The sequence below is a fragment of the Silene latifolia genome, chromosome 2 (genome assembly GCF_048544455.1).
Source record: "Silene latifolia isolate original U9 population chromosome 2, ASM4854445v1, whole genome shotgun sequence".
In the NCBI taxonomy this organism is placed as follows: Eukaryota; Viridiplantae; Streptophyta; class Magnoliopsida; order Caryophyllales; family Caryophyllaceae; genus Silene; species Silene latifolia.
In genome coordinates, this window is record NC_133527.1 from 26,076,140 (window position 1) to 26,129,583 (window position 53,444).

The 53,444-nt window shown below is 37.2% G+C and overlaps 5 protein-coding genes and 1 pseudogene across 5 annotated transcripts; 4 read left to right on the forward strand and 2 right to left on the reverse strand.

The window, feature by feature from the left end:
- Positions 1–9,233: 9,233 nt before the first annotated feature.
- LOC141642499 (E3 ubiquitin-protein ligase UPL5-like) lies at positions 9,234–13,553 on the forward strand. Its single transcript, XM_074451335.1, has 3 exons — positions 9,234–11,869; positions 12,283–12,875; positions 13,053–13,553. The coding sequence occupies exons 1-3, from the start codon at positions 10,324–10,326 to the stop codon at positions 13,314–13,316; spliced, it is 2,403 nt and encodes an 800-aa protein (XP_074307436.1). The 5' UTR covers positions 9,234–10,323; the 3' UTR covers positions 13,317–13,553.
- Positions 13,554–14,221: 668 nt separating this feature from the next.
- On the forward strand, positions 14,222–17,969 carry LOC141628939 (E3 ubiquitin-protein ligase UPL5-like; annotated as a pseudogene).
- An 831-nt stretch (positions 17,970–18,800) lies between these two features.
- LOC141642500 (E3 ubiquitin-protein ligase UPL5-like) lies at positions 18,801–23,137 on the forward strand. Its single transcript, XM_074451336.1, has 4 exons — positions 18,801–19,421; positions 19,902–21,564; positions 21,878–22,470; positions 22,638–23,137. Exons 1-4 carry the CDS (start codon positions 19,359–19,361, stop codon positions 22,899–22,901), a joined length of 2,583 nt encoding a protein of 860 aa, XP_074307437.1. The 5' UTR covers positions 18,801–19,358; the 3' UTR covers positions 22,902–23,137.
- Positions 23,138–26,541: 3,404 nt separating this feature from the next.
- On the forward strand, positions 26,542–34,089 carry LOC141642501 (E3 ubiquitin-protein ligase UPL5-like). The gene is made up of 3 exons (XM_074451337.1): positions 26,542–28,571; positions 32,169–32,761; positions 33,440–34,089. The coding sequence occupies exons 1-3, from the start codon at positions 26,837–26,839 to the stop codon at positions 33,701–33,703; spliced, it is 2,592 nt and encodes an 863-aa protein (XP_074307438.1). The 5' UTR covers positions 26,542–26,836; the 3' UTR covers positions 33,704–34,089.
- A 123-nt stretch (positions 34,090–34,212) lies between these two features.
- LOC141642502 (uncharacterized) lies at positions 34,213–35,416 on the reverse strand. The gene is made up of 2 exons (XM_074451338.1): positions 35,315–35,416; positions 34,213–34,951 (listed from the first exon to the last, which is right to left on the reverse strand). The coding sequence occupies exons 1-2, from the start codon at positions 35,324–35,326 to the stop codon at positions 34,499–34,501; spliced, it is 465 nt and encodes a 154-aa protein (XP_074307439.1). The 5' UTR covers positions 35,327–35,416; the 3' UTR covers positions 34,213–34,498.
- Positions 35,417–38,280: 2,864 nt separating this feature from the next.
- On the reverse strand, positions 38,281–44,370 carry LOC141642503 (uncharacterized). The gene is made up of 8 exons (XM_074451339.1): positions 43,994–44,370; positions 43,805–43,898; positions 40,613–40,732; positions 40,475–40,523; positions 39,927–40,026; positions 39,726–39,787; positions 39,548–39,606; positions 38,281–38,780 (listed from the first exon to the last, which is right to left on the reverse strand). Exons 1-8 carry the CDS (start codon positions 44,143–44,145, stop codon positions 38,676–38,678), a joined length of 741 nt encoding a protein of 246 aa, XP_074307440.1. The 5' UTR covers positions 44,146–44,370; the 3' UTR covers positions 38,281–38,675.
- Between the last annotated feature and the right edge of the window lie 9,074 nt (positions 44,371–53,444).

Here is a 53,444-nt window from a genome sequence, read left to right on the forward strand (position 1 = left end):
AGGATTGTCCAACATGGGAGAAGATCAAGGACAAGGCAAAACGCGAAAAGACAAAGAAAGAGTTCAAACAAGTAATGATGGCATCGTGCTGGGGAGACCTTGACTCAGAAGATGACGAGGGATCTGAAGATGACGAAGTAGCCAACCTTTGTCTCACCAGCGTTAGTCTTGACCTAATCTTCGACAGCGACGATGAAAGCACCAACTCTCATTCAAACTATTGCTTTCTTGGAGAATCAGGCGAAGATGATGATGAAGAGGTAAGTTATCTTGAACTAAAAAAACGTGTTAAGAAATTGTCTAAAAGTGGCTTGATAGAATTTTTTGAGCAATCCCTCGATAAATGTCACGAATAGGACTTGGAATTGAAAGATCTGAAGGAACAGATTCTTGATATTGCAGAGGAGAATCATACTCTAAAGGTCAACTCTAAGAAGTTGAAATCTAAAGTTATAGTTGCTAAAGCTACAACATTAGATTCTGCAATGGCTGAAAAGAAGGAATTAGAGTCCAAGGTTATAGCTAATGAATTTATAACTTCAGATCTAAAGCTTAATATTAAGCACCTTCATGCCAAAGTTATAGCTAATTAAGCTATAACTTTAGAAATTAGAAAAGCCAAAGAACTTTTAGAGACTAAGGTCACATCTAATGAAGCAGTGATCTTAGACCAAAATAAAGAGATAGATTCCCTCACAAAACAATTAAATGAATCTAAAACCGGCATAATCAATGTTAAGAAACAACATTCAGACGTTGTACTCATTCTTAACAAAAGATTCCAAGACTTTCGTGATAATTTTAAGAAGGATAATGATTTAGATCACACGAAATGTCAAGAAGAAATCAAAACCCTAAAAGACTTACTCTTACATGCTAGGAAAGTCCATGATAAGTGGGAAGGTAGCACAAAAGTCCTAAACATCCTAACCGAACAATCTGACAATAATATGAAGAAGGGGTTAGGACATGAGTGATACAGCCGTAAAGATCACTCTAAATGCAAATCAACACCTTCGGATTTTGATTTCAGAAAAAGGAAATATGTTGATCTCCCTGAATATCTGATTTGCAATTATCGTGGTCATACGGGTCACATCCAAGACAATTATATAAAAAAGGCACATGATATACGAAAAAATACCGACCATGTTAAAACTGTTGACGCAACTGTCGAGGATGCTGAATCCCCCCATAGATGAACCTAACGAAGAAAGGAACAATAACTTTCGTTGGTTCTATGACATGGCTTTTGACTACACCAAGAAACCTAGCACTTCACAAACTCCTTGTCAATCTAAACCAAGCAAACCTACTCACAAGGAAAATAGTCATGGTAGACCTAGAGAAATTACTAGACCTAAAGAAGCCCCTATATCAAGAAAAATCCCTAAACCTATAATTCCTCCTGTTCAAAATAACCCTAGATTTAGAAAAACGATCATTAGACAAGTCTGGGTACGAAAGGATTTGGTATATAGAGTAACTAATCATAAGGGACCCAACCTAGGTTGGGTACCTAAAAACTGTATCTAATCCTTTCTGCAGGAAGTAGTGAAAGAAAACAACCAGTGGTATATTGATAGTGGATGTTCAAGACACATGACCGGAGATAAGAATTTGTTTCTTTCACTTAATCCACTCAACGGAGGAAAAGTGACGTTCGGAGACAATAAAAAGGGAAAAGTGATTGGCATTGGTAAAATTGGAATTTCTAAATCTCATGCGATCAATGATGTCTATCTAGTGGATGGTCTAAAGCATAACTTGCTCAGCATATCTCAACTATGCGACAAAGGTAATAAAGTTGTTTTCCATACTTATAGTTGTCGCATTATCATTAAAGGAACTAGCAATGTTATTCTTGAGGGCCACATGAAAAGGAATGTATACATGGTAGATTTAAATGTTGTACCTACTAACTCTTTCTCATGCATGAAAGTTACACCTGATGATCCTTGTTTGTGGCACAAACGGTTCGGCCACATTAGCTCACTAACATTGAACAAACTCAAGAAGTGGGACTTGGTTGAAGGGCTATCTAAGATTAAGTTCGACCAAGAAAAGATGTGTGACACGTGTGCTAGGTACAAACAAGTGAGATCATCTTTCAAACCGAAAAGAGTAGTAAGCACAAATCAAGCTTTGGAATTGGTACACATGGATCTTTGTGGTCCTATGAAGGTAAGAAGTCGAGGAGGATCTAGGTATGTGTTTGTCCTCGTAGATGACTACTCAAGGTATGTATGGCCTATCTTTCTTCATTCAAAAGATGAAACATTTGATGAATTTGACTGTCTTATAAAACGTGATCAAAATAAATATAAGGCTAATCTTGTATATATTCGTACGGATCATGGCACTGAATTTGATAACCAAGCCTTTATAGAATATTGTAGAGTTAATGGTGTAGGACATAATTTTTATGCACCAAGAACTCCTCAACAAAACGGTCGTTGAACGTATGAATATAACACTAGAAGATATGGATCGTACAATGCTTTTATGTAGTGGTCTACCTCGTAAATTGTGGGCTGAAGCCATTAGTACTTCTTGTTATATCCATAATCGTGCTACGATAAGACCAATCCTTTAGAAAACCCCTTATGAACTTTTAAGAGGTCGTAAACCTAACATCTCCCATCTTCGTTGTTTTGGGAGTAAGTGTTTTGTTCACAATAATGGTAAAAACAAGTTAAGCAAATTCGACCCTAGGAGTGATGAGGCGATTTTCATAGGATACTCGGATCATAGCAAGGCTTACAAAGTCTTCAACAAGAGGACTCTCTGTATTGAAGAAAGTGTTCACGTTATTTTTTATGAAGATAACGTGTTTGATAAGCCCTTACAGGATGAGGAAGAAGACTTGGACGAACCTGACTTTCGTCTTTCTAGAGACGATCCCCCGAAATTAGAATTGGAGGACAATGAGATTGAAGGAACAAGTGATGAACTTGATCGTTCCTCAAAAGATAAAAAGGAGAAAACCAAAGTTATAGTTGATGATACTACAACATTGACTCAAAATAAGAACTCCCAACCTAATGTTATAGGTGATGTTACTATAACATTGAATCCAAATCAAGGTACAGAGTCCGAAGTTATAAACAGCTCTACTACAACACTTGGACTGGATTCAGGGGGAACTTCCTCCAATTCTGAGCCAAATGAAGTTGGGTCAAGTTCAAATAACGATAAAAAGTCAGGTATCTCTACCAAATGGAAATACAAGAGCTCTCACCCTATGGACAATATTCTTGGAAATATTAAGAAGGGTGTTCAAATAAGACGATCCTTAAATAACTTCTGCTCTTTCTACTCATTCATATCCATGATTGAACCAACAAATATCAATGACGCTCTTGCTGAATCAGATTGGATTATAGCCATGCAAGAAGAACTTCAACAGTTCGAACGAAATAAGGTTTAGCACTTAGTTCCTAGACCTAAGGATCGATCTGTCATTGGAACGGGATGGGTTTTTAGGAACAAACTAGATGATGCCGGAGTCATCATTAGAAACAAAGCAAGATTGGTGATCCAAGGTTATAATCAACAAGAAGGGTTAGATTATGACGAGACTTTCGCACCTGTTGCTCGTCTTGAAGCTATTAGACTTCTGATAGCGTTCGCAACTCATAAAGGAATGAAGCTCTTCCAAATGGATGTCAAGACAGCATTTCCAAATGGATATCTACAGGAAGAAGTCTTCGTAGAGCAACACCCTGGATTTAAGAATAGCAAATTTGAAGACCATGTCTTTAAATTACACAAAGCCCTGTATGGATTAAAACAAGCACCAAGGGCATGGTATGACAGATTATCAAAATTTCTACTTGACAGTGGATTCAATAGAGGATCTATTGATAAAACCTTATTTCTAAAATCCGAGGGCTCTAACCTTTTGGTTGTCCAAATCTACGTTGATGATATTATCTTTGGATCGACCAACCGAGGCTTGTGCAAGTATTTTTCTGAGTTGATGACTTCCGAGTTCGAGATGAGTATGATGGGAGAATTGAAATTCTTCTTAGGTCTGCAAATTCAACAAACTGATGAAGGCATTAAAATCCATTAACAAAAATATATCAAGGAGCTAATTAGAAAGTTCATAATCGAAAATTCTCATGCTATGCCTACTCCGATGGTTGCAGATAAGAAGTTAACTTTAGATGAAGACGGTAAACCTGTTGACGAAACAACCTACCGTGGGATGATAGGGTCTTTGCTATATTTAACTGCCAGTCAACCAGATATCATGTTTAGCTTATGTGTTTGAGCGAGATATCAGTCATCTCCTAAAGAATCACATATGACGGCCGTAAAAAGGATTTTACGATATTTAATTGGAACGGCTAAGCTATATTTATGGTATCCAATGGAGTATAATTTCGACCTAGTTGGTTATTCTGATGCCGACTACGCTGGATGTTCTCTAGACAGAAAAAGCACGTCAGGTGTTGCCACGTTCGTTGGACCTTGCATTTTTACGGGGGGTTCAAAGAAGCAGAATCCAGTCGCCCTTTCAACTGCTGAAGCCGAGTATATCGCTGCAGGACTGGTATGTACTCAATTATTATGGCTTAAGCAACAATTACGTGATTATGGTGTTGACGTAGGATGCTTTCCTATTTTATGTGATAATACGAGTGCGATAATTATTTCTAAAAACCCCGCACAACAGTCATGTACCAAACATATTGAAATAAGGCACCATTTTATTTGAGACCATGTTGAGAAAGGGAATATAAAACTTGAGTTTTGTAGTACTGGAAAACAATGGGCAGACATTTTGACAAAATCATTAGCTAGAGAACGATTTAAGACTTTACGGTTGGAAATTGGTTTAATCAGTGGTACCTAAGCTTCCATATGTGTTTAATTTCTTAATGACTGACTAGTAAAGATTAAGATTGTATGACTGCGTCCGTATATTGTGTTGCATGAATAATTTCGTTTATAGAAGTATATTTATCATATATATTCTATTGGTATTTTAGAATTTTATTGACATACAAACTTTATCTTATTTCAAAAAAATTAAGATACACCATGTTTTATTATCCAAATTATATAAAAATCTTTCCTATATTGCTATACAAATCACGTCCACATATCATAATCCTATTCTTACACTACTTACCATAATTAATTCCTACTTCAATTTATATCACCTGCCATATTTTGACACTTACCAAAATATTATTACTACTTGCCTAAACCTAAACTTATGACAAACCTATGCTCTACTATAATTACCCACCTTGCCGTGTAAACCCAAATCACACATCCATTTGCATCACTTTTTCTCTTTTCTAAAGATCTCTTAAAATCTTTACCACCACCATCAACATCACATTCAACCATCTCCATCACCATGAATTCAAGCCATGCAAAAACTCGTTCTTCTACCCGGAATCAACACCACCGAAACTCCAACAATCCTCCATCATCACAACCATCCATTAATCCTAATTTCTCCACTTTTCCTTCACCACACCCACAACCGTCTCCTCCTCTGTTTCACGGTCGGGATGATGCGTTATCCGAGGGAAAAAGGCGCCGTCTTTTTAAGGGAAAGAACAAGGTTGTTGTCAATGAGGGGAATGATGTTGATGAACCCGAAGTTGTTATTAGGAATGGTGTTTCGAGGACCCTACTTCGAGAAGTCTTGAAAAATGCAACAAGGGAAGGTTTGAACCGAGTCCGATTAACAAAAGATGAGAGTACTCTTGTGTCTCGGGTCTTGCCTTATTCAATCCATGGTGGAAGGTACTATCCTAAGTCTTGTTTAACTACTATTCCGGCTCTTAATTTTTTTATCGATTTTCTTGATTTTCAAGAATGGAGTCATGTTAGTCAATTTTCGGGTCCAATTTATTCTGTGGAGGTTGTCCAATTTTTCGCTATTGTGAAAATTAAAAAGGGAGTGTTGCATGTGTCTGTCAATGGTGTAGATGTGACGGTCTCTGTTTCGGAGTTTTGCTCTGCTTTTTCGGTTCCTAATGACGGAATTGATATAAATCCAAGTTTTGAGTGGTCTAATGTTGTTGGTGAAAAAGAATTGGTTATTAAGCAATATTTTGAGGAGGTTGGGTCGGAGGGTGGAAACATAATTGTCCGTCCTCTTTCGACAAAAAATAAATTTCTTCTAAATTTCCTTTGGAATACAATCGTGCCGCGAAGGGGAGGAAGGGACAAAGTGTCGAGTTATGAGGCGCTCATTGTCTACTCGTGGTTGGAAGGTCAAAAGGTCAACTTGGCGAGTCTAGTGCTACACCGAATTGTCCAAACGAGTCTCACGGTTACTAAAGAAAAGTTTTGTACAACTATCGATATTCCATATGGGATATGGGTGTCTCGATTGTTAGAAATCAAACAAGTTGTGGGATGGGATAGTTATGGAGTTAGTGCTAAAGATTGCATGTGTGACCGTTTAATTAAGCTCATGGGTCTCGGGTTTGATGGACCAGAATTGGTTCTCTTGAAAGATGTTGAGAAGGTTGTTAATAACACGGGTTTGGGAGATATGGATGCAAAAATAGAGAGTTTCTTGGGCACGTTAATGGAAAAATTCGAGGAGCAGTATACTACCTTAGCCACGGCATTGTCACAGGTTGGGCCTTCACGGTCCTCGGTTGGCGGGTTGGATTGTGATCGGGTGTATGCTTGGATGGACGGTGTTGACCAAAGGTTAGCGGGTTTTGAGAGGGAGTTGAATGAGTTGAACATGAGACAAAGGAGGTGGATGGAGGTAATTGGCGATTATGACATGGATATTATCTACCATGAAGGGAAGGCCAATGTAGTTGCAGATGCTTTGAGTAGGAAGAGTGTACATTCTTTGTGCACAGCTATATCGTTGATGAGATTGAGAGATGAGGTTGGGAGGTTTGGGATACATATGATCCAAAAAGGGGATGCCATGGGAGATTTGACGGTGCAGCCTGATCTTTATGATGATATTCGCGGTAAACAGGAGTTGGATCCCAAGATGGTGGAGTGGAGAGCTGGAGTATAGAAAGGGACAGTGTCTAGATTCTCTATTCATACAGATGGTAGTTTGAGGTTTGATAGGAGGTGGTGTGTCCCTAATGATGAGGAGCTGAAAAAGACAATCATGACAGAGGCACATTGTACACTATATTCGGTACATCCAGGTGGTGACAAGCTATATAAGGATTTAAAGAAGACTTTCTGGTGGCCTAGAATGAAGAAAGAAACAGCTAAGTTTGTGGCCCGTTGTTTGACATTCCATAGAGTTAAAGGGGAGTAACGACAACCACAAGGTAAGATTCAGTCTTTAGAGGTACCTGAGTGGAAGTGGGAGTCCATCTCTATGGATTTTATCGTGGGTTTGCCGAAGAGTCAGCAGGGTAACAACATGATATGGGTTATAGTGGATCGACTAACCAAGTCAGCTCATTTTGTGCCAATGAACGATACATGGACTAAGGCACAATTGGCTATGGATTATCGAAAGAATGTGTTGAGATTGCATGGAGTGCCTAAAGACATGGTATCTGACAGAGATTCGAGGTTTATCTCAAGGTTTAGGAAAGAGTTGCAGGAGTCTTTGGGAACGACATTGAAGATGAGTACAGCATTTCATCCTGCGACAGATGGTCAGACTGAGAGGATAATCAAGACTCTTGAGGATATGTTACGAGCTTGTGTGATAGATTTTGGTGGTAGCTGGGAACAGAGGTTAGATTTGATTGAGTTTTCTTACAACAACAGCTATCACACCAGTATTGGCATGGCGCCATTTGAGGCTTTATATGGGAGGAGATGCAGGAGTCCGATTTATTGGGACGACAGTGCTAAGGCAGTGGTTTTAGGACCAGAGATGGTACATGAGATGGTTGAGCAGAGACACATCATCCTTCCTTCCACTTGTATTATAAAAACCCACTCTCTTATGACTCCAAAACATATCCCAAACACTCTTTCATTCCACAAAAACAAAAACCCCCAATTTCTAGGATTTCAAAAGCAAGATTCAATCCACAAAGAGCATCTCCATACTTCAACAAATCAAAAATTCCAACTCTACAGTTACGTTATGATAACTCTTGGGATTAGGACGCTCAATCTTGCGTAGGCTACTCGATCGAGTATGTTAGTGACTCGATCGAGTAAGTTCCCTACTCGATCGAGTAAGTCAAGATTACAAAACCACTATGATGGATGAAAAATTAAATTTTATGCATGATTTTTTTTTTATAGAAACGGAAGACTAGTTTGAAATAGGAGATATAAAGAGTTTATGGAAAGTGATGACTGTTAAGTAGTGGGGGGCTTTTGTTATTTTTTATTTTTTTTCTTTTTTAATATTATGAGTAGGAAGTACCATACCCCTGGGTGTATGGTATAAGAATTGCTGGTTAATAGTTTACATTTTTTTTTCTTTTTGAGTGCTTCAATCAATAGTTTACACTTTTTTTTTTAATAAATAAACCAATCCATATGAGTAAAACTACTAAATTTCCTTCTCATTTCAAGTTGTTTTTGACTTTTTAAATTGTAAAGTCACTATTCTCTCCTTGGATAACCATGTATAACTAATGGTATTGTTCAAAAATGCAATTTCTAGCATGGTTCACCTCAGACTTGGCAAAATACCCGATCCGAATAACTTGATTTGAACTCAACCCGATATCTGAACTTGATTCGAAGCTGAATTGACCCAACCTAGTATAAACTGACCCAAAAGTTTATTATTGCAAGTTGATTATTGTCACAAATAACGTGATAATAGTTGACCCAAAAATAACCCGGCCTAACCCGCCCCAAATTCTACAGATCCGAAATAACTCGATCCAAAATTAACTCGACCCGATCGACCCGTTTGAGTTGGGGTATAATTCACCTACTCCCTCCTATTCTTCTTTTTCTTCCTCTTTGAATGGGGCACAATATTTAAGGAAGAGAATAAAATATGAATTGTGAATTGGGTGGGGTTTGGTGATAGGAGTGAGGAATGAATAAAATAAGGAATTGTGAGTTGGGTGGGGTTTGGTGATGGGAGAGAGAAATGAATAATTATGAATTAAATAAGAAATTGTGAGTTGGGTGGGGTTTGGTGATAGGAGAGAGGAATGAATAAAATAAGATTAAAAGTTTCCAAAAAAGGAAAGGGGAAGAAAACCTGAATAATCCGTTTTAGGAAATAGGGAAGAAAATAGAGAATAGGAGGGAGTATTAAATAAAAACCGCAGCTATAAACCTATAAGTGACGGTTCACGCTTAAAACCGCCGGCTATTTTATCCTTTCTACAGCCAGAGAAGAATTTACTAATTATTTTCACTTTCAAACGATTTTACTAATTTGGGATTTATATTACTTTGAAAAAGAATCCGGAATTCCAAATCCACCCTCTTAGTCTCTCACATACAACACCTAGGGTCCATTTCTCATGAAGACTACACAAAAGCATATGAGAGGTTGGTGCCGAACTCGGCACCACAGGTGATGCTATCTGATTTTCCTTTTTCCGAAAAATTTATACTCCCTCTATCCCGGTCATTTGTTGTCGTGTTTAAGTTAATTGTTGTCCTCTCTATTTTAATAATGGATTTGATGAACAATTGATCATTCACACTTATTTTGGTCCATTTGTCATTTAGTAATTGACCCTCTACTCTTTACTTAATATTTGTGCCAAAATCAAAGGACAATAATTAAGCGGGATGGAGGGAGCAGTTTTTAAGGAGTTTAATGAATGATCATATCCTAGTGACCTGATCATCTGTGCAGCATTAGAAAGTAGAAAAGTTATCTGATATTCTGATACGGAGTACAAATCAACAAATTAAGTCAAGTCGTTGATAATTGATATTCTCTCATATTCTAAATAACCCTCCCTATTCAAAGGGGCACAAGAATTAAGGAAGAAAGTATTACTATATGGTAAAGTATTTGTGGGGTAGGAGATTGGAGAGAAAAGTTATTGTCTGATTAAAATAAATATTATTATGGGGTAAGGTGATTAAAATAAGATAAAGTATGAGTATTGTTGTGGGGTGGTGTGATTAAAATAAGTATAAAAGTTTGTCAAATAAGAAAATAAGGAGAGTATTGTGAATAGACGAAAAAAGAAATAAGGAGAGTTATTTAGAATAGGAGGGAGTATTAAGAAATGGAAATAGTCTCGATAGTGTTTACATTGACCATGTCTTAGACGCAAAGCTAAGCAAGCAATCACAAAATCATACATCCCTATAATATCTTGATCTCCGTTCCTTAATCCTATACCTTTCTAGTACAATCATCATTCTCGTCGCGGTCTGTGAGTCCGTGACTATTTTTTATTTGTTTCGATGTCATCGGAATATGGCGGGAGGTTGGACCTACAGTTTTTTGTAAGAATGATTTCAGGGGGTAAAACACTAGTACTGCAGGCCAATATGGGGGATACTGTGGAACATCTGCACTATATAATAGAGAGGATCACAGGAATACCAGCAATACAGCAGTATTTGACTTACAGAGGAAAGCAACTCGAATGCAGTCGGACTATGGAAGAATGTGGTGTTCAAAACGACGCAAGTCTGCAGCTTGTTGGTCGAATGCGCAGCACTGATAATCCCAAGGCGTGGCGCCTTATTACTGACATGGTTAATGTTATTCCTCGAGTGTGTAGAAATGGTTCGCCTCCAATTGACTGTAGCGTTGTTAAACTAGCGCTAGATAAGTTCATGACGCTGGCAGTAGATGATAAAAATCCAAATGATAATGATTGGAATGATAAGGCTGATTATTATAAGATAGTCATGGATGCCTATGCACCGCAGGCGTTAGTTATAATGTACAGGTCGGCTGAAGAGAAGACACGGAAGTGTGCTGATGAGTGTATTAGGTGTATCATGAGCTTGGGGGGAAATGGTAAAAGCGAGACCGCGTGGTCTGCTATAATACTGTTGGAGTTTTGTAGGCTACTTAAGACGTCAGTGCCTGAGGATGACGTCTTGTACCTGCACTGTTTGACTGCTCTTCTGACTAAGCTGGATGGGGTCGATGTGGGGTGTAGGTCCACACGAGATTCTGAGGAGAATATTCCCTTTATTGCTGTCCAAGACGTGTTCCCGTTCTTGGAGCAAGTAGGGCAGAGGTTGCAGACTACAGGGGAGCCATGCCTTCAGGATGTCTCTCATTTTTCTGCATTTCTGAAGCCTATACTTGGGGTCATTGCAAGTGAACTTGATGTTGCAGCAGCTTTTCACAATGCCCGGGGAAAAGGAAAGGACTGCCTTTTAGGTGATGAGGTTAATGGTCTCTACTGTCTTTTCTTTGATCTGCTCCATTGGATTGGAAAATGTTTGCGCAAAATGGAGGAGGCTTGTTTAGACAACAAGAGAAAAAACGATGTTATAGTACATCCAACTGGTTCGTCTTACTATCTTGCTATTCTCAAGGAATTGAGAAGCATCGCGCTTCTTTATCCTGTTTTTGAGGATTGCTTTTGGACCATGATGAGAAAGAATAAAGTAGCAGTAAGCGCTCTCGTTGTTCTATATGCTACCCGAGTTGATGATCATGCTTGGCTTCTTACGCATAACGATATCCTAAACTTCGATTCCAGGCGACATTTAGTAATGTTCATGTTCCCGGACCGAGCTAATGAGGGAATACATGAAATGTTGATAGATAGGTCTCAATTGTTGACTGAATCTTTTGAGTATATATACAATGCTAACCCATCTTCTTTGAAAGATGGTCTGTTTATTGGATTCAAAAATGAAAGAGCTACAGGTCCTGGTGTATTAAGAGAGTGGTTTTACCTAGTTTGCCAAGCTTTGTTTGATCCACGGAATGCCCTTTTCGTCGCATGCCCCACAGACTGTCGAAGGGTCTATCCTAATCCAGGCAAAAATTTACTCCTTTTTATATGTTTCTATTTAACAGATTGCCACATTATCAGAATACTGTTGTGATTTCTTTGATGACAGTTGCTTAAACCGACTTCTTAGAGTTAAATGTTGAATGTTACTGTACTCGTATAAGCCATCTGTGGTTTCTTTGTTTGTTGAAGGCTACGGTTCTTTTGGCACGTAGAATCTGTAATATATTTCATTGTTATCTAATAGAACTAATCTTCTATAGTTGCCATCAGTATTACCAAATGTTGAATTTTACTCTACTCATATAAGCCATGTAAATCGAGTGAGTCGTATTGGGCAGTTTGTGTCGGTTCAATTCAGGTATGCTATTCATTTTCAAGTCAGATTTTAAGAGTTACTTTTTTGTGTTCTTATTTTCACACTAAATACATTGTGCAGCCTCCAAAGTGCATTCCGTCTACATTGAGTACTTCCGCTTTGCTGGTAGGGTGATTGCGTTAGCCTTGATGCACAAGATTCAAATTGGATATTTTCTCGATCGAGTATTTTTCTTGCAATTAGCTGGAAGAAGTGTTTCTCTAGGCGATATTAAGGATGCAGATCCATACCTTCATAACAGCTGCAAACAAATATTGGAGATGGATCCTGAATTTGTCGATTCTGATGCGCTTTGTCTAACATTTGTTACTGAAACCGAAGAGCTTGGATCCAGGAAAGTTGTGGAACTCTGTTCTGGTGGGAAAGACATTATTGTGAACAGCAAAAATAGGAAGAAATATGTTCACCTTATTGTCCAGCAACGTTTTGCTACATCTATTGCAGAACAAGTGTCTTCCTTTGCTCAAGGTTTTGCTGACATTCTTCGTGACGATAATCTCGCTACAACCTTTTTTGAAATCCTAGAGCTGGAAGATCTTGATTGGATGTTGCATGGAAGTGGAAGTGAGGAAATCTCTATTGAAGATTGGAAGAAACACACCGAGTATGTTGGCTACAAAAAATCTGACAAACAGATAGTGTGGTTTTGGAAGGTATGCACAGGCTAAACTTCACTGACAGAATACTATTTTTTTCCGGTTCTTGACGATAGAAGCCAGCCCAACAAAGTGAAAAGTCGAGTAACTTAACCTTGCCACCTTCACTGATCATAACTAGATGTTTTGCCAGTAACTGCAATCAGTCTAATCAGTGGTATTCTGGCATTGCAGGTCGTCGAAGAGCTGAATGTGGAGCAGAAGAAAACTCTACTTTTCTTTTGGACATCAATAAGGTATCTTCCAGTTGAGGGGTTTCGCGGTTTGGCCTCTAAGCTGTTCATTCACAAATCATTGGAGCCCCAGAACCGATTGCCTTCATCCCACACATGCTTTTACCAACTTTGTATCCCAACATACCGCACAAAAGCCATCATGGAAGCTCATATTCGAGTCATTACCCAGGAGCATGTTGCTTGTAGCTTTGGAACACGGTGACCACTGCGATTTGCAAATAATAACGTCTCTGTTTGAAGTATATACTAGTTTTGTTTCGTAGGTTACTCAGTTTAGATCGAGAGTGAATGCAATAAAGAAGTGTTGGTCATTCGCCAAAATGACATTCGTTATAGAATCATTTCCAAATTAACCATTTCACATAACTATTCTGTAAAAATAACCCAAAGTCGGCAAAAATTTTAAAGTATCGCCTTGTCAATAGTCTCTTGCAAGTAATATCTGTGTATGACCGTTTCAGTGCTTGCTTGTAACACTTGTTTTGTACAAAATTGAAAATTGGCTGCTTCAAATCACCTGCCTTCACTCTCCTGGTTTTATATGCGGATTTGTGTAGGCTGGGTTTGTCATGCTAAACTAATACTCCGAATACACTTTAATAGACTTTTCAATTGTTGGTTTGTGCTTTGTGATGCTTCCGTTTATCACCTGCTTCTAATACTCCCTTAACTTAAGACGCAGTCTTCAAAAGTAATAAATGTGTGTCGTAACTTGAAAACTGAATATCTTATAGTTAAACAGACAGATGACTTTTCATCTGAAAACTCTGTTTTACAATGAAAACCATGAATTCACCAGACAGTATGACTTTTCATCATACTGTATTTTTTAATTTGAAAAGTTTGGCACTGTACGCATAGTTTTGACGGAGTTTGTTGAATGAGCAGAGTCTACTGAACTTACAGCATTGGAAAGTATAAAAGTAATCTGATACAGATCAAGTCAAGTCGTTGATAATTTGTGTATTATGAAATGGTACATTTGACCATGTCTAGGACACAAAGCTAACCAAGCAATCGTAAAATCATACATCCTATCTCTCCATTCCTTATTCCTATACTCTTCTGCTACCATCATCAACCTCGTCTCCGATCGTGACTATTTGTCATTTGTTTCGATGTCATCGGCCTCATCAGAATATGGCGGGAGGTTGGACCTGCAGTTTTTCGTGAGAATGATTTCAGGGGGTAAAACACTAGTACTGCAGACCAATATGGGGGATACTGTGGAGCATCTGCAGAACAAGATACAGAGCATCACAGGAATCCCAGTGACACAGCAGTATTTGATTTACAGGGGGAAGCAACTTGAAAGTGCGCGGACTATGGAGGAATGTGGCATTCAAAATGATGCAAGCCTACAGCTTGTCGGCCGAATGCGCAGCACATATAATGTCACGGCGTGGGGCCTCATTACTGACATGGTCAATGCTATTCCCCAAGTGTGTAGAAATGATTCGCCTCCAATTGATTGTAACATTGTTAAAGTGGCGTTAGATAAGTTCATGACACTGGCACTAGATGATACATTTTCGAATGATAAGACTGTTTATTTTATGATAATCGTGGATGCCTATGCACCGCAGGCTTTGGTTATGATGTATAGGTCGGCAGAGGAGAAGACAAGGACGTGTGCGGATGAGTGTATTAGGTGTATGATTCTTTTGGAGGGTAATGGTAGAAGTGAGGGTGCGTATTGTGCTATGATGCTATTGGAGTTTTGTAGGCTGCTTAAGACAGTACCTGAGGATGACGTCTTATACCTGGATTGTTTGACTGCTCTTGGGAAGAGTCTAAATGAGGTAAATGTGGCGTGTAGGCCCTCTCGGGTTTCTGAGGAGATTACTCCCTTTATAGCTGTCCAAGATGTGTTCCCGTTCTTGGAACATGTAGCGCACAGGTTGCAGACTAAGGGGGGACCATGCCTTCAGGATGTCTCTCGTTTTTCTGCATTTCTGAAGCCTATACTTAGGGTCATTACAAGCGAACTTGATGCTGCAGCAGCCTCTCGCAAGCCCCTGGAAAAAGGAAAGGTCTGCCTTTTAGGCAATGAGATTAATGGTGTCTACTGTCTTTTCTTTGATTTGTTGCGTTGGATTGGAAAATGTTTGCGCAAAATGGGAGAAGCTTGTTTAGAAAACAAGAGAAAAAAGGAAGTTATAGTTCATCCAACTTGTTGGTCTCAATATCTTGCTATTCTAAAGGAATTGAGAAGCATCGCAATTCTTTATCCTGGTTTTGAGGATCGCTTTTGGAACATGATGAGAAAGAATAAAGTGGTGGTAAGTACTCTCGTTGTTCTATATGCAACTCATGTTGAAGATCATGCTTGGCTTCTTAAGCATAAGGATATCCTAAAATTCAAGTCCAGGCGGCATTTAGTGATGTTCATGTTCCCGGAACGAGCTAATGAGGGAATACATGAAATGTTGATAGATAGGTCTCAACTGTTGACTGAATCATTCGAGTATATATACAATGCTCAACCATCTTCTTTGCAAGATTGTCTCTCTATAGGATTCAAAAATGAAAGAGCTACAGGTCCTGGTGTATTAAGGGAGTGGTTTTACCTAGTTTGCCAAGCTTTGTTTGATCCACGGAATGCCCTTTTCGTCGCGTGCCCCATGGACCGTCGAAGGGTCTATCCTAATCCAGGCAATAATTTCTTCTTCTTTTTATATGTTTTCTACCTCTCCACCTCCTAATACCAGTATACCACCAGCAGACTAATGATATAATCAGGGCCGGCCCTGGGGCCGTGCAAGCGGTGCGGCCGCACAGGGCCCTCGACTTGAAGGGGCCCCAATCGTAAGAAATATTCGTGTTAGTTAATAATTAATTTAGCGCGTATTTTTAGTATAGTAATCAGCTTAACTCAGTGGTAAGATTAATGGTATATATTGCCAATGATCTTGTGTTCGATTCCCACTTCAAGGAATCGAACTCAAGTGGCATCTCTTCCTTATCATCCAACTAACCACCATGCTAATTAATTATTGTTGAAGAATGGAAAAGAAATATATTTATGTACTCCGTACTATATTGCTTCTAGAATTGAGAAATAAACTAGCCATATAAAAATTACTCAAAATAGTTAACATACGTTTTTTCACCCAAAACGACCGGGACGGCCCTGGATATAATCGTAGTGTCGTGTCTTTGGTGCATGCGTTTTTATTTGACAGATTGCCACTCTATCAGGATATGATTGTGTTTTCTTTTATGACAGTTGCTTAAACCAACTTCTTAGAGTTAAATGTTGAATGTTACTGTTGAAGGATTTTTTGCAGTGGGTTCTTTTGTTGTCACTTAATAGATTAAACCTCTTTTGTTGTCTTCTGTAGTACAAAATTAGCAATGGTTGTCTCTATAAGAAATCAGAATTTAGTTTATAGCCTCTTCAGTCCTATACTTGTTTACAGTCACGGATAATGGGCGAGTTGTGTGAAGTCAGTTCTTCCAATTCAATTCAGGTATGTTATATATTTACGGTCAGAGGAGGTTAATTTGGGTTTCAGGTCTGTTTTAGATGTGTTGTTCTCGAGTTATTTTGGGTAAGACTTATGAGCCACTTATGATCGTTATTAGGTCAGTGGTAAAAAGTTACATTGTAGTTTTTTGTGTTCTTATTTTCAAAATATACATTGTGCAGCGTCCAAGGTGAATCCCGTGTACATTGAGTACTTCCGCTTTGCTGGTAGGGTAATTGCGTTAGCGTTGATGCACAAGATTCAAATTGGATGTTTTATCGATCGCGTATTTTTTTTACAATTAGCTGGAAGAAGTGTTTCCCTGAAAGATATTAAGGTTGCAGATCCATACCTCTATAATCGCTGCAAACAAATATTGGAGATGGATCCTGAATTTATTGATTCTGATGCGCTTTGTCTAAAATTTGTGACTGAAACCGAAGCACTTGAATCGAGAGAAGTTGTGGAACTCTGTTCTGGTGGGAAAGACATTGTTGTGAACAGCAAAAATAGGAAGGAATATGTTCATCTTATTGTTCAACAACGTTTTGTCGAATCTATTGTAGAACAGGTGTCTTCCTTTGGTAAAGGTTTTACTGACATTCTTCGAAACAATAATCTTGCTGCAAACTTTTTCGAGAGCCTGAAGCTGGAAGATCTTGATTGGATGTTGCATGGAAGTGGATGTAAGGAAATCTCTATTGAAGATTGGAAGGAACATACTAAGTATGTTGGTTACAAAACATCTGACTTACAGATACAGTGGTTTTGGAAGGTATGTACAGGCTAGAGTGCTAGACTAAGCTAATAGTTTTTTCTTGTTATTGACGATAGAAGCCGGCCCAACAAAATGAAGTCGAGTAACTTGCACCTTTGATTTATGTAGGCAATCAATCTAATCAACGGTATTCTGACATTGTAGATTGTTGAAGAGCTGAATGTGGTGCAGAAGAAAACTCTACTCTTCTTTTGGACATCAATAAGGTATCTTCCAGTTGAGGGATTTCGCGGTTTGGCTTCTAAGCTGTTCATCTTCAAATTGTTAGAGCCCCACAACCAATTGCCCTCATCTCATACATGCCTTTACCATCTCTCTATTCCAACATACCCCACAAAAGCCGCCATGGAAGCTAGTCTTCGTGTCATTACGCAAGAGCATGCATGTAGGCTGTAGCTTCGGAACAAGGTGGCACTAGTGGTTTGTTTTGGAAGACGTAGGCCACTGGGATTTTGCACATAATAACGCCTCTGCTTGGGTAATGAATGCAATAAAGACGTGTGTTGGACATTCAGCGTATCGCCTAGTCCATAGTCTCTTCCAAGTGACCATCCTCTAGTAACTGTCAACTTTCAAGTATATTTTTATCAAAGCAGTCTTTGTAATAGATATGGTGAGGGCATCAAGTTTTTTGTGTATATTTCTGTTTCTGCTATCATATGTATAAAATGTTGTTGATTTCCAAATCACTCTACTAAACTTTAATTGACTATACACTTGTGACTTGTTTGAAGGTTTGCCCATACAAAGTACTGACTACTGAGTAGTTTGTTTTGTTACCTTGCCTTATGGTTACTAATTAATGGATACATCAATTGACATTTGTTTATTACTTTGCCTTATGGTGAGTTGTCTTAACTTTTCAACGCATGGTCACAAACTTGATTCCGATAAATAACGAAATACTCTGCCAAAAATAACAACTCTAACAATAATAATATCCTATGTAACATTACAAATATTCCTAGCCTACATCATAAATTTAGGAAAGATTTCCATTAGTCAGCATAAAATTGAGCGCAATATTTGAGCGGGATAACTAAGTGAGAATATTGTAGTTGTGTTAATCTTTAACACAAACTAGTTTAGACCTGTGCAATAAATACTCGGTATATAGAATTTTTTTATTTTTAATAAATTTATTATATAATAGTGTTATCTTATTAATTGTTCATATTTCTTGTCATCTTATTTTGTTTTGAGAAAAAAAAAATTGTAATTGACAATTAATCAAAAGAGATCAAATTGAGTAACGTGCTAAAATATTTTTTAATCAAAATATTTTTTATACCACAAAGCAAATGATTTTAATTTTTATTTTCTCTCAAGTTTTTTTCGTCACGAAAGTAATAATACCGATTTACAGTTTTGTTTTATGCGTAGTATTAGTTAAATCATTTTTAAATAATAGCACCAACAAACTTCTTCAATCTCCATTAACACCACCAGTCCACCTTCCTCCTCACCACTTCGTCATTCCTCATTGTCTACTACCCATCATCCGCCACCCCATCAGAAGCAACCCCCGACGGCCTACTACCCCACCCACAATCTATCTTTGATGAACCCAATTGAGTGGTTGTTGTCGTTGCTGCTGATTTATTTACCGCCGCGAGGTCGGTGTTTCCATGATTGTTCCTTTCGGCCGAAATCAATGGCCGGCGTAAGGTATCCACTGTTGGTATTGTTTTTTGTTCCTTGCAAGATTGCTTTGACACAGAATTGCTCCGACTGCTGAAAGGGTGGATGTAGACGGTTGTGGTGGTGGTATTGGGATCGAGCGAAATTATTATTATATGATATTTTGATTGATTAAAATCCAAGGCACTCAGTTATTGTGCGATTTTTATGATGTTGAGAAACAATGTGATATACACAAAGGAAAAAAAAAACCCAAAAAAAGTGAGATTGATGAAAAAATTGCAGAAACGGGTATTGAAGAAAAAGAAAGATGAAGAAGAAAAGGAAAGAAATCTAAGAAGAAAAAAATGCAGAAATGCGTATTGAAATTGAAATTGAAGATGGGGATCTCATGAAAGAAAAGGAGAAAGCTAAGGATGTGAGTCGTTAAAATTAATTGTAATTTAAAATATCTGAAATTAATTCATTTTTGTTGCCATTGATGTCGTCAATCAATATTAGCTCTGTTGCCCCTGTCGTGGTTGAATCTGTCGCCTTTACCTTGTCAGATGGATGTGGTATTGGTGGTGTTTATCCAACATTGGGTGATTTTTAATCAAATTATCATCAAAATATATAGTAGTAATAATAATAATAATAATATAAGAATGTGATGTGACGATAATGTGCAGTCGCCGACAAATGAAGAAGGACGGTGGACTGGTGGTGGTTGGTGCGTTGAGGAGGGTGGTGGAGTGTTGGTTGTTGGTGAATTGGTGGTGGTGGAGTGTTGATTGTTATTTTTAACCTAAAAATAACACGGGTGACCTGCTATTTAATGAGAGACTTAGCTAAAGTAGAAAAGTAATCTGATATAGATCAAATCAAGTCGTTGATTATTTATATTGACCATGTCTAGGACACAAAGCTAAGCAAGCAATCGCAAAATCATACATTCCATCTCTCCATTCCTCATTCCTACCCTTCTGCTACCATCATCTACCTCGTCGCCACCGAACTTGACAATTTGTCATTGGTTTCGATGTCATCGGCCTCATCAGAATATGGCGGGAGGTTGGACCTGCAGTTTTTTGTGAGAATGATTTCAGGGGGTAAAACACTAGTACTGCAGGCCAATATGGGGGATACGGTGGAGCATCTGCAGAACAAGATACAGAACATCACAGGAATTCCAGCGACACAACAGTATTTGATTTACAGGGGGAAGCAACTTGAAAGTGCATGGACTATGAAGGAATGTGGCGTCGAAAATGATTCAAGTCTGCAGCTTGTCGGCCGAATGCGCAACACATATAATCTCACGGCGTGGGGCCTCATTACTGACATGGTCAATGCTATTCCCCAAGTGTGCAGAAATGATTCGCCTCCAATTGACTGTAACATTGTTAAACTGACGCTAGATAAGTTCATGGCACCGGCAGTAGATGGTACAAATTCGAACAATAAGAGTGATTATTATAAGATATTCATGGATGCCTATGCACCACAGGCTCTGGTTATGATGTACAGGTCGGCAGAAGAGAAAACACGGAAGTGTGCGGATGAGTGTATTAGGTGTATTATGAGCTTGGGGGGTAATGGTAGAAGTGAGAGTGCGTGCTGTGCTATGATGCTGTTGGAGTTTTGTAGGCTACTTAAGACGTCGGTGCCTGAGGATGATGTTTTGTTCCTCGACTGTGTGACTGCTCTTGGGAAGAAGCTAAATAAGGTCAATTTAGCGTATAGGCCCTTTCAGAATTCTGAGCAGATTACTCCTTTTATTGCTGTCCAAGACGTGTTCCCGTTCTTGGAGTATATAGGGCACAGGCTGCAGACTAAAGATGGACCATGCTTTCAAGATGTCTCTCGTTTTTCTGCATTTCTGAAGCCTATACTTAGGGTCATTACAAGCGAACTTGATGCTGCAGCAGCCTCTCGCAAGCCCCTGGAAAAAGGAAAGGTCTGCCTTTTAGGCAATGAGATTAATGGTGTCTACTGTCTTTTCTTTGATTTGTTGCGTTGGATTGGAAAATGTTTGCGCAAAATGGGAGAAGCTTGTTTAGAAAACAAGAGAAAAAAGGAAGTTATAGTTCATCCAACTTGTTGGTCTCAATATCTTGCTATTCTAAAGGAATTGAGAAGCATCGCAATTCTTTATCCTGGTTTTGAGGATCGCTTTTGGAACATGATGAGAAAGAATAAAGTGGTGGTAAGTACTCTCGTTGTTCTATATGCAACTCATGTTGAAGATCATGCTTGGCTTCTTAAGCATAAGGATATCCTAAAATTCAAGTCCAGGCGGCATTTAGTGATGTTCATGTTCCCGGAACGAGCTAATGAGGGAATACATGAAATGTTGATAGATAGGTCTCAACTGTTGACTGAATCATTCGAGTATATATACAATGCTCAACCATCTTCTTTGCAAGATGGTCTGTTTATAGGATTCAAAAATGAAAGAGCTACAGGTCCTGGTGTATTAAGGGAGTGGTTTTACCTAGTTTTCCAAGCTTTGTTTGATCCACGGAATGCCCTTTTCGTCGCATGCCCCATGGACCGTCGAAGGGTCTATCCTAATCCAGGCAAAATTTTCTTCTTCTCTTTATGTCCCCCTCCGCCTCCTAATACCACCAGCAGATTAATGATATATAAGCGTAGTGTCTTGTAAAATTTATTACTCCCTCCGTCCCGATCAATTGTTTACCTATTCCATTTTTGGGGTGCCTCATTCGATTGTTTAGCTTTCTATTTTAAGAATGCATTTGATGGGTAACTTGCTCCTCCACACTCAATATGACCGGGACAGAGGGAGTAGTTAATTTGAGTAAGAACAGTGATTAAGAGTTCGTCCCTACATTTTTGTGTTCTTATTTTCACAATAAATACATTGTGCAGCGTCCAAAGTGCATCCCGTGTACATTGAGTACTTCCGCTTTGCTGGTAGGGTGATTGCCTTAGCCTTGATGCACAAGATTCAAATTGGATATTTTATCGATCGGGTATTTTTTTTACAATTAGCTGGAAGAAGTGTTTCTCTGGAAGATATAAAGGATGCAGATCCATACCTCTATAATAGCTGCAAACAAATAATGGAGATGGATCCTGAATTTGTCGATTCTGATGCGCTTTGTCTAACATTTGTTGCTGAAACCGAAGAGCTTGGGTCGAGAGAAGTTGTGGAACTCTGTTCCGGTGGGAAAGACATTGTTGTGAACAGCAAAAATAGGAAGGAATATGTCCACCTTGTTGTTCAGCAACGTTTTGTTACATCTATTGCAGAACAGGTGTCTTCCTTTGCTCAAGGTTTTACTGACATTCTTCGAAACGATAATCTCGCTGCAACCTTTTTTGAGAGCCTGAAGCTGAAAGATATTGATTGGATGTTGCATGGAAGTGGAAGTGAGGAAATCTCTATTGAAGATTGGAAGGAACATACGGAGTACGTCGGCTACAAAAAATCTGACATTCAGATAGTGTGGTTTTGGAAGGTGTGTACAGTATCGACTTTACTACGGAGTAATTATTTTTTACTTGTTCTTGACGATAGAACTGCCCCCGTCACTGATCCTAACGATATTCTTTTGCCAGTAACATAGTTGCGGACCTTTGGTTTATGTAGGCAATCCGTTTAATAAACATTATTCTGGCATTGCAGGTCGTCGAAGAGCTGAATGTGGAGCAGAAGAAAACTCTACTTTTCTTTTGGACATCAATAAGGTATCTTCCAGTTGAAGGGTTTTGCGGTTTGGCCTCTAAGCTGTTTATTCACAAATCATTGGATCCCCAAGACCGATTGCCTTCATCCCACACATGCTTTTACCAACTTTGTATCCCAAGATACCCCACAAAAGCCATCATGGAAACCCGTATTCGAGTCATTACCCAAGAGCATGTTGGTTGTAGCTTTGGAACACGGTGACACTAGTTGTTTGATTCGGAAGATGTTGCCCACTGCCCACTGGGATCTGCACATATAACTCCTCTGTTTGAAGTCTATACTAGTTTCGTATGTTATGCAGTTTTTTGTCTATATTTTTGTTTGTGTTATTTTATTTAGTATGTATAAAGTTGTTGATGATTTCCAGATCAAATTACTTTACTTCAATGAACTATACACTAAAAGGTTGTTTTTACTAAGTATTTTATTCCTGTCCATTATTACTTTGCCTTATGGTTAGTAATAGACATATCTAGTATCCACTGACATTTTTTTTGAGGGTTTACTTTGATTATGGTTGGTCGGAAAATCGCTACCTTAAATAGTTATCTTTAAAAAAAAATTGTTTTATTGGTTTTTTGGTAGAAGATCATGGTTTCACAGCTTGGAAAGTTTCAAGTTATCATAGACATTGGCTGCAGCCTGCAAACTAAAGATTTTGCCAAGGAATTTTTTTAGTTATCTTCAGAAAAAAAAAAAAATTGTTTTAGTGGCTGCTACCGCAAACCCAGAAAACTAAATGGGGGAAGATGAAGTTTCGTTACCCCGGCACGGTTGGCTCAAAGATAAGATAAAATATGACTGTATAAAAGGCATCAATTCATGTGTGTTCTAGTGGTAGTGTAGTAACACACCAAATTAAGCCGCTCGTGTTCAATTTCTACAATTGCCTTTTTTTTATATACTTTTTTCCAACTCGGGCTTACATTGAGTCTTGAGACGTTGGGGCCACGGCTTAATGCAAATTCAAAGATTTGGTGTTTAGAATTGATTTTTTATTTTCCTAATTTTATACCCTCTATTCATTAAATAATTTACATTAAGGAAAAAAAATTACTTCCCATTATATACGACTAGATTATTATTTACAAATTATTACTCAGTACTTGTTATAAATTACAAATTGTATAACTTTTATTAATAACACTTAATTTTATGCATTCTTCACATAAAATAGTGTCATTATAGTTTTAATGAGTCCATTTTTGAAATAATGGTCAAAAATAAAATATTTGTTGTTTTGGGTCGGTTTTGAAAATATTTGTCAAAATGGTGTCCACGTAGGCTCGGGATTTCTAGACCTGAAACACGCCACTACTAATGGCGTGTTTTGTGAAGGAAACACGCCATTAATAGTGGCGTGTCTTTATAACAATTTTTTTCCTCAACTGACTGAACTTTAAAAAAAAAAAAAAAATCATAAGACACGCCATTAGGGGTGGCGTGTTTCCCCTCGGAAACCCGCCATTCCCAATGGCGTGTTTGTTTTAGTCAATTTTTTAATGAAGTTTCTTTCCGTACTCATTATAAACACGCCATTGGTAGTGGCGTGTTTTAGGTCCAGAAATCTCAAGCCTACGTGGACATCATTTTGACAAATATTTTCAAAACCGACCCAAAACGACAAATATTTTATTTTTGACCATTTTTTCAAAAATGGATTCTAGTTTTAATCTACTCACACTTGAGGGCACAAGTTGGGCACAAGCACAATCATCAACCTCAACACAATAAGCGCGAAAACAATTTATCTTCGAAAATTCCCATGTGATCCCTTAATTTTGTCAGATTTTCCATCGTATCACTGCTTTTAAGAATCTGTCTATGATATCTTTGAGGTTCCATTTTTGTGCTCATAGTACCCCTAATGTAACGACCATTAAATGGATGTTAAATTTTGATGATGTGACAACAAAATAGTAATTAAAATTAAAAGTTATTAAGAAATATGAAATAAAAATGCAAACCAGAGTTATCATGGGAAATCTGATAAAATTAAGGGGTACCATGAAAAATTACACTAATTTATTGTCACATAATCAAAACTTAACCTCCATTTAACGACTGTTACATTAGGGGTACCATAGTCCATAGGCACAAAAATGGAACCTCAAGGATACCATAGGCAAATTCTTAAAAGCAGTGGTACTACGGGAAATCTGACAAAATTAAGGGATAATATGGAAAATTTCCGATTTATCTTTTCAAGTTGCAAATGTGATTATTACAAAAAATATATTCTTATGTCTGTTTCTTTTATCGTAAAAAAATGTTACAAAAATTTTGCTATCCCATATTTAATTTATAGTTTCACCTAGACCTGGCAAAACGGGTCAACGGGTCGGGTTCGAGTCGAGTCAATTCGGGTCTCTCGTTGAGTTCGGGTTAATTCGGGTCGGGGCGGGTCTGTTTCGGGTCAAGCGGATCGGGTTGTTTTCGGGTCAATGAATAATAGAGAAATAGCCATTTTAAGTCTTTTCAATTCAATTAGAGTTATATTTTGTCGGGTCATTTTCGGATTTGGTGGTTTCGGATCGGGTCATTTTCGGGTCGGGCCAGTAGGGGTCAAGAAAGTTCAGGTCATGTTCGGTTCGGGTCAATTCGGGTTTTCGGGTCATATTTGGGTGATGTAGTACAGTCACTTCGGGTCTCGGGTCGAGTCAATCGGTTCAGGTTGCTTTTGCCATGTCTAGTTTCAGTGTTTCACCCTTGATTGTTTGTTAACTCTATCTAGAGCTGATCAAGTGCGGGCCGACCCGTTTGGCCCAGCCCGTTCGGCCCTCTAAAATAGCGGGCTTGGACAAGAAAAATCAAAAATTAAACGGGTAACGGACAAGAAAACTAGGCCCGCTAGAATAAATGGACGGGCTTGGACTAAGCAAAATTGCCCATGGGCGGCCCGCTAGGCCCGCTATTATTAGTGACCTCATAAAAACCCTCAATCCTCGGACTTTCTCTACTCATTTCATTTGCAATTTGTACACTCTAAACCAATTAGGTAGCGCAAATGAATACTTATACCTAGTGGGAGATTGTCAGTATTTACACTTGTCGTATAAAGATTCTCCGAGAATGGACATGCTAACGGGATTGTTGTATAAATATACTATCTTCAAGTATTTACACGGGAGTGTATGTAACCGCTAACAGTGCCGCACAAATACCGAGGAAAAAATGAACTTTTGATGTTTGTAGCAGAACATTGCCAAACTTGTGTTTTTTCCAAAATCTAGTAAGCTTATCTTTTGAAAATTAGTATACTTTTTAAGGGTAAACTTTTAAAGACAATTGTTAAGATTTAGGGGATGTAGCGATAACAAACTCGTGTTTTAATAGAAACACTAATTTTTGTATTTTATTTTAGTCAGGCCCGCTGGCCGGCCCGCTATCTTGAAGTGGGCGGGTACGGACAATGAAAAATGGCCCGCTGAGCGGGCTCGGGCTATAAAATACGGCCCGTCAGACACTTTTTTAGCGGCTAGGCCCGACCCATGTTCAGCCCAAGCCCGTTTTTGATCAGCTCTAACTCTATCCATGACATAGTGTCTGTACGAGCCTAAACTATGCCTCATCAGTAACAAGTAACAAATATTCACTACATCGCAAATTTAAGATAATTTAAAACACGAGAAATTCTTATGTGGGACAAGTTCAGGGGAGAACATAGGCACATAGCTATTGTAAAATCTAAACTTGTAAACACGAACATTGATATCTTAATCTAGTAGTTAAGACGGAGGTGTCGCACATAATAGGTTCGAGGTTTGAACTCCCCTTACCCAAACATTTTTTTCGGATAATCTCATTTTAGAATTGGATACGGGGCCAATTTACCATAAATAAAGTCGATGATTCAAAGAAAACGTTGCGTAAAAACAAACACAATGTTGAGTGTGGAGTCTGTGGATACAAGAGTGCCGTCCGCTTCGTCGAATATGGACTGATCATCATACAATCATAAACCCTAAATCAATTTACTCCCTCTTTGTTTTCCCCTCTTTTTCTTCATTCAATTTCATCTTTTCCCCTAGGTTTTCCTCACTTTTCTCGAATGAAATTCGTAGTCTTCAATCGAATTCATCGTCATAATCATAATCATAATCATAATCATCATCATCGCCGTCCTTAACTGTCCGATGTCAATCTTCAATTATCCGGCGAAGCGAACATTTGACGATTATCATCACTCCATGTCATCGGAAATCAATGGCGGATATGACGATTCAAGGCCCTGGAAGTGCTCCAAGTTCAATTCCAATGGAGAATTGCGCCGATCAAATTCTAGATTACACCTTCAATTTTTCGTTAAAATGATGTCCGATTCTAAAACCCTAGTATTTCAGGCCAATTTGGGGGATACTGTCGAGGATTTGCACTGGAAAATTCAAATGATCACCGGAATTCCGGTTTCGGAGCAGAGGTTGATATACAAGGGGAAGCAGCTGCAATTTGAGCAGACAATGGCGGAATGCGGTATTGAAAACGACGCCGGATTGCAGCTCGTAGGCCGAATACGAAGCACGGGGCATGCCAAGGCGTGGCGGGTAATTTCTGAATTGGTTAAGCTTATTTCACTAGTTTGTAGTAAGGAATCACCTTTTCTTAATTGTAAGATTGTTAAAGTCAAGTTAGATGAGTTCTTGCAAATGCCGCTAGATAGGGACGGAAATTTCTCTGAATATTGTGATAAGAGTGAGTATTATAAGATATTCATGGACGCCTATGTGCCTAAGGCATTGGTTTTGATGTATAGGTCGGGAGAGAAGAAGACAGAGGAGTGTGCGGAGGAGTGTATTAGGCGTGTTATTAGCTTGGGGGATAAGGGTTCCGGAGGGAGTAGAAGCGAGATTACGTATTGTGCTATGATAATGTTGGAGTTTTGTCGGCTGCTTAAGACATCGTCGGTGTGTAATGATGATGTATTGTACCTGCATTATCGGAGTTCTCTTGGGATGAAACTGGAGAGGGTCCAGGTTGCGTGTAGGTCTGAGAGGGATGATGATGGGGTGAACAACAAGACTCCCTTTATTGCTTTCCAAGACGTGTTCCCTATCTTGGAGGAAGTTGGGCACAGGTTGTTGAAGGAGTTAATGCAGAGTGTCGAATCAAGCACTAGCTTTGGGCCACGGCTTCTGGATGTCTGTGATTTTTCTGCATTTCTCAAGCCTGTTTTGAGTGTCATTAGAAAAGAACTTGCTGCAGCAGCAGCAACTTCTCTCGATGGTAAGGGCAAGGGCAAGGGCAAGGCCTGCCTTTTGGGGGATGAGGTTAATCGTCTCGTCTGTCTCTTCATTGATCTGCTCAGTTGTATTGAAAAATGTATGGGCAAAATTGAAGATTGCTTATCTAAAAAAGGGAAAAAGGGTGCTGAAGTTTTTCCAACTAGTTGGTCTCATTATCTCTCGATTCTCAAGGACCTGAGAAGGATCGCAGTTATTTATCCTGGTTTTGAGTACCGATTTTGGAACACGATGAGAAAAAACAAACTTGTGGTGAGTGCTCTCGTTGTTCTTTATGCTTCCCATGCTGATGATCATAGCTGGCTTCTTGGGCACAAGGATATCCTAGACTTCGAGTCCAGGCGGCATTTAGTATTGTTGATGTTCTCAAAGGTGGACGAGGATTACGATGAATTACATGAGATGTTAATAGACAGATCTCAATTGCTGGCCGAGTCTTTTGAGTATATATACAATGCAAATAAATCTTCTTTGCAAGCTGATCTATTTATGGAATTCAAAAATGAACAAGCTACAGGGCCTGGTGTATTAAGGGAGTGGTTTTGCCTTGTGTGCCAAGCTTTTTTTGACCCACAAAGAGCCCTTTTTGTCGCATGCCCCTTGGACCGTCGAAGGTTCTATCCTAATCCAGGCAAGGATTTTGTCTATTCTTGTGTTTCTTTTAACATGCTTTTCTTTATATGTTTCTGACACCCCCTCCCCCTTGGGATCACCAGCAGAATAATGATATAACCTTTGTGGCTCTTGGTTGATGTTTTTTATCTGAAGGATTATCTTTCTAGTCAGGATATCATTATGAATTTTCTGATGACATTAGCTTAAAAGAACTTTTTGTGAGTTAAATTTTTGATGTTATTGCACTAGGTTCATTTGGCTAGGAGAATCTGTACTATCAGATTATCACTAATAGAAGTTATACTCCGTACATTTTAATTGTCGTCAGTAGTACCAGACTAGTAAGGTTTGCTTTTATAAGACTTCAGATTTTCAGAATGTAGTTCCTAGTGTTGTTGGTTCTATACTCGTATAATTATAGACTTTTTATCCTTTTGTTGAAGTTATGGTTTTTTTTTTCTCGTTTCTCTGGTGATAAGTTATATTTCCTCTTACTTTTAGCATGATCCATGTTATCTGCCAGTAGAATTAGACTTCAGAATGTAGTTTATAGTGTTTTCGGTTCTATACTCCTATAATTATGGACTTTTTGTGCTTCGCTAAAGTTATTTTTTTTTTCTTTTCTCGGGTGATATGTTTTTTTTCTTCTTACATTTAGAATGATCCATGTTATCTCCCAGTAGAATAAGCTATTCGTGAACGCGTTGGAGTAGTTGTACTTGTTTAACCAAAGCCGGAACTAATAAAAAAACATTCTCCTTGTGGTGCAACGAGTCCCACAGATGGCGGATAAGGGAGATTCACATGTAGGCAACCTTACCCATGCGTTAACGAGACACAGCTGTTCTCTCGGATTAACCAAAATGAGAATTGCATTCCGTCATGCTATATGAGTAGGGCTGCGCGAAATATTCGATGATTCGAACCGAATTCGGTCCTAAATTAGGATATCTGATCCGAGGGCAAAAAAATCAGAATGGTGAAATCCGAAATTTCCAGATATCAGATCGGATATGGTTCATAAAATTTTCGGATATCCGAATTCCGATCAGAAAGTGTTTTTTTTTTCTTTTTATCTAGTAGAACAGGACATTTTACCAAAAAAAATCTAGTATAAAAGGACATTGGCCGTTACTAAATAAGCTGATACTCAATAAACTAACAAAAATGTTACTGGGCCTTGGACCGTGTGCTAATACTAAATGATGGAGATACAAGTATTGGTCTTCTGTTTAACCTTAATATATATGCCAATTCAGCCACAATCTTCTTAGTTCTATTATTTCATTTCTATAATTCATTTACCCCCTCGCCAAAAGTGCAGTCTCAGTGAGCTCCTCGATGAGCTCCTGTTCTTGTTTTACCATTTTCGTTGGATGTATCGTTTTTCATCTCTTTCCGTACTCCCTCTGTTTCTCACGCTCATTAATTTCATACTCCATTAACACCATTCAACATGATTAGTACACCGAGAAAACAAAACTTTACTTTGTGCTATCTTTCTTATCCACTTCCCAAACTCTTGCTAGCTACATTTCGGCCATTACAAAGTTAGTTGATGGCCTTCAGTCAACCCAAATGTGGACACATCGTGTATTGAGTCCACATAAGGGTGCGTTAAATTGTTAACTCAACTTTAGGTTCAATTAAGATGTATAAATTATCTTGGTTTTTTTAATTATAATGTATAAAAATTTAGTTTTTTTTTTTTTTTTTTTTTTTTTTTTTTTTTTTGTAGTTCAAATTATTTGCGGTAGATTAGGCTTACTGTGGTAATTTTAGACCTAAAAATTTAACTTTTCTGAGATTTTAGTGTACTTTTTTTAAATAATGCTAAAAAAGAAAAAATTGTCAATTTAGGATCCATTTTGGAAATATTTATCAAATTGGGGTCCACATAGAATTAGGTTCGGGGTACCGAGGTTTGGGAAAGAGCCGCCATGTCGCTTGGTGACTCTATGATAGAGTGAATGGCCACTTTCCTAACAAAAAACATTGAAATTAGTATATGTAACATTGTTATTAAAGTAGTTGCAATACTCTGGCTGAGTTGGCGGTGATCTTATGCATTGTTCCAGAAGTCGGCAGTTTGATACTTCTTCCTACAACTGCTTTTGTGGCAAAGCAAACACAAGACTTGGGATTAATTTTACGTTCACTTACCACTACACCACGCCCAACTTCATGTTCAACGTATTCTTCATTAAGTATATATCTTTTACGTTTTCAGTGCAAAGCCGCCACCCCCAATGGCTATTCCAACATTAAGTGTGGCGACTCTTCCCCATTCCCAACTTCTTCAAATCGGATCTTACATGGAGCCCAATTGAGTATCATTCTGACCCAAAACCCTATTTTTTTGAAGCATTATTTGGTTTTAGTTTAGTTTGAAATGTGGAAGTAAATAACTTTGAGAACAAATAACTTCAATCAAAATTAAAACTGATTTTTAGATTTTTGGTTATCAGATACCCGATATTTCTGACATTGTAGTAAAATCCGGATTATTGGATCAGATATCTGAATCCTCCTCGTCGTTTGGTGAATGCTTCGAAAAATCATACTTTATCTTTCCATTTTTGCCCATCCAAGGCGGGCCTGAAAACAAGGAATGAGATTTCTCATGGATCTCTCCCACTCTTTGAGGTAACCAAGAGACAACCGTTGAACTGAAACATCTTACTAGCCAGAGGAAAAGAAAGCCTTTTTTTCATGCTTTCCCAGAGGTCTGGAGAAAGCTTTCTTGTTTTGGCCTTCATTTCGTCATAATTCATCATCAAATAACAAGTCTTTGGAGAGAACAACAATTAAACTACAAAGGCTTTATTCCAGAAATTTAAGGAGCTGTTTGAAGGGATTACATTGTTGGAAAAGGGAAGTTGGAGGGCAACATAAGAAAAAGGGGGAAAGGTGAGTCACAAAAATAAAGTGAACAGGTGATTTGAGGCTAATAGAGGAGCCATAAAATGGGAAAAAACAGAAAAAAAAAATTAAAGATTTGAATAAAAAGAGCAAACAAAAGGTGAAAAACAAAGAAAATTGTCGGGATGGAAATGAAGCAGCACATCACATAAACACTATCATCCAGCTCAAAATAGGAACTGGGGTATGACAGTATGACAGTGTTAAGGTTTAGTATAGTTCATTGGAGGCACATGATGAAATAGATGGGCTGTGGAGTTTTCACATACTGAAGTTTGTCCTTGATTGAGTGGCATTGTTTGTCTATATGTATATATACTTGTTTACTGTGGCACGGAACTGAGTACTCACCATCCTTCTGTTTTCTGTGAACATATAATAAAGCTTCACTGTGAATAGAATCTCAATGTTATAGGTCTGGAGTGCACTAAATTTTATTTTGAATGTTTGAAGTGCTTGAACCTGCTTGTGCACTTACGGTTTCTGTTGGCATTTCTGATTAGTGAATTGGGTATTGTTGATTCAATGATTAGCCAACGTAAGTTGCATATGCAATTATGCATTACCTAACTTCAGATGTTTTCATTATGTTTCTTGGTCATCTTGGATGACTTTCCATGTATTTTACATTTTGACCAACCATGGCTCTACTTTTTCTTGCTCTTATGTTGGCATTAAATCCATTGTGCAGCCTCTAACGTAAACCCCCTCCACATTCAGTATTTCAACTTTGCTGGAAGGGTAATTGCCTTGGCTTTAATGCACAAGATTCAAATCGGAGGTGTTCTGGATCGTGTATTTTTTTTGCAATTAGCTGGAAGGCATGTTTTTCTGGAAGATATAAAGGATGCAGATCCATTCGTCTATAATAGCTGCAAACAGATACTAGAAATGGATCCCGAATTTGTGGATTCTGATGCGCTGGGGCTAACATTTGTTACTGAAGTTGAAGAGCTTGGATCTATGAAAGTTGTGGAACTCTGTCCTGGTGGGAAAGGCATTGTCGTGAACAGCAAAAATAGGAAGGAATATGTTCAACTTCTTGTTGAGCAGCGTTTTGTTACATCCATCACAAAACAAGTGTCTTCCTTTGCGAAAGGTTTTGCTGACATTCTTCGTAATGCTAATCTCCGAACAACCTTTTTTGAGAGCCTAGAGCTTGAAGATCTTGATTGGATGTTGCACGGTAGTGGAAGTCAGGAGATCTCTGTTGATGATTGGAAGGCACATACTGAGTATGATGGCTACAAAAAATCTGACCCCCAGATAATTTGGTTTTGGAAGGTATGTAGAAGCAAGGGATTATACTTATTGTTTTCTTGTTTGTTAAGTACTTTTAGTTTTATTTTTCTCATCTTGGAAGTCAGAACTGCCGTTAGCTTTGTCAATATACTGTAATTTTGAAATATGTAGAGGTTCTTCAAGACCAAGTGAAATAAAGAGACATTTTAGGCACAAGGGTTAATATTCTACAAAAAATATTATTTTAAGTGTCAGATTAATGAGGGTTTAGTTCCGGGTTCATTCTCATATCCTTGATTATTGTACAAGACACTGTGTTTTCCCCCAAAAAGTGAAGAGTTGAAGTAACATAGCCAGTACCCCCTTGGCAGACACCACCTCCTTTGAACCCTGACCTAAACCCCCTCCCTTAATTACACCTGGCCCCTCCACCGTACACGAACCACATTTCACAATCGCAACTGCCTGCATATTGACCAACTCCAGCCTTCCCCGACATCTATCCTTGCCACCTCTCACAACCTTATCTCACTACTGAGTGAGTGGCGGTGCAACTCATTAATATGGCACGGTAGTCGAGGATGTGGAACGTCACATTTATGAGAAGCCTTGTTAATGTTTCATGCTATAAAGAAAGAGTTCAAAATTATCCTTCGAAAATCTGCTTAATCAGTCATGCGTTGTTCGCCTGGTCTAATCAGTCATCATTGGGCATTGCAGGTTGTTCGACAGCTGAACGCGGAGCAGAAGAGAACCCTGCTCTTCTTCTGGACATCAGTTAAGTATCTTCCAGTTGAGGGGTTTCGCGGTTTGTCTTCCAAGCTGTTCATCTACAAATCGATGGAGCCCCAGGACCGATTGCCCTCATCCCACACATGCTTTTATCAGCTTTGTATCCCACAATACTCCACAAAAGCCATCATGAAAGATCGCCTTCGAGTTATCACCCAGGAGCATGTTGGATGTAGCTTCGGAACATGGTGACACTAATGGTCTCATTTGGATGCTGTCAGCCGCTGTGATCTATACATAGATAGCCTCGGCTTTAGGGTCTGTACAGATTTGGTAGGGTACTCAGTTTAGGTTGGAAATGAATGCCATAAATATTTAAATGAGTTCGTGTTAGGTTTTACTCATTTCGAGTCATATACACATTACTTGGAAACTGTATATATTTAGAGTGGAGATCAAGATGAGAAGCTCCTCTTCCATGCACTCCTCTGTGCTTCACTTGTCACCGCCTTTTTGATACTTAATGGGGAACTGGCTGCTTCGATTCACCCGTCTTGTCTCTGAAGTCCGAACTAAGGGTTGTACATGCATCTTTTCGTACTAAATTAATAAAATTCTTTGATCTACTTTTCTATTGCTGATTTGCGCTTTGTGTTGGTCCATTTTTTACATTCAAATATATTTGACTAATTAGCTTCTGAAAGCTCAGTAATCCAGTTGAGGAGCCTATTTATGAATCGATGTATGTAAAATACCCAAAATCATAGAAAACCTATATTATTATTCATAAACTTGATCCAACATCTCTGACGCATACTGACTCTCAAAATCCCGATCTTTTACAGCAAACAAATATCATCTTCCCCAAAAACCCGACCCAAAGCTTTTACCTTAATCATATAATAAGAATAGTAATAGTAATGGCGATAGAAGAGTAACAATAAGTGAAAGCACAAATCTCTTAATGCAAATCCAATAAATAATTCAAACAAATAGGAAGGACCCTGTGTTGAAGCGCACTCTTTCTGAAGTCTGAGCAGATGAAATTTACTCGGTCTTCTCCACAGGAACCTCTTCTGCTGGAGTGGTAGCCTCCTTTGCTGCAGCTGGTTCCTCTTCTGGAGCCTTAGCCTCTTCAACTGGAGCTTCGACGGCCTCTTCAACTGGGGCTTCGACGGCTTCAGTGGGAGTGGGGACCACTTCTGTTGGCTGTTCAACAGCTGGTTCCTCGGTAGCTGGCTTCTCTTCCGCTTCTGGGGCAGCCTCCACAGCTGGCTCCTCAGCTGCTGGCTCAGCTTCTGTTACTGTCTCTGCCTCGGCTTTGACTTCAGTTACTGGCTCGGCTTCAACAGCTGGCTCAGTTACATCAGTTGCAACCTCCTCCACAGCTGGAGCCTCTGTGGCAGCTGGTGCTGGTGCTTCAGGTTCAACAGCAGGGGCGGTGGCCTCCTCGACCTTGATCACCTCAGGAGTCTCTACTACTGGCAATGTTGTTGCAACCTGCAGGTCATATAAAATAGTCAGTAAACTTAATATGAGTAAATTCATCACTTCCAAGTGATCATATTAAGTAGTTCACTTGAGCTCTGTCAATCATGCTGACAAAGGCAGATCGTAAATGACTCGACATATATAGACAGCAAAAGGGAAGATGAACATAAGTTTTTATTTGATCCAAGTTAATTTAGGGTCCGAGGCATCTAGCATATGATCAGGTCATAAAATTAAGTCTGCTGTCAATGACCGACTCATTTAGCAGGATACGAGCATACACCGATGCTAAAGTGATAAGAACATTATATGAGTTACGAATTCACAAACTTAAAACAGATACATAGAAATCAAAGTTTACAAGAGATGTACCTCAGTGGCCATGGTGAAAGTAAATAGTAAGTGGAAAGTAAAAAAGAGAAAGAAATTGCAAGAAGCTTAAAGTGAGAAGGGAGTGTTGTATGAATGAGTTGATGAAATGCTGAAAGAAGAGAGGGACTATTTATACAAGAGCTAACATCACTGTGACTTTGTAAATCAGAGGTAATTAACAAAGTTGTCACTTTTGTAAAAGAATCTTTGTAAATCAGACACATGCTAATGGACAATTACTCTGTCTACTTGTTACTGTATTTTTCCCCTTACTGTCTAATTCAAGATGTTTTTAACTGCTTATCTTTTTTACCTATTTATATACAGTGGTGGAACGCGGGGGTTAGTAGAGTTTGTTGTCCCTCTCGACTTTGAAAATATACTAATGAGGTTTGTAACAATGACCTTCTTAACTTTTCGCCTGTATATGGTAATTACAGGTCTATTAGAGCATGTTCTTTTTGCCGAACTGAACTAAATCCATCAGTGACACATCACAGTTATTTATCAACGACACTTAAAATGGTTACGGGACATCAGAAAAACAAGTTCTTGAAGTAAAAGTATGTTTCGAGAATAACTGATAATTAAGTTAAACTAAAATTACCGGTGATTGTATTATAGTGAAACATGTCATCTGTATAGAATGTTTTGCATTAACTAATAATCTTCCTTTAGTAATTCTCTTTAAAGTGGGGTAGACATTGTTGGGTGTAGTTAAGGCAAAGATAATGGAAGGTCATCATACATGCATGTTCTTGTACACCACCTTTGTTATTGTTTAGTCTTTTTAACCTTGTACTATCAATTCAAAAGGTCTATAGATTTAAGCCATTACTGGTATAACAGGTTGGGATGCAGACTACTGCATTAATCCTGTACCATCTGGCATCTTATGACTTGATTTTAAATTTCTGATTGATCACAACTTTCCTCCACTAGTTACGATTAGGGAATCTTACTGAACTCGCTGTAAATATATTGTGTGACAAAAAGGCCGTCAAATAGCACGTTCAAAAGGTTATTAGAAACGGGAACTCAAACCCTTTACAGGCTAATTTGGTAGCTAAATGCCTACGTTCGAGTACCATGTACTACAAAAAATGAGTTTTCGATTACATGGGGCCTCAACGGTCTTTTGGAACCAGTCGGTTTGCTTTCGAATGAGTTCGGTTCTACTCGAGTTAAACGGTTTACCAAGCCGGTTTAGCATGTTCACCGCGATCACCACAGAATGCCTAATTAATTAATTACATTGAATTATTAACATAAACCTTTTGTCTGTAAAGTGAGGAAACAATCTTATAGTGAATATTCTTCATGAGCAAAAGGTAGGGTCTTGAATCTTGATAATAATCTAATAACTTTAGTAAGAAATCAAGAATACATTTAGACGATCACAAATTCTCCTTTAAGACGGAAGTTCCCATACTTACTAATCCACGTTTATAGATGGGGCAAACGTCTTGTTATCTCCTAGGCATTTTTCTTTTGTTTTATTTAAAGTATTCTCGTTTCAACCTTAAGACGGGTATACCCGTCTTAAGAAAGATTAGTTTACAGACAATAAGACCATTACAAAGATGAATGATAATAATAATAATAGAGGGTATGGGTCCTGCAGAGCCAAATGGCTTCCAGCTCAGCCAACATCAGAACTGATTTTCTGAGATTGATTCTATTCACCCTTGTGACCTTTTGTCTCCTTAAATCCTTGATTAATTACCAACCATCATTATTATCTTTGAGCTAAATCAATGGCCATAAAACATGCTTGCTAATTGCACTTTCTTTTGTGCCTACCTTTGGGAATCTACTTACTATTTGGTAGTCTACTTCCAATTGACATCATCATCTCCGTTTCTTTCTCTCCATCCGTCTTTTATGCTTCGGCTGAGGTTTTATTCAGGAAAAAATGAACGGTCTAAAATCGACTCGATGCTTAAATAGTGGCCAATGAAGATTCAATTTTGCTCTTTAAGTCTAAGCTCGTTTTTACCACATAAAAATCTACACTCGTCTCCATCATGGTTGTCTAACTTTTCGTGATTGAAAAGACTTATATGACAAATACAAACTTGAATATTGCACATTATATTGCGTATGTACCAAATTCTCAAAAAGTGTATCAATCTCGGTTATTATAATTACTATTTGTATTAAACAAAACAAGTTATTATAACTTTGTAAGTAATTTACGTGGTAAGACGGTTTTATAGTAAATTTTTAAATGACACAACTTCAATAACCAAAACAACATCCCATCCCAAGGAAGAATGAAAAAGGGTGAAGGGCATACATACACAGCTTAAAAGGAGATTCAAAAGAGAATGAGAACCCCATTTCTAATTCACTTGTTATTTCTTTAATCTGTCACAAATCCATCTGTAAAGATTTTGCATCAAAATGTTAAGGGCGGTGAATGATGGGCCCCACTCCCGCAGCCCTCCATCATATTACGACAAACACTTGCGTCAATACACATAAGCACCCCCTTGATTGATTGAAGCAACTTGAATAAAGTGTAACCTGCTGATTAGCCCTAATCCTGACACTTGACATGACCCCGCGCAGACTCCGACAATGTTATCAGCTTACGCAAGGTCTCTCTTAAGATGACAGCATCCAGTCTAAAATATATATATATATATATATTGGCGTAGTTTAAGACAGATATTGCCGTTTAAATAACACAGGCAAACGGGTTAGACAATCTCGCGTTAATCCTTTACTACTAACCAAGCCAAGGCATACTTATGGTAAATTATTAGCTCAAACGGTAACATAAGGAATTGTCAGTTAGCTGGTTTGTAACAATCTCAACAAACCAAGCAGTGTTGTACTCGGTGTTTGTTGACCTTGTCGACTGGTAGCAACACTGAAGAAAAAGCCTAAGGACTTGCTCCATCCTTTCAAGTAATTAACATACATTTGTTCATATTATGCGAGAAAGTTTGAACAATCAATTTAAAGAAGGGGGTGGAAATTCTGTATTCTTTCGCCTTCCATAAACTAATCAACCACATCAAAACAGAACACTATAACTCGAAATTACGACGTGTACTTGTACTTGAGATTAGTGTCGACTACAAAATACAGTCGAAAAATGGCTAAAGAACAAGACTCCGGATACAAAAAAGTTGTCCAGGTAAGATAATTTAAGAAAAAGTTACAGCGATCTAGATCTGGGTCATATAGGGTAGTATCAATCATTCAATTTCAAAACGATGTCCTGCAAAACTAGAGCAGATGTTGCTTTTAGTTTGGCGTAGATGGTTGGCCTTGCGCTGCCATGCTGCCTCCAAGTCTAGGCCGACTGGAATCCTTTTGAGGTATAAGGGAGCATGCTTTGAGTATTTGATCACTTGACAAGTTTCCTCAACACTGCTTCAGCTCGCTGCTCAAATTTTGGGAGTGCCCATTCATGCTGAACGATGTCGAGGTTGTCTTTCTCAGCACCCAAGTTCTGTTTTTTTTCCCAAGACAACAAAATACCATTATGTACATGTCCCTACTCCAAAACATGTTTTTACTGCTCATAATAATTCAGTGACCCAAAAATGCAAGGGAGGAATTAAAAAAACTAAATGAAGGTCTAGAGGAAAATCGAAACTGCTAGTTCCAACACGTCTAGTGAATAGCGATGATCTAACTTCTACAACTAGCGATTTAACAAGGCGCCATTGTGGTAAGTCTAATTCAACTGACTAGCCCAAGTGACCAGAATTGTAGAGAAAAGGCAAACACTACTTCCAGCACCAAGAAGACATTAAGTAGTGGACAAATCCAGAAAGAATCAACAGCAAAAAGATACGAAATCATGAAGCTGAAGCACATGATGGACCATGAACATCCCCATTATTGAAGATAATGTAGGCAGCCTGGGGAACAAAACTGAAATTCACAAAGTCCGGGATCAGGGATCCCGAGCAAATAATAACTCCACATATGACGCCAAAAATGCATGATGGACATAGTCATTGCAGCATTGTAGCAGAATACCAATTAGTGAATGATAGATCGGAGGGGGAGGGCATTGAGGGATTTGACCCTCTGCCTCTTAACTTGCAGTTGACACCTCAACTCATAATTAGTACAATAATCGTTACCAGAATATCCCCGGACTTGACATGTAACAGCTAGACATCCAGAAAAAAACAATCCCACCTTGAAAGTAAAATTAGTACATGCATGGACCATACTAGTAGTCTAGTACCATTCCTGGAGTCATACCTTTGATGGATCGAAACCAAATCCACCCATTTGCATCATGCGCTGTGTGTCATCCATAGCTGAATAAAACAGAACATTAGTTTCAGAAAAATCAATTATTTAAACCACAATTGTTAGTGGCACACTAGAAGCAATAGCATATTAACTGCATCAAACTGGAGACTGAGTACAAAAGTACCATTTTCCTCCCCGAGAATCAGGCTGAACAGTCCCCTTAGCCCAAACAAATTGAGGAAATACCTGTACGCAAACAAATTTATACAATAAGGGAATCAGCCTAACATAACAAATGTGCCACAACTGTTTGAGCCCTTATAAATAATAAATCCCTTTAAAATCTCAACAATTTAAGGTACCAATTATCAAATGGACTGCATACCATGATCGGCTACTGACATAACTCACATCGACAGTGCTCAAGTCGATACCATTCTGAAGCATTGCCCTAAATCTCTGAGTTAGAGGGAATGGTATCTTGGCTGAAATATAAAACACAGGTAAGTTTAATACATTGAGAGTAATATTACAAGTGATTGTTTAAAAGGAACTTGACTAGGATAAACAAAACTTCAAGCAAAAAAATTTATATAGCTAAAACATCAGTAAAGCTAAACAAAGGACTTTGACCCAATAATTGAGACTAACTGACCAAAAGAACTTAGCCAGAAGAAAGTAATAATTCATGCTAATGAAGTAGTTATCAACTTAACATAGGCAAATACTAGAATTTGAAAACGCAGTCTAGAGAAAACCGACAAATATACGATATAGGTTTTAAAAACAAGGGTAGCTAAGACTTATGCATCAGAAACTAAACCTGAGAGGAAAAAAAAGAATAAGAAGAATATCAGCTTTATCTAATACTCCGTACTCTGTATGTAAAGTAACAAGAAGAAATTTGACGAGGATAAAAAGAAAGGAACAAACCTGCCACAAATCCAGAAAAGAAGAAGTTCACGAAGGCAAAAGTGAGTGTCTGAAATCAGAAATAAGTATCAGCAACAACAAAAAAATTGACATCAATTCACTGAACATGCAGAAACATTACTTAAGGTGTAACTTTACCTGAGGTACAATCATTGATAAATTTTTCTTCATCATATCCATGGCCATGTTTGGATCAGAGAACATTTGAGCTTGAGGATTTTGACCTTGGCCTTTAGGAACATGCAAAAGCCCATTCTCCTGTACACAATTTTGTATTCAGCAGATTTGATTTTACTAAAAGGGATTAATAGAAAAAAAAAAAAAAACCAACGCAACTTATAGTGGCCTACCACCTCCCATGACAGCCTAAATATAAACAAAAATATAGAGAGGTGTGACAAATTTCAAACGGCACACAACCTGCCTAAGCACAGGCAGGAGGAGGGAGACAGCTAGATCAACTTAACCACAGAAAAAAGCCAGTTAGATATGGTCTCGATCCCTAACGTAATGTAAAAGAAGGCAGTTGATAAAGGAATTAACAAACAGAACAAATAAGCAAACATTCTTCAATGACAGATTATCCTACTGAAAAGTTATGAAGTAACAGTAAAACATGAGCCAAAAAAAAAATGTATTAAAGAAAAAATAGCTGCGTTTCAGAAAACACCATCCTATCCTCTTAGGCGCTTTTTACCTTTCAAAGTGAAATGCATAGAGGCTCACCCTAGGAGAGAGGCTAGACATGTTACGGTTTCAAGTACGTACTAAAAACAATCTGCATAATCTCCTCAAAGTATTCACCACTTATTTTAGACATTAATAGAAAGGGAACATGGTTTCAATGCCACCTTCATAATCCCATTCTATGGTATATGTCCACTTCATACAACTTCGCACCCCCAGGCCTAATGTTCAAGTGTTCAACACTGGACAGAGTTGACACACCTACAGGGTATGACATTTGGACACTTTATTCTAAATCAAAAATATGAGAATATTTCATAAAACTTACTCAAGTTCAACACTTGGACACGCGCTCGTATGTGTCATATCAACACTTTTAACCAAATCTAAGTAACATAGAATTCCGTATCAACACTTTTAACCAAATCTAAGTAACATAGAATTCCACTTACCATTAAAGGCGTTAATATGCGCAAAAGTCAAAACAATCCCCCTAATCTATGCTAAACTACAATTACTCCCAAATACAAAAACATTGATTTTGGTAGAAGAATAGAGAACCAATATAAATGTGAACACCCAAAAGAATTTGAATCTAACCTAACCTAATTTAAGTACTAACATTCATCAATGATCACTATTCACTCAACTGAACTTGCACCTACCACAGAGTAGGCACAGACTCATCGCTCTTGTATGTCTAGTCCTCCTACCTCAGTTGGCTATCAAGTTACATACAGCTGTTCAAGATCCTCACAAACAAACATCTTAATGACTATATCCCGCTTCTAAGCACAAAGCAATCAAACACAAAGAAGAGGTTTAAGGCAATCAATTTTTTTTCCTTCAGATCATACGAGCAATGAATATCCTATAATGAAATGAGCAAATGAGATTCTAGATCAAATTTGAGCACAAATTCCACATAGACAACTTCCACTCTTTTGTGCCCATGTTGTCCAGTTTAATACTTTAATGAGACCCATTAAAAAATTTATGTTCAATGAGAAAATTTCCATTAGCAACGCAAATACCAAATACTATAAGTCACCTCCTTGGTGTCCTTTAATTGATATCATACCTTATGTAAAACAAAGCAACGCAAATATCAGAATTCTTCTTCTATTTTTCATTAATCAGCACAAAGATGAAATATCCTCACTAATACACCAGATACCCACCAACCATAAAATGAGGCAAAGCAAAAAAACCATCTCAGGCATCCACAAAGACTTGTTGCAGGATCATTAAGCAACTGAAAGATGGATGAAATGTCTTCTCTCAGTTCGACTGAAAATTCAAGGTATTTGTGAAACTAACATGCTCACATTTTTTTTCTCTTTGGGGAATCCAGCAAAAAACAATTACAAACTTGATCTTACATCCACCTAACTTGATCAAATAACCTAATTGACAGTGTTACTAACCTATTACCTATTCAACGACCAACCAATAGCTACTCTTATATACAACATATAAGAATGCAAAGTAGCGCAAAAAAACTACGATGCAATTCGCACTGCGGTTAACTTTAAAAAGTACGCCTGGAGTGAGCTCAAAGCCAAGGCTAAGAGGGCACGAGTGAGTACAAGCTAAAACACCCCACAGATAAGGCGCAACTAACAAGGTACTCTACTGTGCAGTTTTTCATGTTCTTTTTTTAGTTATTCTACTATGCCCTACATTTTTGTAACAGTCCTTCAGATTTTCACTATTTGATATCACTCGAAGAACGTGACCCACATTCAAAATGACATGCTAGCCCTCTTTAACATGCCAAATAGTTAACGCCGTGTTTGTGAGGCACACACCTTCAGCTCGCGCCTTTTATAACTAAGGCGCAGCTAACGAGGTACTTTACTATGCAATTTCCATGTTCTTCTTCTTTAGTTATTCTTTTCTTTTGGTAACTTTGTATAACTCCTGTTTATGAGGCACACACCTTCCGCTCACCCCTTTTTATAGCTAAGGTGCCTCCTCTAAAATGTACACTGTAGCTTACTCAAAACACAAACTCCAGCAAAGCATATGCTCCCGCCTATTCATTAAAGATCTTTCTATTTAGTATTATGCTATCTTCAAGAGGCCACTTTACATAGTAACGTAAACATTTAAATACCATATCATAATCATCCATATTTTCCAACATTTGTGGTCAAAGCTTCGAACTTTCACCACAATAAAAATGAAATAAGATGATCATCATCAAGAGGAGGAAGTAGAATACAACCCCAAGTTTCGAGCTTTGGCCTAACTATCGATAGCAAGGGTGACCTACCACTAACACACAGCAACATAGAAACAGTGTCAAATAATCAAATACTCCCTCTCCATTCCAATGAATTAAGATACTATATCATAATTATTCATAGTTGCCAACATTTATGCGGTCAAAGTTTTGACCTTTCACCACAAGGCACAAAACACTGAAATAAGACGATCATCGTCAAGAGGAGGGAGTAGAATACTACCCAGGGTATGGAGCTTTGGCCTAACTATCAATGACAAGGGTGACCTAACACTACACACAATAACATAGACTCAGCTAGGCTAAGTGACATAGCAAATACGCTAATCATTCCAATGAATTATATACATTTTTAACTAAAACCCGACAAGTAAAGAGAGAAAAAACCTAAAAACCTCATTAGTATAATAAGCGCGACGAGCACGAAACGACTTAGGAGGGATGAAATTTGCATAAGTCCTCAAATTCCTAGCCCTGATGACCACCTGCCTGCAACCCACATCATAAAATAGAATTATAAACTAAACCCAGATCTGAAAATCTAATAATTACAAGAAATAATAAAAAGGGAATGAAAAAAGTACCCTTCTTTGAGGATTTTAGGATCAGGGGATTGGAAGGAAAGCATGAGCTTAGAGACGAAGTAACGAAGGATTCCTATCAAAACCATGACAACTGATAATGGGATTAATACCCAATCTCTAATTGCTGTATCAAGGACTAGATCTTCCGCCATTGTTATCGAGATGTGCTTTCTCTATCTCTCTCTGAGATTTTTGGGTTTTGATCGACTTAATTAGTGGTCAGTTTGGGGATTTAGGAGTCTGGATTTTGACCTTGTTAAACTACTGATGGGCGTCGTGGGAAATACAGACCTTAAACTACTCCCAAGTGCTTGCTTAGGCTTGTTCCTTGGACTTATTTTCACTTCAGTTTGTTCCTTGTTAATATGATTAAAGGTGTTGTTTGGCCGAGTTGACGTGAAACTGTTTTTACTTCTTAGAATGAGTTTTTTAATAAACTACTTTTTGAAAAAGTTGGAGTTGTTTGACCTAATATTTGTAAAAGTAGTTTCTTAAAAAATTGATATGTTTGGCGTACTCACACTTATCCTATTTTTTCATTTCGTTTTTTATTAACTATATTATTTATATGTAAAACGGTCTCACAAATTATACGTAAGACGGTCTCGCGATATAAGACTTCTATGGAGTATAAGTTTGGCCAAGCAGAGAAGAGAAAAAGTGGAGTTACAACAAGAATTGTAAAGACACAAATTCTTGTTTCAAACGGTCATTTTTCGTCTGAAATTTCAGAAGGGCATATGTGACCATTTTATGGTGAAATGTATCCACAATGATACAACCAGTGTTACAGCTTATGATAACTTGTTTTTCAATAGTGGTCACATTTGACGGTAAAATGGTTACAAAATCTCATCTTAATATTTCAAACTAAAATAACCCGTCTGAAGCAAGACCAACTGATATAAAGAAGTAATGGTCTTGTGGAGAAGAAAAAAAACAACACATTAGTAATGAATTTTTAGCCCTTTTATGAGAAAAGTAGAAGTAGAAGTAGAAAATACATAATTCAACTTTTGAGGGTAAGTTATCAGTTTTTGACTTTTTAAAAGTTGTTTTAAAACTCCATAATTTAGGGTGTTTGGCCTACCTACTATTTTTTCAGTTACAAAAACACTTTTAAAACTTGGCCAAACAACACCTAAATTTTTTTAAATTTTTCTAGAGAAAATTGTTGATTTAAGCCTTCTAAAATTTACTTTTTGAAAATTACAACCTTATGTATTTTTTTTTGTTTTGTAAATTACATCCATAATAACACTTTTCTTCCAAAATTGCGCCAAGTTGAGAATTTCGGTGAATTTTTTAAAAATCTGACCGATATACCCTTGTCTTATGTTATAGCTTACTTACCCAGATTTATTGCCTCTCTCATATCATCAATCATCAATCAATCTATATATTAATCTTCTAAGATCTACTGCCACATGGCATGCTAATATTTCAGCCATGCTTACATGACATTCTATAATTATTTGAGTTATTTTGAGTAATTTGAACATTGCACATATCACGGAAAAAAAAAAAAGTTGAACATAACACTTATCAATTAAAGAAACAATATAAAATATATAGTATCATTATTTACCCAAATTAAAGTATAATCATCAATCAATCCCTAAATTCACGAATATTTCAAGTTCAGATAATCAATTGAAAAAATAGATTAAAAACTAATTTACTATAGCCTATAGTTATATGATATTCTTTCAAACAAAATCACGGAATATATTTATATAAGCAAAATTACAAAATTATGGAATATATGATTCTAATAATAATTATTAACCGAAATTACGGAATATATTTTAAATTCTTATATTGACGGTACTCTTCCCTAAAACAAACGTACTTTTAAGCATTTTAAATCTACAAACTACAATAAATAAGTTAAGGCGGTCTTATACTGTGAAACGATTCTATAATGTGGAAAGACAACTTATTTGTTAGCATTAAATGAATAGTTTTTTTATATAAAAATTGACCGTCTCTTGGTGTGAGACCCTTTTATTTTATAATTTTTAACTCATTAATAAAAAAACAATTTTTTTATTAATTGAATAATAAAACTAAACATTTTTTTATTAACAAAAATGGACAGATGCATAGTTGAGGTTGTCTTAACCTATAATTTATGAATACATTTCACAAGCATTGTTTTTTTTCCCGATGACTTTTTAATATGTATACGAGGGTACAAGGGCGGTCTTCATTTGAGATTATTTTCCCAATACTAATTTACACCATTTAAGTGGGGTTATATAACCTTTATGTTGTTTATATATCTCAAACGGGTTGGGCGGGTCGGATCATACAGGTCATGTACGGTGGGTTCAAATACGGGTCGAGTCATACGACCATACGGGTGATGCGTCGAGTTATTAGGGGCAAAGTGCGGGTCAACAATTAGTATCTAACGCCTTTTATAGATCAGAAGAATATTTTTAAAAACTAAAGTATATTTAATATTAATATTTTAATCATATTTAATGTTTAGTTTTAAAATTCTTTTTTTAAATATATTATATAATAAATATTAATATTTTAATAAAAGTTATTTTAATTTATCTTTGATTCAACGGGTCGACGTGTTCGTGTCGGGTTCACTTAAATTAACGGGTCATTCTCGAGTTCTAGATCGAACAGGTTACTGCTCGAAATTTTCGGTTTTAACCCTGAAAAAAATAGATGAGATCGGTTCGGGTTGAAATTTACAGGTCTATATCATAGTCATGTCTTAAACTCATAACTTATCAGTTAGTTAAAATAATATGGATACGAATTGTACAAATAATCAACTCTAATCTGTTGTGTTTTACATTTATGTAATATCGACTTTCGTATGACTTTAAGTTTATTAACAATATTTGCAATATTAGTTTTAAGGCAATCATCTAACCATGGGGTATAAAACAACCCGTGAATTTCACGGGTTTAAAACTAGTCTATATATTAATCCTATAAGTGGCTTGCTGACTTGGCAGCATAATAAACAACCAAACATGACGTCGCAGCCCATGGTTACACTAACATATGATATCTAGCAAATAGGCAAATATGAATAAGCTATGGTAGCATATTGATTCACGTCCAACATCAAATCTTTTTCAAAATCACAAGAAATCTTTGAATTCAATAGGCTGATTTATTTATTTCCTAATGTGCTCATAAAAAAATTCCTAATTTGCTCACCAAAAGAACGTCCAACATCCAATCTAATCTATTTCAAAATCACAAGAATGAGAAAAAGATTAAAGCTACTCTTTCTCTCTCTAAAAAAAACCCTCTCTAAAAACCTAGCCTCCATTATTATTCGGGGGCTTCCATCGATCATCTATCGATGGTAAGCCCCACAAAAGCTTTCTTAAACAACTAATATTATGCAGATCTATCTTATTTTCAATAATAGTCTCCCTTTTGGTGAGATCTGTTGTTCCGTCCCTTCTTTCGGGGTTTTTCCATTTTTTCGTGGGATTGTTATCATTATAATAAGTTTTAATCGACGGGGAGATTATCAGATTTGTTTCGTGGATGAATACATCAAGACGGCTACACTGTTACCCTCCATCAAGAAGGATGCAAAGACATCGATTATTCATAGATTCAAGAAATTTATGATTTTGGAGCGGCAGCGCCATTACCAGTATTTAGATAGTTATTTTGAATGTATTTTTTACGTTAGCAATCTTGATTTTCCTTTGTCTATTTGTTATCTTCATTGTAACCTACGCTTAGTTGATTATTAATGAGATGACAATTTCAAAAAAAAAAAATCACAAGAATGAGCTTTCAAATAAAACGTCAATTAGGCCGTGAATTGTGTAATAGACAAATGATATCCTTTTGCAACCTTTTGCATTTTACAAATGATATACCATTGATTTTGTACTGCAATATAAAAAGGAAACAAATTATGAGTATGAGTATGAGAATGAGAATTTATATAAGTCATAATATAAAAGTCATAATACAAAAATTTATAAAAGTCATAATAATAGATGAAAACGGACGGAATATCACATAGTATATTTCGAGATCACATCACAATATTATACTATTTCGATGATTTATTTTAAAATTTAAAATGTACATTTTGACACAATATATTTGCATATCACAATCACACATTATATATTTATATATGAAAACGGAATATGAGAGTATATAGTATGATTGTATAGAAAACGGAATATAGGTGTATAAGAATATATTTTTATGATTATGGTAAAAATATGAGAGTATATTTCCTATCTTATATATATATATATATATATATATATATATATATATATATATATATATATATATATATATATATATATATATATATATATATATATATATATATATATATTTGAGATCCTGTGAGAACCATCAAGATAATGAGAACCGTGAGAACCATTCATGACCCTTGGATCAAACTGAAATTTGGCGGTGAGATGAACATTGATTTGGCCATATTATAATTCTAATTTTGTAAACCGTCGTCCTACCCCTAAAACCTCAAGGCACTTTCATTTTTACAAATTTCCTTTCTCTCTCATCTTTGTTTTCTCTCTCTTCGACTATCAAATCGTTCAACGCATTCTAGCTCTTTCTTTTGTCTACGTTAGATCGTCACAAGCATTCGATCAAAATCTCGACGATCAAAATATTACACGCTTCTCCGTCAATGGATCCTAGTAATTTGACAAGGTAAAGTTTTGATATTGATGATTAATTTTTGTGAAATTACAGTTTATGTCTTTTTCTCTTTGTAATTTTTTAATTTGTAGATTAAATTAGTTGAATTTAGGCTTGATTAATGTGTTAAAGTCGTAATGATGGATTATGTTTGTGAAAATTAGGGTTTAGTGAATTGGATTGGGGAAAGCGAGAAATTAGGGTTGGGGAAGTTGGAAAATTACATAAATTGGTTGAAATCATGAAATTAGGGACTGAATTTCAAAAAGTTTCCCTAATTAAGCTAATTCATTGCTCTTATCAAATTCTTAGATTCATAGTGTTATTGTTCAACCTATGTGGAATTTAAGTTTCAGTCCCAGTTAAGCAATAATCAAACGTACGAAAATGCTTTATTTCGCTTCATTGATCATACAATTTTTCATCATGTTTCGATTATTTACGAATTGTTCTTTATGAAATTTGCGGGTATCACCGCAAAAAAGTGAATCCAATGAAATCACCTACCACTTTTTTCGGTATAGAACTCTATAAATGTGCATTTATTGAGAAGATAATTTTGGATATTGCTTTTCGTTTTTGTATGCTAAACGTAATAACTGGATGTTTGGTAGGCTTGATCACAAAGATGTGATGATAAAATTATAGATAGCAAAACATGTGTCCAGTGTAACTATTTCTAGAATAAATAAGAAAAAAATTGTCTACTGTTGTGTCCTTTTTCTTTAGAACAGCCCAAGAATCATTATAGTAATAATTGATCAAAGTGTTTAGTTTGATTGAGATTTTATTCTTTTTTTTATACGTATATTACGTTACTTCGACACCTTAATTTTGGTCTCGTGTCGCATGTCCGACACTTTATTTTAGACTAATAAAATGAAAATTTCATGGGAAATAATAGTATCTTGACACTTGCGACCAAGTGAGAGTTACTGAGAAGTGTATAGTACCTCGATTAATCATTTGTGAAATTAACCATTTATGAATTTACGACTCGTATTAAAATGGTTGATGTCGATGAAAATTGCAGATACATGGAGTGCTAAATGCTATAAGTTGGGGAATACTAATGTCATTAAGAGCCATAATAGCAAGGTATTTGAGGGTGTTCAAGTGAGCGGACCCAACTTGGTTTTACATACACATTACTTTCCAAACCTCGGCCTATATTCTCGGAGTTGCTGGTTGGGGGCACCGGTCTTAAACTCGATAGTGAATCAGCCGGGATCGTTTACCATGCTCACCGGAACATTGAGATCATTCTTTTATGCCTCGCCACGCTTGAGTTCGGATTTTTCACCCTTATTTCCTTTGATGTTAATTAAGCTATAATTGAACAAGCACTCTCTGTTTACTACATAATTAGGCAATTTCTATGGTTGTGTATTTTTTGCTTGATTGTGGAGTAGTTCGTCATTATTAATTTGGTTGCCCACACTTATGCTAAGCACTCCCCTTTTGTTTTGATAGGGAACTTGAGAACTCATTCTATGGTTACACTCTTTATTAGGAATGAAGTTAGATGCTTAGGTTTCCCAGTTAATCTTTCTACTTATGAGTCCTTATTTCATGCCAGAATTACATATAAGATGGCTTTGCCCAATACTATCATGTCTTAGTCTTCTTTTATACAGTGGAATAGCATTCCTAAGCTTATGCTTATACTTTTTTGCTTTATATGACAATTGGGACTTTGATTTGTGAGCCACCTTCTGCTCGCTCTAGAACTTTTTGAAGAAGCATTAAATCAGATTATATGTGTATGAAATAAGGTTCTGTGTGCATGAAATAAGGTTCTATGTTCATTAAAAAGTTCTTCAGTTGCATCAGTTGGTTCTGTTATGATAATAATTACTGTTGGTTAAGGACCTTAATTTTATACGTGTATAAAATAAGATTCTATATGCATGAAATAATGTTCTATGTGTATGAAATAAGGTTATATGTTCATGAAATAAGTGTTAAATGAGCATGAAATAAGCTTCTATGTGCATGAAATAAGGTTCTATGTGCATTAAAAAGTTCATCAGTTGGTTATGTTATGATACTAATTATTGTTGCTTAAGAACATTAATTTTATATAGGCATGAAATAAGATTATATGTGCATGAAATAAGGTTCTATGTGCATGAAATCAGGGAAATAACTGTAGAGGAGATTTAATGTATTTACCGGTCTTTCAAGGTCTATTACATATCTTACTAATATGTGAGAAAAGTTTCAGTGTACTTATATCAGTTGTTTAGGCGGCCATAATCATATGGTACCCCGTTATTTCATACTCGTATTTGTTTAGCTTATTTTAAAGGCTATTAGCTCAATGGTAGAGCGAAGTGCTAATTTTGCACAAAGATATGGGTTCGAATCCCATATAGCCTATCAAATAACAAATTCCATGTTTGCATCTTGTCGAAGACGAGATGCAAGCGGTACAGCCCAGCTAAGATTAGGCATGCCATAATCATATATACATTTATACTTGATGCTCTTCAGTTTCACTACCATTCTCTCAGATGCAATGTGATGGGCAAAAAAATTTTGTTCTTATTTGCAGCCATTTCAGCAAAACCAAATGACACTGTAGAGCGTTCAGAATCTTCATAAGTGGTAGAGTTTTCCAGTGATAGCGAATCCAATCCATATAGTTATGCTGAATCCCTTCTTCGTCTAAGCGGCCATCAAAATCAACTACGACTAGTTTCAGATTTCAGGCTGACATAACTTGGATATTTCTTAATTATGTTCATAATCTATGGCATCAGAAACAAAATAAACACCAACATCAATCATTTTGATATTCCACAAACATAAAGAAAGTATCGGTCTCATTACACTTATTAGGAAGTTTTAACCCTCGATGAGTGATATTCGACAACTAACGTGCAAATGTGTTGGTAAAGCCAATATGGGAGTTGAACCCACATCTTGTGCATTGCACAATGCTCTCCCTTTTGAGCTAATTGACTTTTATATAAAGTAAGACGAGAATATTCGTAATGTAAATGTGCCAATGTGAGATATCAAAAAATTAAACATGAACAAGGGAAAGGGAAAGTGAGGCTAACAGAATTGGCCCCGACTTACCATATGAAAAGACAAAAAGATTGCTTCAGAAACTGGGAAGTGACAGCGCCATCGGCAGGTGCGCAAGTAAGAGTTCCAGTGAAGTTTATAGTAGGAGACATGGACCTTACTTACCATATGAAAAGAGTAAAAGATTATCTCAACAACGGAAAGATGAAGAATGTCGTGCCATTTTTGCAGGAAGTCGTTATACTTTGAAGGAGTTGGCCATTTCCTTCAGGAAGAGACGCCTGATGTTGACCTTGCTTGTCACTTTATTTGAGTATCGGATTGCCGCTATGGTTGTTCCTGTCATAAGGAATGTGTATGCCCACCATACTAATGAAAATCTCCAATTTCATCACAAAAATTAACCTCGGATATTAAATTTCTCTCGTCAACTTTAAAGAATAAGGAAAAAAATGAACAGTGCAACTTATATAAGAATAGGAAAGTCGGAAACCGAATCTGGCCAAATGTTCATAAATCGGCACTTTGTGAACTAACATTAAGATTAACTACCAGCCAAATAACATAAACCTTAGTACTCATGACCCTTCATTACTAATTACCCAACTAAAACCCGATTGTCTGACTCTTAACAATTGAACGAACATAACCACACCCCAAATAATCAGATAAGTGCATAATACAACTGAAAGGACTCAAATTGGCTGTAGCTAAATGGCATGGTGAAGGTTTGTAGTGACTGATGGAGGGATTCTTAGAAGTAAAAATAGAAGGGTTATGAATGGAGCGAAGAAGAAGTCGACTCTTATTGGGTGGTAGTACGCACAATGAACGCCTCAAAATAAAAAGTTATCTTGATTGCATAGAATATGGTCACTATGATTACTAAGGCTACTGAAATGTATCATAAAATAGTGTTTATAATAGCTAAGAATTCATTCTACAAAGTGTTTGGTTGAAAACTATGAGAGCATAGCCATAACATCTAAAGCCGTGAAAGCTATGTACTTGAACTCGTCTTTTCCCTTAAACTCATTAACCCGCATACTATCATTAGCTGCTTCTTACCTTCCTCATCCCGAGGCACAAGCCCAACTGCAATATCTTGTTGACAGGCCATATAAGAGCGAGGCTTAGACTTGGATACAAAAGTCAGAGTTAAGGTGGAGCATAAATAACAAGAAATTATACGAGACAGTCTTAATTACATGGGAGATCAACTTAGTTTCCGTCTTAATTACATAAGAACCTAATCAAGTCAAGATGGTATAATTGAAATTGAAAATTCATTAAAGCTGCTATTGATGAATAGAACGGAGCCAAGTTAAAGAAATTCCAATGCATTTACAACAGAGCACTCAAGTGATGACAAATTTGTTTATTAAAAATGAATGGCTCTTAGAATTTCATTCTCAAATCAAATAAAACATTAGAACAATACTTTTATCAGAGAAATTGTTGGAAACGTAAAATGGAAAGGAGTATAGATAAATGTGAACCTTGCTCCCAAGATGACACCAACACATCGCCAATTAGAAGTTTTGTTAATATGACACCTCTTCTAGAGCCAATATAGTGCAGGTACGTAATTGAGCTCCCAGGATGACATCACTACATTGGGATTTCTTAATATTTGCCTTATACGTGCATGGAAAAGCGATGTATGTGCATGAAAAAGACTTGTTTGTGTATGAAATATGTAAAATCCTAATTTTATTGCACATAAACAAAA

Coding starts and splice junctions, on each gene's coding strand:
- LOC141642500 (XM_074451336.1), top strand. CDS start 19,359: ATGCGTATTGAAATTGAAATTGAAGATGGGGATCTCATGAAAGAAAAG. Junction 19,422..19,901: donor AAAAGGAGAAAGCTAAGGAT/GTGAGTCGTTAA, acceptor GACCATGTCTAG/GACACAAAGCTAAGCAAGCA. Junction 21,565..21,877: donor AAGGGTCTATCCTAATCCAG/GCAAAATTTTCT, acceptor TACATTGTGCAG/CGTCCAAAGTGCATCCCGTG.
- LOC141642503 (XM_074451339.1), bottom strand. CDS start 44,145: ATGGCGGAAGATCTAGTCCTTGATACAGCAATTAGAGATTGGGTATTA. Junction 43,899..43,993: donor CCTAAAATCCTCAAAGAAGG/GTACTTTTTTCA, acceptor TGTGGGTTGCAG/GCAGGTGGTCATCAGGGCTA. Junction 40,027..40,474: donor CTTTTCTGGATTTGTGGCAG/GTTTGTTCCTTT, acceptor TTTATATTTCAG/CCAAGATACCATTCCCTCTA.
- LOC141642501 (XM_074451337.1), top strand. CDS start 26,837: ATGTCAATCTTCAATTATCCGGCGAAGCGAACATTTGACGATTATCAT. Junction 28,572..32,168: donor AAGGTTCTATCCTAATCCAG/GCAAGGATTTTG, acceptor TCCATTGTGCAG/CCTCTAACGTAAACCCCCTC. Junction 32,762..33,439: donor AGATAATTTGGTTTTGGAAG/GTATGTAGAAGC, acceptor TGGGCATTGCAG/GTTGTTCGACAGCTGAACGC.
- LOC141642499 (XM_074451335.1), top strand. CDS start 10,324: ATGTCATCGGAATATGGCGGGAGGTTGGACCTACAGTTTTTTGTAAGA. Junction 11,870..12,282: donor AAGGGTCTATCCTAATCCAG/GCAAAAATTTAC, acceptor TACATTGTGCAG/CCTCCAAAGTGCATTCCGTC. Junction 12,876..13,052: donor AGATAGTGTGGTTTTGGAAG/GTATGCACAGGC, acceptor CTGGCATTGCAG/GTCGTCGAAGAGCTGAATGT.